The 60948-nt window shown below is 39.4% G+C and overlaps 1 protein-coding gene and 1 long non-coding RNA gene across 3 annotated transcripts; one reads left to right on the top strand and one right to left on the bottom strand.

Moving 5' to 3' along the window:
• Nucleotides 1-2181: 2181 nt before the first annotated feature.
• PLPPR5 (phospholipid phosphatase related 5) lies at nucleotides 2182-47029 on the bottom strand. Of its 2 annotated transcripts, none has more exons than XM_058030230.1 (6): nucleotides 46730-47029; nucleotides 25848-25980; nucleotides 23372-23622; nucleotides 14427-14603; nucleotides 12850-12969; nucleotides 2182-4387 (listed from the first exon to the last, which is right to left on the bottom strand). In XM_058030230.1, exons 1-6 carry the CDS (start codon nucleotides 46958-46960, stop codon nucleotides 4355-4357), a joined length of 945 nt encoding a protein of 314 aa, XP_057886213.1. In that variant the 5' UTR covers nucleotides 46961-47029; the 3' UTR covers nucleotides 2182-4354. The 2 variants fall into 2 exon arrangements, with proteins under 2 accessions (XP_057886213.1, XP_057886214.1); XM_058030231.1 differs by lacking the exon at nucleotides 2182-4387 and adding an exon at nucleotides 7430-7924.
• Nucleotides 46857-54325, top strand: LOC131086942 (uncharacterized). The gene is made up of 2 exons (XR_009114806.1): nucleotides 46857-46937; nucleotides 53184-54325. It is a non-coding gene; the product is annotated as an uncharacterized LOC131086942 (long non-coding RNA).
• Nucleotides 54326-60948: the final 6623 nt, after the last annotated feature.

Genomic DNA, 60948 nt, shown 5'->3' with positions numbered 1-60948 from the left:
CCTTTGGTGGTTGCTCAGTGCCCCTGGGCACTCCCTGGCTCGTTGCAGTCAGTGCTGCTCACCTGCTGCCACAGCTGCACCCACTGGGGATGGGGCTGGGCCAGCCCCACTCACTCCCAATTACCACAAACCGTGCACCTACAGTTACAGCCAAGTGGAAACTAAGCCCTTGCAAGGCTTGATGATACCCCACTTACCTCCAGCTTGACTAGGAGAGCATCAGCAGACACAGGGGACAAGTTTCATGCAGGATATGCTGTATTTCCTAGGACTCTCTACAGAGAAAGAACAAGCTCCAGATCTGACCATGGAACCAAGTACCTAATCCTGTTTTGGAAGGGAACTGAGACTTCACGATAAGGCAAACACAGGCAGCTTACTATGAGCAACAAACCTGTCAGTCATACCTTGGTCTGGCAACTTGGCAAGTGCTCAGCAAAAACCAGGCTTACCACAGTCACACCAGGGCTTCAATTCCCACCCTGGCAGGGTCTTTCTAGGTTGTTCACAGTGTCTTCTTCTCCAAACATCAGGTCAAACCTAGAAACTCTAAGAAGCTTTATCAGCCATTTTCACACAGGAGAGGATGACAAAAAGGCAACACTTACACCGAAAAGTCCCTAGTGGTCAATAGCACTACTGGTGTAAGGTGTAAAGCTTTCACAACCCTAGGCATGCAGCAGAAGTTCAAGTGGCAGACTGTAAATACTTGCTTTGCTCGAAAACCAAAAGCCCTAGAGAAAGTGGAGGAGAAGGGCAAAAGCTGAAGTCATACTGGGTTCTCCTTTAGCTTTCCACTTGTCCAAGTGAGAACCAGGCAGCTGCTGGCTCCAGCTGCAGTCATGCTTGTAGTGCACTTCATGATCTGTCCAGTCTCTCAGAGGTGCTTGAGGGGAGAAAAAAACTGTTCATGCTGGTGTACAGCAGGGAAATCCAGTATGCTGGGGTTGAGGCAGCTGTCAGAGGCAGAGCTGGGTAAAAATGCTCCTGATGTGCCTGGAGGGAGGTGCTGCAGGGCTCAGAGGTCTGGAGGTGTGCTCACCCTTCCGCCTGCAAATGCTCCTGAGTGTCCCCAAGGCAGGGCTATGCAGATGGACAGGGATGTGTTTGATCAAAACAAAATCACTTTATCTCCTCCTAAAATGTAATGCACTCTCCTTTCTGATGGCAAGCCTCAGAAATACCAAAATTAGACTTCAGAAAAACATAAAAAGCTCCCTGCTAACATAATGTGCAAAATGGACTGTTGCACTTACTGTGATCTTGGGCAGCAACAAAATCAGAAGGCCACAGCAAACAGCAAAGAAAATTGCAGCTAAAAAATACCAACATTATCCTTTTCTAATACATATTCTTAAAATGAATGTTTTTTAAAGCTGAAGAAATGTGAGCCCGGGTGCCATCACCGTATATCTTACGCAGTTCCTGATTATACCAACAGCAGAATCCATATAAGAGAATCTAAAATGGTATGGATAGGAGCCCAGCTGGTGTCCCTATATGCCTTAGAAATTCCATTTTTAGGAACACAGCAGCATATAACATTAGGGATGCTTCTCAAACATCTCATTTATAAATGGAGCAGAGCTGTTTCACTGAAGTACACACAGAAAAGGTCCACAAGAATAATAAAATCAGATGCATTCAAAACCACTGAAATGGTTCAACCACACTGTTTCCAGTAGGAACCACTCTGTACCAGAATATTCCCTGAATGAGGAATGATGCTTGCTCATCACTGGGGTTTTTTTAAAAGCAATCACCAAAAAGCCATTTTAGTACAAAAGTGCCAACTTACTTTTGTTTTGGCAAACTCTTCCTACTCAAAGCTTTTTTGAGTTCAGAATGGAAGAGCTAACGCCCAAACTTCAGGGCAGTGGAGAGCTACAGATGTGGGAGGGCAACTTCTGAAAATCAGTCAAAGCAGTGTCTGGAGCTTGGCTGGTCCACATTCTGGGGAGAGTCCTTTCCCAACAGGCTGCAGACTGCAACACAGCTCTTCCTCTCATGCTTTTCAAGTTCACCAGAACTACTTCTAAGGGTAGACCCTTAACTGTGGGGATTCTTGGTTAATTGTGAGAATATGTCACCAAATGCAATTCACATAAAATCACAATTTCATTACATGCACATCATCAACCAAAACATATATAAAGCAGACACCTAAAAAAATACACTACATATGAATGAAAAATTATTTTATTTAAAAATACATTATACAGCAGAGTGTCTCTCTTTTTTTTTTCTCACTGCTGGTTCACAGAGATAGTATGATAATTTTAACCCAAATATTTGACTGGGAAAGATCCTGAGAAAGACCAGTTACAAGCTGATGATATACAGTACACTGAAAAAGAGTCATCTCTTTTAACATAAAAGAATCTCTTGGTAATCTTATAAATCAGATATAAAAAATGCAGATTTGCTACCATGCAAAAATGAGTGAACATTTCATTTAAATCTGCACACAGAGAAATCATTAGTACCTTGGAACCTAACTAGCTAGACTAAGAGCAGGGTGAGTTTAACACGGTGATACAAACTTTGGATCTACTACAATTTTGTAAACACAGTTGATAGTCTAATAAAGGTGGATTTGCAATCACCTAAATAACCTAGCTGTAGCTAAGGACTCTATTCTAGGTCTTTTCTCCCCACATATCTATTTCTTCAATCTCTTAATTCTCAGCTTAGCACAATGACTTCGTGGCATATGCTCTATTGCACTCAGAGACAACTTGGCCTTGCCCTGTTTGCCAAGCACTCTTTAGGTAGTTGTATTTTAGTGAAAGGAGAGGTTAAAACATAAAGTAAAAGAAGGCAGTACCTGATGACTATGTGAGAATGCATTAAAATTCATCATAGAAAAAATAGACCTGATTCTACATCCTTGTGTTTCAAACATACTCTAACAATGATTAATGTACAGGAAATACACTGAACTCTGGAAAATTTAAGGCCTAAAATGCTCAACAGCCTGCAATGACCAATTGTATTCTCAGTATTTCCATAGTGATAGCATTTTATCAGCTCTTGCCACAGGGACACTGTCTGGCACATGTTAAGAACGTCTTCAGTATTTACAATATTCAGATCCATTTGGTGCTCAATTTTTATAGGACAACTTCACTATGAATAGTCAGCAAGACTCTTCCAAGGGGGGGGGGGGGGGGGCTTAATCTGAATATTCACAGCAATGACAGATATGGTAACATTGGCTGATGTTGAAGAAAAATCAATTTGTCAACACCATGCTGGCTGGCAGAGGATTTTTTTTTTCCTTTTTTTTTTAAGAATATGAGCCTCAAACACAAAGATGAAAAGCTTTGTAGAGAGAAAGTCTGCCTGTCCTGGTCACTTAGGCTGAAAAAAAATTTAGTGAGCCATTTTGGTTTTTCCATGAGTCTTCCATGAAAATGGAGAGTAGAAACTCAATTGAACTTTCCTCACTAAGCTGGTGACCCTCTTCTTATCTTAGCACTCATTCTCCCAGCATAGTATCACAGAGTACAACAATCACGAGAAGATGCAGGCTGCCTTGAGTAATTTGTTTAAATGATTCATGAATAGCACGGCTTCCCATCAGATATGCTAAGCTAAGAACAGAGCCCTTAACCTTTCATGGGGTATCATTAGTAATAAAGAATATATCAAAGATCAAACTCTCTAAATTATTCTCACTTCTTTTAACCTAGATACATATATGTCATCCAAGACATTCAAGAACTACAAAACAACAATTCAACTACAATTATGTCAGGAAAATATCCAAATAAATAAACTTTTAATTATGATACAATACTTATTACAGTAAAAATTGGCATTTTTTTCTCTTCAAAAGCAGAAGCACCAGTCTTACATATAACATACTGTTTTGAATGATATCTTACATGGAATACAGCGTAATACAATGTGCAAACAGCATTTTCATACAGAACATAATATTTGTCTAGTTTTTATACACTGAAATTGCCTCAAATGGAAACAAGTTCATGCTGAATTAAAAATGTAGATTATAAAAATCAAAGTTAAATCAAAATACAAAGTACTGTTGGAATAGGTACATAAACCATTGAAAACAATGAGAAGCCAAAATAGAGGGTAATGTCAGATAATTAGTGCTCAGTTTGTCCCATTCCATCATAAAAGTAAACAGTTAATATTTTCGCTAGAAAGTAAAGTGACGTTCTAATATTTAAGAATTCTTCAAAATGTTTATCATTTTAGTGATGTAAAAATCAAGTCAGAAATAGGACTTCTAAAAATTTCTTATTTTTTGATACACTGCAAATATCATGTGTGGGTTGTGAAAAGAGATGAAGTCCAGTGGAGTGAATATACATCAGCGTCAACATCATGTGACTTCTGCAAAGGCCGTGATGTGGTTCTACAAGTTAAAGGAAAAACAAACAGATAAAAACCACAAAATCACACAGACAGACAGCAGTCACCATTGTGAAAACTTTTGCCTCCTGTGTTTGAAGGGCAGCCTTGTACTTGGAGACTATTGCAAGATGATGTAAATAAAACTGATTTTCACTGCAGTGCTCTCACTCACTCCCATAGCAATTCTTAACTGCTGAAAGACTGGATAGGGAAGTATGCTGAACAAAGTAATTAATTATATGTGATGGTTCCATTATATTTTAATTTCAGATGGCTTTTGTTTGTTTTAATTAGGTTTAATTTTAAATTACATGTGAATAATTGAATTAGCTGTACTTCCATTGCTATGTTATTCATAATTGAAAACAAAATTCCTAGAAATGAAAATGACAGTTTCTGACAGATTATAATACTCTATTTCAGTGTAAATAAAAAATTAATATTAAAATTGTAAAGATTATATTCTCCTCATGAGCTCAGTGGCACTGAATCAAGTCACAAAATGCTTGAAATCAAGTGGCATTTGGCAGTTAAGAACTCATATTCAATTTTTTTTTTCAGAATCACCAGCGTCCAGTTGCAATCTAAGAACATTTTCCTCTTTCCTTCAGTGGGACAATTCTTAGAAGCACTGAGATGTGTACTGAAACACAAACATTCTATGTGCAGCTCTAGAACCCTGCAGCATCCCAAAGAGCTTGGCTACTTTTTCATACTCAAACCTAAACAAGTGACTCTGCAAACACCTGAAGGGGAAAGCAACCCCAGAGTGAAGTGCAGGATCCAGAGGAAGTGTGTTTCCCTTTGGGCACACTGCACCCTTGACTGCCACCATTTTCCACAAAACATCAAATGGTGAAATTAGTAAAGGGAACCTTGATGTTAAGCCATGTGTTTGTTCCCAAGCACAAAAATGCACAGAGGGTAAAACACCAAGCAAAGCACTGCAAATTTTTTTTCATCACTTTGCCTCCTGGGGCAGATTAAACTCCGAAGAGAGGAGATGTGAGCTGAAGAAGAGGGGAATGTGGATAACCTGGGGAGAGTGGGACCTCCCATTTTTTGCTTAAGGGAAGTCTTTCAGAAAATCTCTTATCACACAGCATAAAAAATGCTGGAGAGAAACAAAGTCCACCATGCAAGTTTCTATTTCTAAGTTCTTCTTTAAACTGCCTGAATATTTGTCTATCAGTCTGAGCAGGGGGAGATAGGCAGGTATCTTTGCTTTTTCATATTAAAGAGAGGAAATTAGAAATGCTTTAACTGGAGAGCTGCCCCTTATACCCCCATTTCCCAGCCAGGCTGGCAGCTTTGCTCCCTCTCTCACTGTGCCATAACTGTACTGAGTCCAGGAGGAGAAGCTCTCTTCCACCTCCCCTACAAAATGTATTTTAGCTCTAGCAATGCTCTTGCTGTATTTCATGACAGCTTTCATAAAAGAATACTACTTAACACTTAACAGCAAGCATCTTATGTATATTCTTCCCAAAACCAGAATTTATGTATTTTAAATAAACAACAATTATTAAAGCATGGCCAGATTTTTTTAAAAAGCATTAGGGAAAAAAAAAGTACAACTTTCTATGAAAACATTTTCAGTAAAAAAAAAGTAACAAATGTTATTGGTTGCAGATTTTTATTCTGCAGAAAAATTGCAAAATTAGACTTCCTAAATTAGAAAAAAAAAATCAACTCAATTTTATTTGGCTGGCCAAATTCTGTTTTAAGTATGCAATACAGTGGGCAAACTCAATGACTCTCGAGTTGCTGTGAGGCTATGATGACATTTTCTTCACAGTATTTATTTCCTTTATTTAGACCTCAGAAGTCATCCTCTCAACTTAAACTATTCTTAGTCTAAAATTATTCACTTTTTTTGTAAGATGGTTTAAAAATGAAGAATTTGAGGGAAAAAATAATTTCTCTTTATTTCAATCAATTCTTTCAAGTCCTGCTATGTGCCATCCCTGTCTCTAAGTGACACACATTTGTCTGTGATGCAGAGAACCAAATGCTCTTTCATGTGGCATTAATTCAAGAGTGGATAATGATTATTTAGAGAAAGGAAAATGTGGTTCACACTCCTGCCAGCTATACTTCCAAAATGAGCAGGTCACCATCCTGGGAAGACACGCAGAGCATGGGATATAATAACACAGAAGAAAATCTTCCTTCCTCAATAAGCCCTCAAAGAGAACTGCTAAGCTGCTGATCAAGGACCTATTGATTTGGACCCTACTGAAGGCCTGTCAATTCATTTCCAATGGACTCAGCAGGGCGATGCATAACTAGGTCAAAACAAATCACTTGCTGACGGCAAGAATCACTGATACAGATTCATGCAGCTGTCTGGTTACTCGTGCTTTTTCATGCTACCCTCTCAGGCAAAACTACAAATAAGCCTTGCTGACACTCTGCAGAAAAAACCCAAACAAACAGCATTCCTCTGAAATAACTACATTTCAACTCTTAATTCTGCTTAGATTTGCTGCGACAAGGGTCAGAGTGAGATACTAACTACTGTCAGCAAACAGATTCACACATATGCAAGAAGACAAGCAAAAAACCATGCATAAGACCTCAGCTTCTCCAATTCCATGGGAATTCTTTCCCTCAAGTTCCCAAAAGAATCAGAAATGCTGAGGGTCTGCTCAATGGCAGCAGTCTCACAGGCAGACAGACCAGCATTTGTACCATCCATTCTAAGAGGACAGTACCAGGCTGATGAGCAAAGCATGCATCATAACTGCACTCTCACAACACTAACAAAAAAGGTAAATCCAAGGGCTAAGCCTTGAGTGCAGGTTTCTGGGGAAAACGATCCACTGTATAGCTTCTGTTAACTTTTAATTAATTTCTGTTGATAAGCAATGCTATAATGTCAAAGCGTTGAAAAAATACATTAAACTTTTTGTGATTTGCAGTTTTCATTATATATATTAAATATTTTTAGTTGGTTTTTTTTACTTTGTTCTTATCAATACAGTTAGAAACATTCAAAAATAGTCATCATCCTAAAAAGAAGAGTCTTCTCTTTGTAAAATTGTTTGTAATTTTTCCCACGGTAGAGTTTGTTAAAATAAAAAATACTACTGTAGTACCTTAGGCAAAGGATAATTGATCAAGCAATAATAGTAATAACGTTCTCATGCAGCTCTCTGAGTCAGCAGAGTGCATTATCTGCTTTTACTGGAGCAGTGAGTTTTGGAGCAGGAGTTAGTGTCCCGCACCCTGCACAGAAGGCGGGCAGGCAGGGCAGGGCAGTGCCGTGCCAGGCGCTGTGGCTCTGCGCTGCCGTGCACATACGTTATTATTGCTTTATTGCCTTAGATCAAGGGGTGTTATTGCCTTATTGCCTTAGAGCCAGGGGTGTTATTGCCTTAGAGCAAAGGGTGTTATTGCCTTATTGCCTTAGAGCAAGGGGCTCGCCGCGCTCCGGCCCCCACAGCCACGAGAACAGCCTAAGGATGCGCGCTTTGAGGGAGGCTCCTCGCAAAGCATCTTCTTGGCTGCGGCTAACGCCTCGATCCTGTAACACCTACAACATGCACGTTGGAGGAGGTCACACTGAAGATATTGTTCCACTTCCCATGTTTAAGTATTAGTTTATCTGAGCATTAGATGTAGTGACCACCGTTTGCATTTAATCAGAAACAATTTTTGTATAATCCCCCAGAAGCAGATTTCAGCAGAAGAGTAGGACATGAATACAAATTCAAATCTTTTGACATTGAAACAAAACTACTTATGATTTTTTATGAGCTGACTGTCCTGGGTATGTGTCTGTGATATGTGTGTGAAGCAATGTTGCATTGTATCTCGTTTAATAGACTGTATTATCAAGAGAGAACAATTATGCCAACAACTGCCTATAAGCTGATGTAAACACATGGGCTCTCATCAAACCATCCTGGAGAAAAAAGTATGGACACCTATGAATGTTTTTGGACATCAAGTACAACAGTATTTGGAGACCTCTCAATTAAAATATTTTGAAGCAACAGAAATGGACACAACCCTCTCCCACATCTGCCCACAGTATGGTGAGCTAAAGCATCTTTGTGTTTTGCTTTTAGCTGTGAACTCAGTGAGAGGTGATCTCCCTGGAGAGCTGCAGGGAGCAGGCCGGGCTCCCTAAGCCACGGTGCTGTGTGCACACAAGGGCTCATAACATATGAAGACTTGGTACCAACATGCTTAAGACCAAGAAAAAAGCAGTAATATTGATAACTAAAATTTTCTGACATTGGGAAGAAGCTGTTTTGTGTCTCATGAGTAATCAAGAGTAATCAAAAAAAATACTCCTTAAATTCTGAAGAGGAAATCTTTCCCAGTCTTAAAAATACTAGTAGAATTCATTGCAACATCTACACTTACTATTGCTAGAATGTTTTATCACCATCATTATCTTCGGCACATACACGACAGAACAATAATTACTGTGTCAAACTCAAGAAGATTTCTCAGACAGTTAACACTGACAGTCACTAAAAACTGATGGGCAACAAGAATGTCACATATTGCAAGAGGAACTCCAAATCCTTATGACCATTAAAAGCTGGAAATGGCAGAAGGAGAGAGCATGTAATCTCTCTCTTTTGAGTTCAGTCATGCTGGATAGTCAGTCCTACAGGGCAGTATAAGAAACTTGCTTGAAAAAAGAACGATGTTCAATGTGTTGGGAAGGTTTGGGCACTGCTGACAGAAGCAGCAGTATGAAGGAATGCCAAGCAGAACCTTGGGGAATAAATGCAGTTTAGCTGTCAAAGACAGCATTGCCAAGAACCGACTTTGCAAATAAGTAGTACTGAATAGCTACAGAAAGCACTGATAATCACACACAGTAATTATCTCATCTCACAGGAGATGAACCATGGTGCATCTTCTAACCCAACGCTTCCTTCTGAAACCTTCTATCTCAGTATCTTATCTACCGCCTCCATTACTCCTAAAATGCTCCATGCTGTATTTGTATTTGATTTTTTCAAAGTCGGAATACTTATAAAAAATAAATAAGACTAGCAGAGTCATAAGCTACTACATGGGTAGGAGATCGCTGTAAGCCCTGGCCAATTTCAGGCGACTTTTGCATGAAAAAATGTCAGTCTCTCCTGAAACAGGAAACATAATTTGTGACTGCACTTGGATAAAGATGAAACTCCAAACTCTTCCAGGTACTACCCAGAATATCCCCATTTCTCAGTAATTCCTGAAAAAGAACAGAACTCTCCAGTCTTGACTGTGGTAGGATGAGAGCTTCCTCTCTGTAGGAGACTGCCAGCTAACTGAAACCCAACTGTCTTGTAAGAGAGAAGAAGGTCAGAGACAGAAGAGAAAACGAAGCAGATGGGTGAGTGGTGAGGTTTCTTGGCTTTCATTCTTTTCATTAATTTTGAGGATGATTATAGTTAAGGTAAAAGCCCTGTCTGCACTGCTGAGCAGGCTCTGGCAAGGATCACTCAAGGAGGCACCGTAACTACAGCTTATTTGACTGCATGGGCACCTGTGCAGAACAGCTAAATCATCTGCACGCACCACAATGCAACAGAAGTGCCATGCAAACAGTGATCTAACCTTGTCACCAAGCAGCAGCAGCTCAATTCAGAGTATCACAAGAACTTATGCCTATTTAAGTGCACTTCAAATGTAGCTAGACCTCCAACAGAACTCAGACAGTAGCAGCACGGTGAGCATGCCAGGAGCATTTGCTCTCCAAGGAGAAAGCACTGGAATAGCAAGTAGCAGACCTGGAAACACCAAAGTAATGTGCTTCCAGGGCTGTATGATGCATCATGTGCTTACTCACAGGTGAATTTATTACAAAATAGCAATGAGTGGGGTCCTATCTGGCAGGCATTTCTAATGAAGTCACTCTAAAGGCAGGAGTTTTTACTTGCTTGATCCCAGATACCTATATAGTTACTGATTTTTAGTACCAGTCACATAGCTGCATTGCTTCCAGTTTGCACTGCCTTAGCCTTTGATAACTTCAGACAGTTGGGATTTTTGCTACTCCCTGCAGTTAATTTCTGACAGTATCTTGTCTTTAATATTGGTACAGAAACTTGTAGAACTGAAAATAAGGAAAAAAAGTTTTAAAATAAGAAAAATGCAAGTCGATGAGCATTCAGAATATTGAACTGGAATAGTGCTCACTAAAATGTAGTGAAAAGTAACTCATGTGTCTAAAGGAGGAAGAGGCAACTAGCACACAAATTATTTAGCATCACTTTCTCTCCTGAGGAGAACAAATGACATAAAATAAGAAGGGAGCTAAAAAGCAAAGACTAATTCAAGAATTCTTGTAGCAATGGTAGTAAATTGAGAATACCTAACTTAATTTAGACCTTAGTTCCCTGAACTACTGTTCTTATTTCCTTTTATTTAACAGGGTCTGTCTTCTATCTAAAACTCTACATTAAACAAAACAAAACTACATTTAAAAAAAGGTAAAAATATCCATAGAAACTCAAAATCTAAAGCATTCATATGTAAGTAACTTCTTCATCAATTATTTGCTAATTCAATTTTAAACTTTCTGGAAGTGGAAACGGAAGAAAGCATTTCCAAGCAATTAGCAAAGTCTTCACCTTATTGTCCTTGCATCCCATCCTCTCTGTCTGAAAAGGAGTAAGGCTTTGCAACACAGACAAAGATGGGACCTCAGCAAGTGGTATCACTTTTCTGGTCAGTCCCCAGTTTAATTAAAATTTATCTCTAGAGAGAAGCTGCATGACAGCAAACAGCTACTGCCATAAGAATATGGGTTCAGAAGGAAAGAAGCTCATTCATGTAACAGAGTCCTGGGCAGCTCACAAATGGCAGTGGTTATCCTCTAGCAGAGCAAACACTACTCTTGCCACCATCCTCCCACACTCTCCCATTGCTTTCCCCACAGCATCTCAAACTAGGCCAAGTCTCAGGAAAAGAACATTGTTGATCATGAGTGAGAGGTTCTCAAACCAGGTAGAAACATGAAATTAACATGAAGTCTTTGTCCCCAGGAAAAAAAATTAAAATGTCAATATCCAGAGAATGTGTATGTATTACCTATGATGGTTTTTGAATCACAGAAACGACTTCTATTGCATGAGAGCCCAGCATGTAAAAAAAACATGTCCTTATTAATGTGGTATGTTCCAGGCCAGCTGACAGCTTGTTTTGTTTTGACATTTTACAGAAAGTTTACTGAATGAATTATTTTGAAGATACACATTCATCATCTAAATGCATGTTCAAGCAAATGAGACTCTGACCTCCATACGACAAGACATCAGCAGAAGTAGCTTAGACATATTTGGTTCAAAAAAGGCATGTTAGACCATTCTGAAAAGAAATCTTCTTTCCCTTCAAGGAAAGGAAAAAAAACCCCAGGACTAGTAGCAATTCTTACTAAAGAACAACTTCCACCACATTCAAGTGAGTAAGACAGATTGGGAAACCTTTCTTATATTGAACATGAAAAAAAATTATCATAATTAATCTGGAATTAAAATAATACCACAGAAAAATACTTTTGGTGCCTTACCCAGTGTAGAATTGTTTTCTGTTTTCAAATATGGGCATAACCCAATAGATTTTAATGAATTATGACAGATACAGTCATTAGAAAAAGTAAACCTTCCTTTAAACTTTGCATTACTAGTTCAAAGTTTTCCCTTGGTAAAAATGTCTAAAATATTTTGCGTATTTTATTATGCTATCTATTTCAGTAGCTTTTTGCTCATAAAATTAGTCAGACAATCTTACCTAGCATATAGTTCAACATCATCTTCAAAAAATATAAATGGTTATCCCAGTAAACTAAAATAAATTTTATCGTGATACTCAAGCAAAAAGTCCTGGCATACCCAGGAGACTCTCACTAGCATGTTCTAGTCTAAAATCCCATGTGCTCTGACAAGAGATCAGGGGGTTGTGTAGTTATTGCATGGCCCACTGCTCCCCTCACTGCCAAGAGGGTGCCCTGTCCTGGGGCTAGCACACGTCTGATGACAGAAGCCCCACAGGTGACCCAGAAGGGACTGCATCCCATGCTCTACACCAGGCTCAGGACATGCCACACACAAATGGGATAAATGCCACTTGTACCTGAATTGCAAAGCCCCTTGGGCCAGGGGTTAATTGTTCTTTCTAAGCATTCTAAGAACTTTCTATGTTCTGTGGAATATCAGGCAGAGTATTAATCACATTCACTTGAGGAACACAAGGGGAGAGGGTCTCAGATCTACTCAGCCTGACTCCATGGGCTTAGCAGCAGCTATGGCCCTGAAATGACAACATGAAGAGTCTCCCAAGGGGTGCCACTGAATTTAAGTCTTTCCTTCTTTCTCTTTCACTGTTAAGAAACACTGACATCATTTTAAATCTGATTACCTTGGCACTCTTGTCCGGATAATTTATGATCATCCTTTCAGGAAAGCTATGTTTTATTTAACTGATTTTTAAAAAGTCAGACATTACCTTTTCTAAAGGGCTTTCTACTCTGGGTATGCTGATCATGGGCATCTGGGTCAGATTATCCAGATGAGAATGTTCATGGTCTGGCTGACGTCCTCTGAAGTTATTTACCACACAAACAACCTAGAAGGGATTTGAAGATAAACAGAATACCTAAGGAACAACTCATATTTTCAAGCTTTGATCCTGACAATTATCATTAGGCAGAAATGACACCAGCTTTAGTCACAGCGTTACAGTAGAAACACAGAAATGTGAAGTTCATGTTTCACAAAAAATCCTTAATTAATATTTCAAGACAAACGACTTTCAAGTGATTTATTGGTACATGCATCATTTGAGAACCAAAGAAACCTCCTATCTAAAAGAAAATCCATTACTGAAGCTGCACAATAGAGCCCCAAGTATTATCAACCTCATGAAGAGATGTCTTGCAGCATCACGTGGCATTAACCTTTAACTCCTGGGAAGGCCAGTGCCATTTCAGTTTTGATCAGCAAAGACTTTCTCCAATGAAGAGTAAAAAAGGGAATAAGAAGGCAAGGACCATGCCCAATCTGAATGTAACTTCACAGGGACTTTGTAATGTGATGGGTAACAGTTTGTGCTTCTACTAATTACAACACTCAGCTGAGCAGTAATGTTTGCCAACTGCATTATCTTAAAACACAACTAAATTTGATTGCATGCTACTGGACACCTTGTGTGGAAGGGAACATTTGGAAATGCAAGCAGATGTATTTTAAAGGAGACCTGCAGCTACCCTTGCATGTCTAGAGGAGTGAAAACACCCACCCCAGCTGTCCCTGGGAGGGTTCTCAGCCAAGCCATGCTTTCAGATCCAAGACCCTGTGATCCAAGGGTCAAGCTCAAAAGAGTTTTCATGGGGAAAAACATCAAAGATGTATTTAGTACTATTACAAGCTGCCAGGCAGACAAACCTACAGGCATTAAGCAGCAGTGACTGTTCTACTCTATAGTCTTGCACTGCAGATATGAGTGAAGGTGATTAATACATTAGAAATAGTTTTCTGACACAGACAGTAGTCATTGGCAACTGCAATTAAAACTATCTGGTTTTGGAACACAGCTCCAGAAAAGGAAAAGGCTGAACAAAGATTTTCTGATACAGAATAAAATGAAATTTCAACATAAACCTGAATCTATGAAACACACTATGAAATAAATTCATTAGAGTTATTGTAAAGCCAGAAAAACAAATGCTACCTATTGTCTGATCAGTGTCAGTACCACTATATTGAATTTAATACTTTATCCATGAAATCATAACTATGTGTTATTCTGAGGAATATATGCTTCCTGCATGTGGGCCTTGCTGCATAAATTACTGTTTGAAATACTACAATCTGGTTTATATGGAAGTCAAAACAGATAACTGAATCAGTCCTTTTTTGACTTCACATTTCTGAGTGTATGTAAATACTACTAAGGAAACTGATGACTAATTAAAAAAACTGAGGAACATGTCTTTTGTTATTTAGTTATCTAAAGGCTTTTTTAGAGATACAAACTTATACATTGATTTTTTTCAAACAGAAGTGACATAGACACACACTTACCAAAAATACTGCTATAGATATTCCAATTACAAATCCTGCTATTACATCTGACCAGTGATTTCGATACTCTGCTACTCTGTTGATTCCAGTAAGGAAGGCCAAGCACATTAAACCCAAACACAAAACAGGTTTTGCAAGCCTTGTTCCTCTGGCTTTCACTGTGTTGGTGATATACATCTGAAAATTAGAAAGGAAGAAAGTGTAAGACTGATGGATGTCTCCCACTAATTGGTGAATAAAAGCTTTATATTATATTATGTGTATTTGGTACTTTTTTTCTGAAGTGGGGGAGAGTGTGAAGAAACTAGGAGGTAGAGTAGTAGATAAAGTCATCACAACCCTTTCCTAGGGATATAGAAAAAGAATCAGACCATACAGCAAAACTGCATTTTATATGAACCTGAAATGCCTACAGAAAGTCAGACAAAATGGACAATCATATCCGATTACTCTCAGTCTATGTAGTTATTTATTAATGCATAGAAGTAAATAGACTGATTTTTCACTGAGCAGTGTTGACAGTAACAGAAAAAATATTTACCCTGAAGTAGTACTTGTATTATTACAAGCTACCAGGCAGAGTAAGAAAGGGAATACATACAGACCTTATTTTTGTTAGCAAAAGCCTTTCTTCCTTATATACCACTTCTTTACATGACTAATTAATGATTTGTCAAAAAGCAGTGAAAAGGTAAAAAAGTGTTAAAGAGCAGTGAAAATTGAACTAAATGCCAGCATCTACTTTCATAAATATAGTTTCAACCAGTCACTATAATAATAGTTTCAACCAGTGCTGAACTAATACAACCCCGTGCTTCACACAAACCAATCTAAATGCTGCGGGTTTTACGCATCAGACTGAGAAATCCATTTGTCCTGCTGCAGTCTAATTCTCCCTGTGTAATACTACTGAATTAAAAGCAGTGCCTGATAACAGAGCAGCTCTTCTGCCCTAAGAGTGCATTACTGACTATCAGGTTTAACCCAGCACTTCCCAAGCTCTGATGAGCCAATAGAAGAAATCAATACCAATATTTGACTTTCCATTCTCTTATCTCAGCATTGAGTCCACTTGCAACACCCCTCCTCCCCATCCTCAGAAAAACCAAAAAATATACTTTAGCTAATAAGATTTTTGACCAAAAAATTTCTACTCTGCTGAAAATGTTTCTGTAATCAAACCACTGAAACCCTAAATCTTCAAATTTTAAACAGGATTTAAGTTTTTGAACAGAAGAATGCCAGTATTTCCTATGGGGTTTCACTGGAAATTCCAAATTTGTAATGCCATCACTTTGGACTGCAAAGGAAAACAGATGAGTCTGCATTGAAGAACCAATACCACTTCTCTGGCCATCAAATGGGCAGTCCTTTGGGTTTGTTTGGGGATTTTTTGTACTGTCTGAAACTTTGGTGGAATTTACCAGGGAATCAGTTTACAAAGTGCTGCAATAATCCAACCAAGAAGCAGTTTAGAAAGTGTGGTTATAGTCACAATAAATTAAGTGAAGAGGTAGTGGTCAGTGCTCGTCTAAAACAAGTAACATCTAACAGTAACTTTGTTCAAAACACTAGAAAAAGATCCATGGCTTAGAGGATGAAACAAAGCTTGATCTTAAAATAACATCAGAGAAGTGCAACACACAAACCTTCAGTGTACTTTATATGATCAACAGGAAACTAGTAGAAAGATTTCCACTAATTCAGACAAAGCAAAGGTTTGGAAAAAAGAGTTTTGGAGTTTATCTTCAAGCCATATTCTCCTCTCTTTTTCCTAGACCATTTCAGAAACAGTTGATATTTTTATTTGCTGATTCTTCTTTTATCTTAGCTCCTTGTACTTTTGCAGGCTGTCTTCAGTGAGATACTCTTACCACACAGGAAGGTGATAATAGAGCTGCAACTTTAATATTCAGCTTTTTAGCCCCAGTGATTTTCTCCAAGCTATAGACAGAGTACTGCACACTGAACTAATTCAGCAACCATCTACTTTAGTGAGTCTCACTGTTCTACTGGATACTGCCACCATTATCCACATTCACACTACGTGTCAGGACAGCTGGTGCTAGGAAAAATACTGGATTATTTTTAATACACAATAAGAAAATCAAGTTCTAAATACAGCTTGGGTGAAGTTTACACAGGGGAGTTAGCAGGAAGCTCACCTGCATTTAATTCTGTATTGTGTTATATAAATTGAAATGACTACTGAGAAGGAACAACTTGCTTAAGGTAGGTCATGGTGACATATTTCAGTTATCTATAACAACTGGTCATTGCCCAAGAAGATTAAGATTATCTCTATTTTTAATAAAACAAAACACTTGATTCTGCATTACTTCAATCAAATTTCAACATTTTAATACCAAGCCGAAACCAAAAAATGTTCTGCATAAAATTCTCTGAATGTTCTCACAACCAAGCATGTCCCTCAAATCCCTACTCAAAGCACTGAGGAAAAACAACCACAGATTCATGCTGTGCCTCACATAAACAGTGACCTCCATTTGCCAAGCCCCCTCCTCCTATGAGCAGTCATGCTTCCCATGCCCAGCTCATTATTCAAAATAACCTGAGGGTTCTGCCAGCATAGGTATCAAATCTATGTTTTCTTTAAAGAACAGGTACTAATGTAAGGAACAGCATTATATTACAATACAAGAGAATCAATAAAAGCAGGCCAAACTTTCCTGAAAGAATGAGATGAAAAGTCTGTATTTGCAAAACTCTATATAGCAAATATAGCCTCCTCAAGGCAGGATTCATAGATACCCATTTTTAAACTTAGCCCCTTGCAGCTCTAGTGTAATATATTAACAGTCAACTACCTGATTTACACTAAGAATAAAGTACAATTAAGCAGCTGTTTTCTTCTTGATTCTGGTGGAAAAACTATAAACTAGCACACTCAGCAATTGACAAAGAATAAACAACCTGAAAAGATGACAGGATGTTTCACTCACTTTTAATAAATATTAAATGCAGAATCAACAAAGGAAAATATCGCAGTGATTTAAAACATTAGTAGGAAGGAATGACAGTATAACTTTTTACAGGGATAAAAATGTTTACTGAACAACTTCATCTCCATTCCTTTTAAGAACAAAAATTGGGGGAGGAATTTTCTAATGAAAGAAAACTTTGACATTAGTCAACAGCAAGACCAGCAGCAGAGATTTTGTATGTAAGGTCAAGGACTGATCAGAAGTTAGAATTAATACAGCGGGCTGCACATTCTCCTGCAACATCAGAACTGTAGTGAATCTTCTCTCAAAGAACTTCTGTTACTGCTGTTCCTTTTTCCTGAAATAAGATTTTAGTATTAAAAGACACAGAGCTGTCACCGCTAAGCAGACACAGGCAGAGAGTCATGTAAGGTGGATTGTTACCTGATTGCACAATATAACAATATTTACCATATTTTAAGAGAAACACAAACATTTGACCTTCAGTCTTCAAGATATTGGAAGTGAAGCTGTAAGAGAACCTCATGAATTGAAATAAAACCTTTAACTGAAGCAGGTGTGAAAATATGAATTTGAAAGAAATTATCACCATCACCACCAAAGACCAAGCAAGCTACCTGTGAAGTTTTGATGTGACTGGCTCAGGCCACAGTGTAAGGAACAATCAGTCTTGGCATTTAGCTTGTACTGGGAAAGTACTTCAAAAATGTCAGGCGGCAAGTCTCATGTGAAGTTCGTCCTAAATCTAGCATGAATAAAATAATTCCAAAACATGTTAAGAAAAGAACAGGAGCTGTATGTAAAGTGCAGGACAAAGTGGATTCCTGGGCTATGCTGCAAGCTCTTTCTAGGCATCTTTCAGCTATCTTTAGGCCCACCCACACCAACACCTATGCGCACAAACACAGGTGCAACAGGTCTCACAATCCCATTTTAGTTACATTGGAGCTACACATCGGGCTGGGTGCTCCAGCTAGGAGGGAAGATAATTTTCCTTGCTGATCTCATCAGCCTGGGGCCAGGGAATGCAGGGAAGAAGATCCCTTCTGTGTCTGCTATTTGTTTCTCCCTGATTTAGATGGCCTGGGAGACTGACAAAGACCATTCCATCAGTGGGCAGTGAATAATGACTAAAGGCAGTGAGAAGAATGAGGAAGAAACTATTGCACAGGCATCCATCCCAGGCAGCACTTCAAACATAAATTATCTCATGTTTTTGTTTGCTTTTACAATGGGCTAGAATTAAAGAAATTCTCTTGAACTATTTAAGTAATATAAGTAATCTTATAAACGTTCCACCCAAGGAATTTTCAATATTCATCAGACCTACAAGAAAAGAGACACTCTCATCTAAAAGCTGAAGAAATAGTAGGCTGTTGTAGTCTATAAACAGGTTCAGTGTTTAGTGAGAATTCAGTTTGAAAATCCAAAGTGTTTTAAGCTTCATTTGGTAATAATTAACGGGTCAAACTATTTCTAGAGCAAACCAAAGTCATATTCTCAAATCATCTGGGTCCTTCTGCAACTGTCCACTGAAGCTTTCTAGTAGTGTTTCTGAAGCCTCCTCCAGCTTTCTCTATATGTTTTGATCTAATTATTTATGATGTTAGACCAAAATTAGCTTTCAAAGTCAGGGGCTGGCTTGGAAAAGAAAGCTCCAGAATTCTGGATCTTACTATTAATTTTCCCACTATAAGCTCCCCACAGCTGTAACTGTAAAACAACTGGAGCAGGTAAGAGGCATCTTTCTCTGTACCAAGACCATAAGACATCTATTACAAAGGCTGTTTTCTTGAGGATCTGAATTGTAATGAAGAGCTGACTGACATGAAATTTATACAGGTCTTTAGACAAATTCCTGGATCAGACAGTAACATTATTTTATTATTGGTCTGAAAGAAACCAATGCACTCAATTTGTGAAGCTCATGACATATGTTTTATTATCAGTATTAAGGGATACTTGCTGCACCAGATACTGAAAAGAAATTCCACATTCCTAGCACTGTTCCTGAACAGCAGCCAGAAGAATCCTTTAATTTTCTAACAAAAAAAGGAGAACAAAGTCAATTCAGTGAGGTGGCTCTGCTCGTCCTCTTCCTCCTGAACACTCCCTTTAGGCTGAGAAGTCTATCATGCCTTCACCAGCTGCCCATTTAGCTGGAATCTAACAGGCACTCTAAGACAGAGGACAGGTGAGACTACACCTTCAACTGGATCAAGGAGTGACACTGAAGAGAATGTCACCATGCTGCCAGCACTGTTACCCAGACTGTCTTGTTGTCTTTTCCCAGTGACTTATAAATACACTGAACAGCAAAATCAATGCAGCGAAATGCCAGAAGCAAGAGTCTGGCAGAAAACATGATCATGGGCCAACTAAAAGCTCTGCAAAGAAGAAAAAATTATTGGTAGGCTTTACAATCTGCTAGTCCTGTCTGAAGCCAAAGTTAAGGCCAAGGGGTCAGAGTACAAAGCAACAAAAGCTGCCTACAGACTTCAGGGCTGTGTCAACTCTCAAGACATGAAGCCTGTTCCTCTATCATTACAAATCCAAAGCAAGCCTGAAATGAGTGCAGTAACACAAAGTTCAAACACTACCCTACCCAGCTGCTTCCGTGCAATGCATTAAGAACAACACAAAAAGGGCAAAACTTCATAGAATTAAAATTTCCCTTAAACTACAGCTAGCCATGACCAATTCCCTAGGTCTGCAGTACCAAAGGATAACTGTTAGTCACAAATCTTAAATTTAAATCTATGGGATTAGGCTGACTAAATCTTCATATATCACCTTGAAATCCTAACAAAAAAAGACTCCTGACTTCCACTTCCTGTATCTCAACTGCAGAAAACACCCCAACTATGTGCATACTTGACAGCTTCAAACCTCTAATTGTCCAGGCTATGTCAGTTTATGTATATCAAAATGTGTCTTGTACAATTATATACTGTTTAATAATGCTGCAGTGTTTGCCTATGTAGCAAATATTGTTTCACCTGAGAAAGGGTGAATTGCAAGGCTGGTAAGAAATGAAAGTAGATACAGTCAACTTATTAACCCAACTCAACCAAAAACAAACAAAATATCTCCAATGAGATCAGTGTAGACATCTAAGAAAAAAAAACAGGCACCAGCCTGCTTAGAGTTTCAAAACAGATTTACAGTAGTTCATTTTGAAAACACTGGTACACTGGAAAGAATAAACCTGAAAGTCTGAAGAAGAAAGGCAATGCATCTGTGTTTGGAGCAGGGTAGAGAAAACACCTAACTACAGCATTGCCATTCAACACTTCCATTGCTAAATCTCTCTTGATAGACACTGGAAGTAATGGAGGCAAACATTACAAAGCTCTAAATACTAGCACAACAACTGTTTGAAAACGACTGTACTTTCAAGGGAATTCTGAGTTACCATAGCAGCCACCCACTCTCAAAAGGGGGAAAAGGGGGAAAATGGAAGACTCAGAACTTAGAAAAAAGAAGCTATTGTTAACAAGACAATATGCACAGATGCTAGGTGATAACGATGTGGCTGCACTTAAATGGAACGAGATAGGGGAATTATTACATAAAGCATTTAGAAACCACGTTTCTAAATTGGTTGATGGTGAAATCACACAAGTCTAAAAGCATTTACTTCACCATCTAGGAGAGCAAGGACCCTTGGGCCAGCTCTTGGGTGGTTTTTTTTTTCCTTTAGGCTGGTTTCGTTTTGTGCCCAGCTGGCTGAAATAACCAGGGACGATTCCATAACAATCTCTCCCTCACTCCAAAATTTCTGTTTACCAAAAAGAAAGCACATATTGTACCAAAGATTATATGCTAATGAAAAAGTGAGTAATATATGGAGGTCTTTATGTCCATGCTCTCAATAAATGTTGTGGCATGGCTCATAGAAAGACTAGGCTACTGTTATAAATCTTCTACTCCAGTGAACAGTGATGAGAAAATTGTTATTTAGGGCCAACCATCCTGATAAACATCATGGCAGTGTAAGGACATGACCCCAAATATTGGAACATTGAAATTTTTTTCCTTTGGAGTTATGTAATAAACAGTATTTTTCGCTTCAGTCATGATTAGACTTAATAGAAAAAAAAAAAAAAAACAAAAAAATGAACCTGACAATATTGTAACAAGGAGCTACTACACAAAGTCCTGAGAGTAGTTAATAGTGCTTTAGTTAAATGATAGCAGTGTCAAGCACCATGCAGAAGTAGAATAATGACACAGGATATATTCATTTCTATAGTTACTGAAAGAGCAAATAGTAATGAAATGGATCTCAGCAGCTTTAATTTTTTATATTGCTAACTGTATACTGACCACAGACAAGCTCTGCATAAAGTACTCTTGCTCATGTCAAAAGCCACTTATATTAGGTATTAAACCTTACTGATGTCTGCTTTTTGTTTTAAAAATGTAATAATACTATTTTACTTTCTGCTTTGCAGTAGCTGAATAGCTGGTTTGCTAGTTACCTTGACTCTTGGTAACAGTAGAAATCCAACTTTACAGATGGATGAGAAATATAGGAGCAATTACAATGAAAAATTCTGAGTATTTTCTAAAATAGCTTGCATCAAATTTAGAGTGTTTCATCTTTAGATATCTCCCCAAATAAAGACATTACTAGCAGAACACTTACAATTGCCTCAAGTTAGAATAAAATGTTATTGTGCATGTCTTATTTGCAAACACTTGCCTGTGCTAACTAATGATCAACATCTCTTAAACACATTGCCTACAAGGAACCTGGTGAATGTTACCATCAGTGCTGCAGATTTTAAGCAGCTGGTTCTAAAACCCTGTGTAGAAGCACTGAGTTGACACACTGAGACTGAGATCTTTGCTATGTCGTCAAGGATCAGCTTCCAGATCAGTCAGGAATTAAAAGTTGGCTCAACTGGTAAGTGCTCAAGAGCAATACACACTCACACGCAGGTATATCTACATGTGTATACATGCACACACACACACCCCCATGGGCAGGCCACTGCTCAAATACTGAGGGAACACAAGGGCTGACTCCTGCAATGACCACAAAGCTCCACACACCTGCCTAGCTTCCCACTGGCCCTGTGAAGACAGCCCTGGGCTCATCCAAAGGGCTGCAGAGGGCTGTGATACCAGCACAGGTCAGCTAAGACACTCCCACAGGCATGTGCTGGAGGGAACTTATCCCCAGCAAAGCAACAAGATGTTCTTGCTCCTGCTTAAGGCTAGAATGATATGCACTCCAAACTAAGCCAGAGTTACTTGAGTGAGACTAAACAGTGACTCTTCCTCTCCCCAGTCTATACAATAGCTCTGATTCAGGCAGCCAACATCAGATTTTACCCCAGTGCTCCTCATCACTCCCTGTACAAGAGAGTAAAGAGGGGAAAAAAGGGTGGATTGTCTTGTAGCCCACTTCACTGCATAATAAGAGCCAAACTGACTTTGCATGAGGTACCTATAAATACCAATTATGGTACCAAAAGAGACTCAGGGATATTGAGAAACATGCAGAGATCAGACATACACATAGCTCACCCTTCTGTTTCACCTCACCAAAGAACATGGCCATGTGTGATTCTACTGATCTGCACTGGGTTAAAGCACAGAGGGGTACCACTACCAGTCAGAGCAAACCCCTTCCCTTACTCCTTAGCACCCAGCAAATGATTGTCCCACATACCCTGGAAATGGGTGAAAAGTAAAAAGGAACTGGGTATCCTAAACCCACAGATTATAACCTTTATGGACAACAAGTCCTCTCTTAGCATTGTCTTGATTTTCAAGGCTCAGAAACCACTACACCTTGTCAGAATTAATCCTAATGAATCTTTCTCACAGTAACTCACAGAAGGTTTGCATGCAGAAAATCAGCCAATTTTGGGCCTTATCTTCTGCCCATTCCTCCCTCCTCCCCCTCACAGTGCCAGCCATTTGCTCTCAAAAATATAGTGATATTGAAGAATATAATATACTTACAGTCAGATACATAGCTGCATATATGCTTAGTGCTGCTTCTTTGGATGGGAAAGTCTTTCTGGCTTTCATGATAAGGTCTGGATTTCCAGTACAGGCATGTACGCTACTGATGAATTGGGTGTACTGTTTACATCCAAGTGCTGTGTAGTTGGGTTTACAAAGTGCAAGAAAATGGGGGGCAAGATTCCCTGTTACTACTTGTCCAGCATTTACAAAGATGTCCGTAGCAAACAGTCCAAATGCATAAATTCCTAAAGAGGGAAACAAAGAGTTAAATTTCCTGAAAATTCATAGTATTCATCACAGCAATAGAGCAGCTTCTTCCATTCAAGAACATGAAAAACCCTCCCACATACTGCACCCTAAAGACCATGGAGATGGTATTTTCCTACAAAACTGCAGCAGCAACACTGCAACATACCCACACCCCTGATGGCTTTCCCATCTTTCACAGGAACACTCACCCCTTGTGCAAGCAGCATGCTTTCCTAGGTCCCATAGCCATGCAAATCCCCTGTTTGGGGTAGCTAGCTTTACTGGTACCTAATTTTTGCCCATGTTCACTAAACAGAAGTGACAGAGGGAAATTCTCCACCCAATAAATCTGCTTGAAAACCAAGGCCAGATCCTGGTGGCGAAGTAACTTGTGAAGCCATAACACACACTGGAAAAACTTTTTTTTCCCTTGCAGCTGTAAAGAATCTAAGGTACTGAATAATTCAATATTGCCATGCACCAGTTGTCTTCATTGGCCTGCTACTGGGTAAATCTCTATGCATGGCATATTAATCACAGTATCAACACAGTGAGCTAAAGATTTATATATTTGAGGAACTACTTATGCTAAAGAGTTTTTTTAATCAGACATATCAGCAAAGCATTAAGTAAATGTACTCATTCATTAGAATGTAAATGCATGTATCTGATTCCTTAAAGGAAAACAGATTTCTGCTATTCTGAGGTCCCTCTCTATCCTTTTGTAAATAGAAAATGAGCTCTGGAAGAACATGCAAACACAGCAGCCTGACCAGCAGGCAAAGCCATGCTTGTTCCAATTCCACCTGAGCTATAGATTTCTCCCTGTATTTCTGTGGGCAAATCACCTTTCCCTTCCCACACTCCAATTCACTGGGAATATAGGGTGAGCTCTGGAAAATCCCAGTTTCATGGGGCACTATGAGAACTTTAAAGGATCAACATCCCAGCAGACATAATTCCACAGAAAGATACAGTTATAAAGGTCAGGATTTTTCTTAGCAAAGCTAGAGGACTAAGGGTGATTACTGGGATCCTGGCTGGTGAGCAAAGTCACATTAATGCTATTTCCTCCCAAGATGCTAGACTCTGGTGAGCAGCACATTGTGCCCGGCCATGTCAATTCACAGAAAGACCTTTCAGCCAGTCCTAGGGTGTGCAGTGCACAGCACAGCTGGACACATCACTCAGGAGGAGCATAATGGGCAGTAATGCTTCATCTGATGCAACAGCAGAGAGTTTCTGTCCACTCTTGCCACCCCTACCAATTTTTTTTGGCTTCTATGAGGAAAGAAGGGACCACTTAGTGGGAAGAAAACTCAGGCATTGATTACACAAAGAGGAAGTGGAGTGGGAGAAGCTCCTCACATCAGTCTGCACCTCCTCCAGACCTATACAAGAAAGTCTCCTTACAGGAAGCAATCGCACTCTGGGAAAGCAGGCACAGTTGTTACACAAACACTGCAAATACAGACACAGCTGCACATGCCCTCCCTCCCCCTGAGACTGGGGCACACAGCAGGATTAGCTGCCCCAGGGCTTCATCCCTCCAGCTGTTTCCTTCAGATGCAGCCATGAGAGAGAAGCCAACAGCAGAACTGAGCCCTGCTATGGCATCCCCACATGTATTAAAGAGCAGCACCTGAAAATGTGCTGTTACCAATATACATTTTGAATGGTGGGACTTCTCCCTCCAAACATATTTAGAATGGACTAAATAGAAAAGATGACATCTCATAGCTACTAAAGTCAATCGGGGAGTTTCAGCTAAAACCAATGTAGCATGGATTTTGCACAGTTTTCTGCTAGAGACTGAGATATAATACAATATCCAGGCTAAGAAAGCAGCTAAATTGGCTTGGCTTCAAACACACATTTATATTCCAATGTCCTCAGCTTTGGAGAGTGTGTGTGTTTACTATCAGCTATAGATATGGCACAAGGATATCACCTTTCTCTACCTCACCCCACTTCAGGCCTGCTGCTTGTTTTTCCCCTCTAGTGGTCCCAGTTCTTTCTACTTGTACTGCTGTTTCTGCAACTGTTTTTTAACCCAAACTTCCAAAAAGCTTCATTTGCTACATAAAAGGAAAACTGCACCTGAGTCAAGACTGCACATGAAATGTTATATGGTTATCTGAATATTCTCCCCAGGTCAAAATGAAGACATAACTGATCACTCTCACCATTCAGAAAATGAAAGCAGTAATTTTGCTCATACCAAGGAATCGGATGGTCCTGCGCACCAGTGGATTTATGTAACAACAGTCTCCAGTTAATATTGTTTTTTCTTGGTTTTCAAAATCCTTTGTAGCTAACTGTAGACAAAAGACTGCAGTTTCTCCAACGATAATCTTAGGGGAGGAGAAAAAAGGGGAGAAAAATGGTGCATCAGATTACAGCAAGTAAAATACACTAATATTACAGAGACAGGCATCTCATCTGAAAGAAACAAGACCAAACCAGTACAAAAGACAGCATAAGTGAATCAAGTTCTGTACATTAATCTACTTATGAGGGAAATATGCCTTATGGCTTGCTTCGCTTTATTTGCCTTAAAAGAGAATAAATTATTACAACCAGGATTTGTATTCAACATAACATAACCTAGTTTTCAGGATGAGGGGAAAGAGAAAGATCTATTAGTTCAAGAACAACAGATCACATAATGCACAAGATCTGGACCACAGTAAAGGCCTAATCCTGCAAGATGCTGAACCTTTCATTCCCCACATGTATTCACTGACACCCAGCACCTCACAGGGTTGAGCTTTAAATTTTGCACTATGATAGAGAGAAAGGGAAAAAAAAATCGTAACAGAACTCCTGTTCACATCAGAGGTTTGGTTTGCCAGGAAGTACTTAACAAGGTTCAAATTCACATTTTACTAGCTAAGTTTATCAAGTCTGGCTTTAGCTCTGTTCCTCATGCTTGAACAAAGTGTCACAACTGATATTTTAACATTAAGAATGGCCTGTTTCATATACACTCCACCAAAATAAATTTCTCACATCTACATATCATTCACATTATAGTTGGCAAAAAAAAATCATCAAATGAGAAAAAAATGTATTTTGAATGTAAAATATTGTCTCTAGGTTATGTATTTACCTGTACAAAAAAGCATGACCTTTGATTTATTCACTTTAATTATGGATTGAGACTTGATAGCCGAAGCCAAGACTTTAAGCAGAAACGAAGCCTTATGGCAGGGATAATTTAAAAGCAGAGCAGAAGGGTCAAATAATAACCACTGGATTCTAACCCTGATTCACTGTGGGAGTCACAGGCAAGGCCCTTCCACTCCTCTACATGAAAAACTTAAAGCTTATTGGCAGGTACCTCACACTTTGATCAACTATAATGAAGACTACCAAAGTGAAATCTTAGCACTCCACAAATACAATCAATAATGCCATCAATCTGATTAACTGCTGAGGTTTTTCTAAACCTTTGCCTTAACAGGAAAATAGAAATATTTTCATATATCACAATAGGCCTGAACACATCTACAAAATAAATAAAATAATCTGCGGGCACTGGCTCACGTGCACATTTTGTTGTCAACAGCAAGGATGCAATTAATGACATTACTTAGCTGTTTGTAGATTATGCGGAGACCCTTGGGCTAAACTGTGGAGGAAAGTGCTACTTATAAATAATGTGGAACAAGTAACAAAAGTAAGTCTGAACGCAGGTATGTAAAAAGCAATATTTAATTTGTCACCAAAACAGTCATTATCCATTACTTTAGACTGGCTTCAGATCCTAGTGGAATTTTTAGATAAAACAGAAATTTCAATACCCGAACTAACAAATATCCTCTCTCTGTTGTGATGCAAACAAATTTCCAGCCCAGTGAAGTAGAATTTCTTCAACTATAATTAGTAAATGATCAGTATACATAAAAAATAATTCAACCTTGAATTCAAGATCATCCAAATTATGAGGAGAACTCAAGCCAGTGATCCCTAAAGCTCTCGTGAAAAAAACATACCAAAAATATCAGTTTTAATGTGATTCATAAAGGTGAGAACAGAAACACTAATACTTTTACTGTGAGTCACAGTATGCTTTTCTTTCCTCTCAAGGACTAGGCAACCTGAATAGAGCCAGATTGTGCCTTTAATGCTTTCTGCCAAACTCAATAGATTGCAGTAAAATTTTCGCAGATTTTGAAACTCCAGGAAAGAGCAGAATTCAGCACAAAGGAAGCATCTGTGAGATACAGTGCTCAACCTTTTGCAAGAGCACTCAGAGTGCCAGCAAGCTCAACTCTCCAGCTCTGAGCAGAGACTGAATCTGCTGATCTAAGAATAAAGGTTGTCTTCTTGCCTGGGAGGGAAGCTGGCGTTTACTAAAGAGAGAACTGCCTGTTCAGTTATAGGAAAGGAGATTCTCACTTCCAGCAATGTCTTCATCGGCTGCATCTAGATCTTTGCTGCTGCCAAGAGATTTTCCCTGTTACATTTCCTGTCTTTGATGGTGACCTGTATGAAGAAACCCCTCTGTTCCAAGTATAGCAGCATTCAAGTTCTTAGCTGAACAAGAATACTCCAAAGGTGGGCACATAGGTGCAAGGGTCAGAAGGATGTGGAATTTGGCTAAAGACAACTTCTGCTACAGAAGGCCCAGTGCTCTGCTGTCAGTAGCACTAAGAGTCATTGAGTACACAAGGCATTCATCTCTATGCTTCCGTGGATTCTCTCTATGCTTCGAGAGAATCCTTCTAGAATATGGCAATAAATACAGCTTCTTTATTTTTCTGTACTGGCAGCTCAGCTAAAGCTGTTCTCTTTCCTCCATCCTTCAGCACAGGCACTGCTCATCTCAATAATCAGCCTATTGATGTTTCAGAAATGGAAGAAAAATCCTTTTCAATCTCAATAAATCCCTGGAGAAATTCTTCCCAGTGCAATTCCTTCCCCTTCTTCTCTCAAGCATCACTGGCAATAATCAGCTCTACAGGGCAGAGGAAAAGGAGAGCAATACCCCCCCCCTGCACTTTACAGCAATTTGCATGCCTGGTATATTCCTGGAAAGAGCAATTTCTGTATTCCTGCTGGCACAGGAACAACCATTACCCCTTCTACTGCATATGCCAGTTGTAACCAGCCAACAAGTGACATTTTATTCAACAGAATTATTTGTGTACTTCTTCTTTAAGTCATAGGGCAAAAAGTTTTTGAAATATTCCAAAGCTGGCAGTGAAAGATTGCAACAGAGAATCTGAATGTTCTGACAACATAAACATCTGGACAAAATTACACAAGTTCAGGTACAGAAATATGATTGAAATGAAAAAGAGAGGACATTAGAAGTATATTTTACCTTGTTCTACCAGGGTCATACTACTTCAGATCACTGTACAAATTTCCCAAAGGTATGTATTAAAATTCTTAGCTCACAGATATTTTAACAGATTTTAAAAGCAGGGGAGGCCATCCTTCCCTAAGGCTATCCTTCCATTTTGGTATACAGCTACAGCCTATAAATTATAAGGAAAAGAACAATTTTCATCTGAAGTCTAACAGTACCAAGTGCAGGCTCTCCAGTATTCTCAAGGACATATGCATAAACATCTTGCAGAGTCCTTAAATAAAAACAGTGTACAAAATGTTGCAACACGGAGCGATAAGGATGATCATTTACTCTTATGGAAGCATTTAATAATATTAACCCAGCAAAAATTAAATTACAGAAATTCTTGAAACTATCTCCATGGCAATCATATCCTGTCTGTGATGTGACAATCCATTTGACAGCCAGGAACAGAATCTGAAAGGGATGTGATCTAAAATTAATATTTCTTCCTGTTTCACCTCTTTAACTCCATATTAATATATTAGCTGATTGATTTTCATGGCGTGTCTATACTACTAATACATTTTTTGCATTTATTGCCAATCATCTAATACCTGTCCCTTTCCTTTGTCTTCTCAGGATTCTTACAGCATTTTGCACATATTCCTTACACTGATTCCCTCCACCCAAGTCCAGGTTTTCTCTGTATTAGTCATTTTTCTGAATCCAGGCAAGCTGTGCCTAGTTTTAGCACCGCATGTCAATTTAAAAATCTAATTTGTCCTTCCATCCAGTATATTCTTAACTTGGTTCTAAATTCTGCGTTCTTTTCAACTCGAAATGTCAAGCCTGACTCATTCCAAATATTAGAGCTAGAGCAGCTCTGACATTGTTGATTTTCCAGTAAACTGACTCCATAAACAAACCTCCCCTAGTGTGTCCTATGCTTTACAACAGCCAGGACCTGTATTAATAAATGACCATAAATCTGTACTTCTTAAAATAATAATGAGGTTTACTTTGTGACCCACATTTTCATATATTTCACAGAACTCCCTATAAAGTCCCAGGACCTAAGTGACACTTAAATATTCACTTGCATTACAAGATATCTGAAGGTACATGAATATGTTTAAACGAGATAAATCTTGAAACGTAAGGTTGATAATCTCTAGTTGGGATTAAATTTCTGTATATACAGTCACAGACCTTTTCAGCACCTACTTTAGGCTACACAAATCTTCAAGAAATATTTCACACAGGCTAGGGAATATCACAGAATACACGATTCCCTCTCTGCCAATTCTCAGGGTTGTGCTGTAACTACAGCAACCACTTAGATAGATGAGTAACACTGAAAAATGGTTACTGCATTAAAAAGACCACTAAATATTCATCCATGTGCTCAACTCATCAAGTTAAGAACATTTTACAATACAGTGCATTGTAGTTTCTCTTCTGACTTTGTTTCATTCATTGTGTTTCTCTCATTTAGACATGACTTGAACAGTAACCAAGGCTTCTATGAGACCATCTTCAAGAAACAGCCTTGATGGAATGAGCAACTCAGGCAGTCCATAGCTCTGCTTTTCTCTCTAGAATCAATTTCCTTGTTCTTCCTTATCAGGCAAGATGGAAATGGAGCTAAAATTCTTGGGAATGATTTACATACCTCTAGGAAAATTGTTATCAATTAAATTGCATGGCCTCCCTATTCATTTAATTTATGAGTTCCCACTTTGTCTTTGTGTGGTGCAGACCTCTTCTAAAAATATGGCTTCTATATGCTTTGTTATTCCTGCTCTTTACCTTGTCTTTTTAACTTTTGAGACCATGGGCTATTCCTGGCCTATTTTCTCTTTAAAAATGCCATCCATGTACCAATGAGCACAGTGGCCTCAGTTTGGGAAATCCAGCAGCAGAAACCTTGGCCTTTAGTGATGCTCAAAGTAAAGCTCTGCTCTCCGCTTGAAGCTAAAATTGTTGAGTGAGGTGACAGCCCTGGCAGGAAAAGCAGCAACAGTATTTCCAGCAGTAGCAATTTCAAGCTCATTATGCAGAGCTTCCCCTTGAGGCCATTTTCTTTGTGTTTTTCTTGTTCTCATTGCTTCTTGCTTGCTTAAACTGACAGCAAATGCCCTGGTCAATTTTCAGAGAAGTACATTTTCTACCGTAACAAATGACCAGTAGTTCTGCAGAAAATGAAAAAATAAATCCTAGATAAATCTGTGTGGTATTGATTAAATAGAAAATATCCTCTTTTGCATTTAACATGAGGATATAGGACCCTACTGCATAGCAGCTTCTGAAGGTCAACAGAAAAGATGTAAAAAAGAAAACTACTTTTCTAAAAAAAGATTTTGAAAAAACTCAGCCTTTTTGAACCTGTAAATTTTGTTTAAAATATGTACTCCCCATATTTTTTTGAAAAAAATACTAAAATTCAATATATTGGGTCATGTCCACTTACAAAAGAAAAAATAACAGTAAAAGATCACATATCTAATAGTGCACTATTATCTGCATTACTTAGTTCTCCATAGTGTGGAGTAAGGCTATATGGTACTAAACAGTAATGTTACTTTTGATAGGAACAAATATTTTTTATTTCCCTTTTTAATACATTGTAGACATACTCAGTATGTAACAATGGTAAAGGCTGCTCTCTACACAGACTTTATTCGTATTTGAAAGCAAGAGGCACACGGTAGCCAAGCATTTATAAGCAGGAAGCCAGAAATGAACCACATGAGAACATAATCACAGAGACATGGACAACTTCACCATTCACTGAATTATCTTCATTCATTACCACATGAGAGGGGAAAAAAAGAAATATCTTGAAGTACAGAGTCTCTTAAGAGCTTCCTTTTTTCCTTAACTGAGCAACTGATCATGTGTGCCAATGGCATCTCTGGAGCCCATCTGTGGTGTCCGATGGGAAAAGCCCCTGCAGAGTAGCACCAGGGCTGAAATCACACAATGCCAGAGCCAAGGCTGGTCACGTAAAAGGTCATTTAGAGAAAGAGTTACCAGGCCCTGCTGTTCCCAGAGTAACTAAGAGAAAGCCTTGTTCCATCACCACAGGGCAACTGGTGGCACATGACAGCAGGGCCTTGCATGGCACTTGATGCTCCGGGATTGAGCACTGAGCACACAGCCCGGGCAGTGTGCCCGCCCTGCTGGGCTGCCCTGCACACCGAGCTCTGTGTTCAGCCCTCTGCACCTGCTGTGTTTGCCATTGCAGCTCCTGCCCACCCTGCACACCGAGCTCTGTGTTCAGCCCTCTCCACCTGCTGTGTTTGCCATTGCAGCTCCTGCCCACCGAGCTCTGTGCTCAGCCCTCTCCACCTGCTGTGTTTGCCATTGCAGCTCCTGCCCACCGAGCTCTGTGCTCAGCCCTCTCCACCTGCTGTGTTTGCCACTGCAGCTCCTGCTCATGGCTGCTGAATCTTTCGTACCACTGTGAGATGAAAAACATGCAGCTGCTCAGCACTGCAGCTCTCCAGGCAATTAGAAATGGCCAGGATGTGAGGAACACGCTCAGGAACGCCAATGTGGCAGTCTGGGGGCCAAGTAAGCGTCTGGCACCTGGCTCTAAAACTATCCAAATGCTGGCAGCTTTACAATACTGACATGAGTATTCTTGCTGAACACATTGCAATAGGTAGTAGACAAGAGACATTCATGAGAACTCTTACCCATGCATCAAGCTTTTCTAATTTTAAAAAGTAACATCAAAAAACCAGAGAAAAAATGTTAATCTAGAGAAAATCTCTACATCTATAAAAACCCCTAGTAAATGGTGAGGGGAAGAGAGAAAAATTAATTCAAAACTGCCTTCTAAAGGCATAAATTCACATCTCAAACTGTGAAGTTACTTTAGGCTCTAATACTCCAGATATGGTTATCATAGGAAATTCTTAAGAGTTTTTAAATTTTTCTCATTTTCTTTTTACAAAAACCAAGGATGCCATTACGTAAGTTTGTGAACGCCACACTTCACAAGCACACCTCCTTAGGAAAATGAGTTGTAATATGACCAGGTATCATTCAGATTTCAACTGATTTTAGTCTCCTGATTGCTGATGGATACATGAAAAAGGTTGTTGTTAAATATAATTGTTTAATTAAGTAGTTTGAAAAATAACTCAACAAAAAAAAATTTCATTTTTCTCAAGGACTTAACTTCAACATTTAAAATACTGTGGCATTTGTGAAGGAAAAATGAAATGTTCAAAGCTCTATAATTTATCTTCTCTATTAGAAGATGAACTTCATATATGTTCATCCTTGCACTCAGCTGTATCAAGGAAGTCTTCTACTGGACTCTGAGTGACACATGTGGAGAACACTGTGGCTCTTTACGATCTGACCTTGGTAAACCCCTTTGTTTCTTCCTGGCCAAGAAAACTGTACATTGTTCTGTCTGCTGAGGCACACTGGTTTTCTAACCCTTCTGTGCATATTGAAAACATGATTCCTTGATAAACACAATACCAATGCATCTGACACCCATACCAGTGATCATTTCCAACAGCAATGTTACTCTGAATTTTAAGCCTTAGGTGATCTATGCAACTGCGCTTTTCTACCCAGGATGAACATTCAATTGCAAAATTCAGCATAAACGGCCTTTCATCCCTGTTTGAATAAAATCTGATTACATAAAAGGCATCTCTTAAAGATTCCAGTCACAAAGTAGTGGTTTTACACTCAGTATATGACTGTAGCCAACTGTTCTCAGAGGTTCAGAAGAAAGAGAATATTGGTATTTCTTGCTTTTCCCACTGTCTTACTTCTAGCTCACTTCTACTCAAGGCCAGCGATGTTTTGCAGATATATTATGCCAGAGATCAGTTCAAGGAAAGCCACTTTCACTGAATTGCCATTGCCATCAAACAATGGAAAATGGAGGACCAAACACTGGAACATTCTAAGTACCCTGTGTTTCAATAGAGCTATGAGAAAAACATGCTGTACGTAAGATTAATACCCATAAGATTTCACAAAAATTGTTTCCTGGATTTTTGTGGCAAAATATGTATGTCTACAAAACACACACACAACTAGTTTATTACTTATCTTTAATTATAAACTAATATTTGATTCATAATGATAAACTTAAGTAGACATCTCAATAAAATAATTCTAAGCTTTTTATTAAAAATTACCTTCAAAATAAAATAGCTCTCTTTCTAATCACATAAGTAGCTCCACTCCTATTAATAATGGCCTTTGTATAAGCACCTCTTCCTTTACAATTACCTTAGGCTACAGTATAATTGCCAACAAATGAAATACATTAAGGTGAGGAACCCTTTTTTAGTTGAAATCTAAGGTAGTAAGCTCAATAACTTCAACAGGAGCTGGATTAGCTATGAAAACCATGGCACTCTAGGTTAAGAGCAACACCTCATCCAAAGTCTGGAAATAGATATGAATACTATCCCAAGAGAATAATAAAACTAAGAAGACAATCCAATTTTACAGAGAAGCAGTACCAAATATTTGAGGAAGAGGTTTAACAGGTCAGATAAATCAGAAAGATAAGTCAAAAAATACAATGCCCACTCCTGAACACATTAACTTATAAGTCATTCTTCTAATATACTTTATGTCTTTACAATGTAAGCATTACTGCAAAGAATCCAGGTGTCATTAAAAATAAATTTAAAATACTTCAAAAGCCCATGCATAGAAGTACTTGGTCTAAAACTAAAACTTATTCTGAGCTGTCTCACATTAGGTTACATAATATGTGCATTCAGCATAAAACCAGCAGTAAAATAGCAGTAACAAACCTTGACAATATTAATCCACACTTCTAGTGCCCCTGAGAGCCAGGAAACAAGTGACCAAATAGAAGCTTTCAAGTAGAGAAAAGTAGAGACAGCACCTTGCACTGAACCTTGAGTAACACAGTCAAAGAGAATACAGAAGTTAACTTTTCAAGCTTCACTGACCAGGCAAACTCATGATGTTATTCCCAGAACAGTCACTAGAGATGCTGATCAGGGAGAAAGGACCCAAAAGAGGTCAGAAGGGCCTCTTCTAGCCTCACCTCAACCAACTAGCAAGCCCATACACAAAACAATTGGTGACCATTCCCCCTGCATCTCCTCCCTCAGAACTGAAAGCTGCAATTTCAACGTGTGCAATTATTTCTCCTTAAGAATGCCATTATAATAAATTAAGATACTGAAGTGATGTTTATAAGAAACAGAATCTTCATGATGTCATACAAGTGGGGGTAGAGGCCTGTTTATAACCACCAGAAGCTTTAATAATTACTTACCCCTGCTCAACAATGCAATGGGAATGAATTAGCCAGCAAGCTTTTTCACAAAACATTGCACAGCAACAACATACCCCATTTTTCTTTATCTGATAAAAACACAAGTGGAAGGACCTTTTCAATAGTGATTCTGTAAATTCTGTAGATCAAATATGGTGGATTTTCTTTATGGTGGGTTTCTCTATGATGGGTTTTCTGCAAATATGATTTGCACCAATTTTGTTACTCTTTCAACTCTGCTGCACAATGTCTATTTTACTGCTCCTGCCACAAATCCAGATGGCTGCAGATGTGCAGCTGGCAACACTATGTTGTCTGACCCTGTTTAGAAGTTTACACAATGCAGTGCTTGAATTAAGAGGAAGTCCCAAGTGCCCTCATTGGCACAGCAGCAAATGAGCTGAAACAGGAGTAGCAAGAGTGGGAAATTTCAGCAAAAATTTCCTAGTACAGGAAATGCCTACAAGACAGAGGGGAGATTGTATACTTTGCTGTGAAGACAGCAGAGCATAAAAACAGCTCTTTAAGGCATGCAATGCTATTTTCAAAACTAATTGCAAAGTCTATTGCCTGAAGTAAACCCAGCTACTCTTCTTCAATATGTGACTGTATCTCTTTCCACTCATGAAATAGTGCATAATGGTTTACCCTAACAAGGATCATCTCCTTTGCACAGTTCTGTAAAATAATACTAAATATGCTGCTGGCTTTATCAAGTATCTTGAAAAAAGCTCAAGTGGTGAGAGAAGTGTTTTAAGGATGAATGAGTCTATTTTAAATTTTTAGATCTCGTGAAGCTCTGACACTGACAGTCTTCAAGGCTGACTTTATAATAGCTGGCTTTTGGTCTTTTCTGTGAAGAGAATAAACGACATTATATAAAATACATACTGTTATGTAAATGTACAAACACATGCTTTTTTAGCCAGTCTTGGATGCAATCATTATTGGAGCAATTTAAATGACTACAAAGAGAAGTTCAAAGTATGCTGAAAGGTGTTTGCACACGTTCAGTGATAACAATTTAAGTATTCTGGTGTAAACTAATAAATTCTTTGAGGCATTACATTTTTGCCATTGGTATTCAAGGTTAAAAGTACCTGTGAACTAAACTACGGATAGAAGTCAACCATGTAAACATGACATTTTCTGGCAACATATTGTGCACACACACTTGCATAGGTAAACATACTTAGTTTTTTTAAAGAAATAGTCTCTGCTCTATGATTTCCATCTACTCCTAATCACACAATAATCACAATTCAGAAACAAAAGAAATACTAAGTAAAGATGCAGTACTGACTACTAAAACGAATGTGGTTCCAGAAAAAGATTCTATCAGCACCAAACTCATTCACACACAGCACTCCACCTCAGGAAAGCCTTGTGATTTCAAATAGCACTGAAGCATGTGAATAAACTCCATCAATACCAAGATAATTCATTAACGATACCAAGATAACAAATTAACAATCTAACTCTGGTCTAACTGTTCATGCAAAATCTCCTAGTGTGTTACAGAGAAGCCTAATTTCACAACTACCATTTGACAGTGAGGCAGTAACGGGTACGTGCCCATCCTGCTTGAGTGCTCAGATCCCTTTACCAAGGCAAAGCCTGACAGAGCTCACAGCCCAGCTCTGTACATTCATTCTGCCAGCTGCAGATGTCCTCAAACCACTCACATGGCCCAAGGTCAATCTGCCTACAAATCTCATCTGCCTTTGCTAAGTGCTCTGGAAAGAGTCCCCGTGACCGACTGAAGCGCTGACTTCAGTCAAGCGTGAGCACTTGGCAAAGGGGCCCATCCCAACAGCTGGAATGTCCCCACACCATTGACATGGAACATGCTTATGGCCTACAGCCTAACGCAAGCTCCCCAGTGCTCCCCTGAGCCCATGGATGCTCAGAGTCATGTCTGTGCACTCTTAATGCATGATGGCAGCAGCCTCAGGCCTGGCCTCATGGCAGAGCCTTGACACACCCAACAGGGCCAAGGACACTCCTGACAGGAACAGGAAAAGCAGAACCTGAGCAGTGGAGAGGCTCTGGACACCCAGCTCACTCTATGTAAGTATGACCAAAGTATTATCACTATGTGCCAAAGCTTGGGCATGTCCACACATTGTTCTGCATGGAACTGAACTCCTGCACAGACCTCCCCTTGTGGTCAGACTCAGCCACGAGCCATCACACCTGTGAGGCTCCCCCTGCTCAGCACAGCCTGTCATGGACAGCCCGTGCACACACTCTGTAAAACCCAAAAAATGAACACATCCTGGGCTAAGACTTGATTAAAGCAGGTCAAGCTCAAATACTTCACCTCATGCTCCCCACAGGCTGCAAGTTCATGTCATTGGTTACTGCTCAGCTGGCCCGTGATTAAGAACTCCTTAAGCAGAATTAATTCAGTCATGTCTGAGCCCTAAATTGCTACAGACAGGTCACAGAAATCCCTATTACTACCCAAAATAACTACACGGGGAAGCTGAGTTCCTCTTACTGATTCTAATATTCAATACTTGATTTATAAAGAGCCAATATACACTGATTTATAAAGAGCCTTCACTATACACTGATTGAAGAAATCCCCAAAATATTACTCAAAATTTGGACAATAAAAAATAAAATTTATGACAAATCCTTTTTAGAGACAGCATGGAACCTACCAACCTAAAACAGCAGGTGTTTCAATATGCTGTATAGAGAAAGAACAAAAATCTGGATAGCAGAATACTGTTAGGCTGATTTCTGCTCTTGGTAGCTGCTTTTTTCTTAATTATTATTTAGAAAACTAAAAACTCTGAATGCCTTCATACATACTCTTTAACCTGACATGGATGAGAGGCAAGAAATAACAGCAGTGAAAGAAAAATAATATTTCTAAAACATAGCTATACTACGTTTATAATTGGCTGTACATTAGCAAGTGCATATGGTTAATGAATTTGCCATATAAATATACAATGTATAATAATCAGGCAATGGATATTTATGATACATTTACACAATTCACACAGAACTATAGACAACAAGTTGTCCAGACTGGCAAGCAGAAGTGGAATCCACAACCCGAGTTTTCATCTTGTATAACCAGGAAGGTTTTTTATGGTGCCTCATACCCCAGGAAGTGGAATCCAAAATTAGGAGTCAGTTTTGAATCAGTACTGAGAATTTTTTTACACTAATAGATTTTAAAAAGCCTTAATACATACAGTCATTTTTCTACTGCAGGTTTGTTGGCATTTTACATAGAAAATAAATATATTCTGATCCACAGGTAAATAGAAGCGCTCTTAGTAAAGGCAGTTTGCCCACTAGAGATTGCAAGTGCTAGAACTGCTTTCCTAGTCACTGTCCAACACCATGGTCACTGCACTATGAGCAAATACAAAGGACTTTGTTTTCAATAGATACTCCTCCTTAGAGCAGTATGTCTCATGTACAACTTTTTGAGTGCCAGAGATATGGTATATCCACTTCAGCTAGACTTTTTACTTGCAATCTGTGAGGTTACACATCTCTGTTAAATAAAAAACCATGCATGATGAAAGCTGGGCCATCATGCACTTCAGTGTATCTGAGAGATGCTACAAGAGCATATAAAGCTTTTTAAACATCACTCTGCTTTTAAGGCTGAAAAACACAGCTAAAGCTACTTACAATTCCACTTTGGCTGTCATTTATTATGTATCATATGGACACCCATCTCCTCAATCCTGCATGATGTACAATGAGCAAGAATTGTTTAGCTGAAAAACTGATTATTACTTCAAGCCTCCTATTTTAGATTATAAACAATGATACAAACTCCTTAATCGCTCAGGATTAGTTGGATTAACAACTTCTCACTTAAACATAAGTGCATCGTTTGTAGGACAAGCAGGCATTCAGCTGTTGCAAACAGAAGCCTGCCTGCCTTGTTCACATCTGCTTGCCACTTTACTTCCAGAGAACCCATCAAAGGATGAAGCATATGGCCTCGATATTGTTAGTGTTTGTAAATCACATGCATACTAAGCACAGCAGAAATACATTCCACTGCAAGTACAAACATAACTTCTGCAGGCACCACTCATGTAAGCCATCACAGCACAACAGGAAGACAGGCAGATAAAGAAGAATTCCCAAGAAAACACACAGTGGTTCTGAATTTTTAATTGTTTCTCCAGGTTATAGCTCTGTTGGATTAGTGGTTTAATGCTAAGATAAAACCAGCATCAGACTATCAAATCATGTATTTGTCTTGCTATGTGTCCCAGCAGGCCAATACTGACATCTGGTACACAAAGTTACTGCAGACCTAACAGCATGATTTATTTTTTTATTCTTAAGTAGAGTTGCAAAGCAATTATACATTCACAAAGGAAGAGCATGACATAAACTGTCCCTTAGCTTTAAACTTTCCTGCATTCCAGACAAGAGCACTCCTCCTCCCAAAAAAGTGGCTACCTGAAGTCCCCAGCACTTGCATATTTCAAAAAACAAAACAAAACAAAAGGCAACAGGTTTTATATCTTTCCTTCAAACACGTGGGAATGGAAGAAGAAACCTATCATGGAAAGAAGTTGCAGCTGTGCACACAGGTTAAAACAGGACTATGATGACAGGAACCAAATGAGCCCTGCAAGAACAATGTGATCACAGAGCAAACAAAGTCTACTGGCAATTCCTTATTCATGTAACATTTTAACAGCTGAAAAATGTGCCAGCAACAGAAAGGCACATAAAACTAAAAAGCTTTAGCTTTTTAATATATAACCTATTTCAATAATCCCAGAATTATTTTCTTTGATTAGCTAATTAGTGTCTCAAAACCATTTCCATTTGATTTCAGAGGCTGCTTAGTCTACTCAATTCATATGAGTCAGGACGTAAAACTTTAATCTGCTGTTGCTCTATCACTGTCTTATCAAAAACAGCACCATGAGATGTTCAAATATCATAATAAAAGTTGACTGTTCCCAGAAAAAGAGCACTAGGATAGACTGCATACCTTGCTGGGCAATTCCTTAACTTTTTCAGTAAGTTGTACATAAAACTGAAAACTTGAATACCTTCCTAATACCCTTGGGATTTTTTTGCCCTGTAACACAGCTGCTGGCAACTGTTCATCCTTGCATTATTTATCAAGCTTCCTTGATTCTTTTCTGGAAGAAATGACATAACACTTTATTGTCCTTCAGGATGCACAGAGGTCACTACTTCTTCAAGTAGCAGACTAGGAGAAAAGTCTGTTCAATTCTGAGCATCATAGAATGGCCTCAGTTGGAAGGAACCCTTAAAGATCATCTGGCTCCCAATCCTTCAACCAGGTTGCTCAAAGTCCCATCCAACCTGGCCTTGAACAATTTTAGGGATGGAGTTTTCCTGGGCAACCTGTTCCAGTGTCAAACCACCCTCAAAGTGAAGAATTTCTTCCTAACATCTATTTTAAATTCACACCCCTTCACTTTAAATCCTCATCCTACAACTATGAGCCCTCATAAAAAGTCCCTCTGTAGCTTTTCTGTAGACCCCCTTTGTGCAGTGGAAGGTGTTCTAAGGTCCTTCCAAAGCCTCCTCTTCTCCAAGCTGAACCACCTCAGCTCTCTCACCTGTGTTCACAGGAGATGTGCTCCAGACCCTTGATCTCCTCTGTGATCCTTCCCTGGACTCCCTCCAGCAGGTCCACATTATTTTATGCTAGGGACCCCAGAGCTGGATGCAGTGCTGCAGTGGGGTCTAACAAAAGTGAAATGGCTCTGTGCTTTAGTTTTTTTCCAATACTGTCAAGGTGCCCATAGAAGCCAAAGTGATTTGGTACCAACCATGAAGTAGAAAAATAATCAGCCTAAAGTAGATTGAAGGAACATTTGTGAAGGTAGTGGCTTTTTCTAACTAAGATGAGGAATGAAGAAACAGCTCAGGCATGAGGCACACAAATTCACAGAAAATATTTTCAGGACTTTAATTCTAGATTATGCTTTTCCTCATATTATAACAGACAACTGAGTATTTTGATGTCCCAGCTATCACAATCTAGAACCCTTTTTCATGTATGGCACTAAGTAACACACTAGTAGAATAGTTTCAGTGAACTATGGGTTAACTAAAAGCTTCTCTGCCAGGAGCACTTTGAGAACTCAGCCTGATAAAATTTGATCAGTCCCTGATGCCACAGCACATAGAATCACAGATGTCAGAAGGAAAATAGGTCCAAGCAGGTTCAGAAAGGACGATTGAGATGGGAAGTGTCCAATCACATCACCTAGATCTATGTGCTGGAATCAAGTGGTGCATCTCCTTCAGGTCTCTGCATATTCTTCAACTGCTCTTGAGCTACTCAGACCTGGAGCTATTAAGATAGCAAAATAAGTGAAGAAGAAAGCAGACTTAGGAAAACTATGCAGATACTTCAAAAGGTAGCTTCTCTTTTACAATTTTCACAGACTGATCTTGTTTTTTCTGAAGTACTGGGGTACAGTAAATTTGATACAAGAACAATTGTATTGCATCTTTCACTTTACAATCTCTCCTTTGCAAGGATTCAAAATTTCCTCCTCAAAGGAAAAAGTTACTGACTAAAGCTAAGCTCAAGGCAGAATGTCTCATTTTTGACATCCGCTCCTTGTTTGGTATGTGCCAAATCTAGAGATTCCACCAGTCCACTTAAAAAAAGAAAAAAAAAGAGACAATGCAATACTTCATGTCTAAATGGCAAATATTTTTTTCAGTGATGACATTAGAAGTATTATCCTAAAACAAATTACTCTTTAATTGGTTTGCAGAGAAACAAATATGCTAGGAACTCACCTAAGCAAATAGAAGTGTATATTTTATGGATACGTACTGTAATCATACATTTGTTACTTGGAAATAAAAACAAACACCATTTGCATAATCGAAATGTTTATATATGTTAATAAAAATATGTCAGTATCTCCTCCTGGCTTTTATATGGCAGTCAGCATATATCTCAGGTCTAATACATCACATTTTATAACATTTATTGTTTAAACAGTTTTGACATTTTAAATAATCCATATTAGCACATGGAATAAAAGAATCCTTGAGTACACTTCACAGTATTTTAAAGAGGTCAAAATTATTAACATCTACCAGAAAGAAACAATGCAGAACTGATCACTCTATAGATTCTGAAAACATGAGACACCAGCCTCACCGTTCTAGAAAACATCTCTACTGGAAGCTAAAGGATTAGACTGACGTGGATTTCCCAAGCTACATCTGTCATAACAAGTTTAAAAAAGCAACCAGCCCACTGAGCAAGAACTGGCACATTGGGAAATGGCTTAAATAGCACTGAGCCCTCAACTAGCAGTTTTATGCTTATTACATATTTGAATAGACTCAAATCAAGAACCTATTTCCTGTCACCTTCACATTTGACTTTAAGATTAAAAAAAGAAGAAAAAAAAATAAACCATGTATTGAGAATTCCTCAGTATACCAGAGATTTCAGGGTATTTTTTTTTTAGTGCTATGGACAGTAAAAAGATAGGAGCACAGAGCCTGCAGTACTCTTCCAAATCTGATTCACAAAGGGGAAAAAGGGAGCCCACAGGGGCACTGCTTCTGCCCAAGTCTCAGAGTCTTCCCTCATAGAATATCATACTTAGGGCTTTTCCACTCTTCTGATTGCAATTTCCACCATTTTTAAAAGATTTTACTGCTTGTGTGCCTAATGCTCCTTACGCAAACACATCTGCTCATTCAAGTCACTACCGGTGCCGAAAGGTATGACCTAGGACATCCACAACTAAAACTTTAACACTTGAAGGGACCATATATTTTATTACATGCTAAGCTGCAGTTGTAAAAGAGCAGCTCTTCTCATCCTACAGCAAGGTTGCTGGACTCCTCTACAAGTTCCCTACAGTTGCTGCAATGCCTGTGAATCCTATGCATGGTTTGGGTCAGAGGGGATCTTAAAGCGCATCTAGTTCCAGCCCACCCACCACAGGCAGGGACACCTTCCACAGGCTGCTCAAAGCCCACCCAGTCTGGCCCTGAACCTGCCAGCTGCCACAGCTTCTGCAGGCAACTCTGAAGTGGCAGGGGCTTTAAACAGAGACATCTTAGCAGACAATAAATTTGTTACAGCCAAAGTGACTCCTCTGACTCCTTACTAGATCCCACACAACCTATGAGATATTCAGAACAGAATAGTTCAGCTGGGAGAGACCTACAATAATCATCTAGTCCAGCTGCCCACCAAGTCACAGCTGACTAAATATTTGGTAAACACATGGTAATTACTTGACCAAAGACTGTAGATACACAAACCCAGTAAGTCTCAAGTACAGAGTACAAAACTTCTTTCCTTCAGTCAGTGTCCCTTTCCCAAGAGCACTTGAATCAAAGAGATATTTTTTTAAAAAGCCATCACAAAAACAAACAAAAAACCAAAGAAAATCCTCAACAACAACAAACAACTAAAAATCAAAACAAAGAAACAAAACCCAACAAAACAAGGAAACAAAAAAAACCCAACACACAAAAAACCCAAACAAAAAAGCGAAAACCCCATCAAAAAGTCAAGCATTCCAGTAGAGCAAGCAGTCTCTGCTTCAGCCCTGGGACTGCAGTTCTCAGATCACACTTGGAGCACCTGTGCCTTGCCAGCCAGCTGCATCTGTCCCTGGATGCCACGGGGGAGGCAGACTGACTCAGGAATGAAAGCCTGGCAGCAGTGCTGCAGCAGGGCTGTAGGAACATACGAGCAGGAAGCAGCATTTTAAAGACTAACCAGAAAATTTCCAGGATGAACACAGCTCTCCCAGAACATCCCTGACAGATGACACAGGTTGTTATTTGCACATGGCTGTGGCTGCCCTGTGAGCAGACACTCAGCTCAACCCCATGCCTGACACTGATGTGGCACAGGGGTTTTGGATGAGCAGCCACATTACAGCCTCACAGCAGCCAGAGACCCACTGCTGATGAGATGCTCATCAAGACAGATCCTGCTACTGGTACTTTTCCTTTTTCAGTTTTCTACTAGCAGACATAGAAAAAGGAAAATCATTATAAAACCTCTTTTTTTACGATTTTTGAGCAACTTCATTCAAGCTCAGTGCAATGGAGCTTGAGTCATATTAAGATAACTTGAAGCAAGCACTCTATGACTCCAATTAAACAAGTCCAATCACTTAAGAAAACCTCAGTTGCTATGAACACCAAGGTAAAGGTTCTGTTGCTCTACCTCAAAACTCCAGAAAGAGCATTAACCCCATTCACCAAACAAGCAGGAAAGAAAAGGATTTTTAAAAAATCATAAATTGTATTACTTAATATCCTATGTTCAAGGACAATACTCATTGTGGGGAAAAAACTGTGAAATTGCATTCACAGAAATCTATTTCCTTCACCAGCCTACATTTGCATGTAGACTTTACAGACCAAAATAGGGCTATGTTACATGATTCATTTTTATATTTCATCTACAGAAACAAAATTACACAGAACGTGCACGTCCAAAATGCCATAGCAAGAAACAAATGAAATAGAAGAGAATCTGATCTCTGAAACCTACAACAACTGAAAACATACAAATTGTTTTGGTGAAGAAATCTTACTTTCACCACTCCTTTCAATGAAAGGAACAAGCAAAGGCAATGTACATGCTCTGCACAACTGAGTATGCCATCCTGAGAAAACACTAAGTCCACGAGGATTGCTCAAGGCAAATCAGAAAAAAACTCTATGCAAAAAGTGAAAAATCCATCTATTTAATAAAGTTAATGATTAGACTTAATGCTGTTGAATTCATGAGACTCCCAGGAGCTGAATTTTTTGTTTAATAAAATGAAATGAAAATACTTTTTTAAAACTGAAACACAGGCATCTACAATGTGGTTTTCCATATCCTGACATCCCAAAGCATGTCATCTGCCTAAAAGACTGGTGACTGGAAGGTGAACCACAGTTAAGTATCATTAAATTCTATTATTAGCTTTTTAGCAAGGCTAATTACAAGATTGCCAACCCAAAATGTCAAGGAGATTGCTCTGACGTAATCATCTAGCACCCAGGAAATGAATGGAAACTACCAATCCATCTTGCTGACACAAAACAGGAAAAAGATGCTCAACATGAATATCTGACATAATCTTTATAACTTCCTGAGGCAAACAAAAGAAACAGAATTAAAAGCAAAACAAACATCACACACCGACATCAGAGAAACATCACCAGAAAAAAACCAGCAAAACTCCCTTTTTGAATCTCAACAGTATTTATGGGTTTAAAAGAACAAACAGGTAAAAGTAGTCAAATAACTGATGCTCAAATCAAAAGAACTCAACAAAGCCAAAATGCTACACAACATGTTTTGCCAAATGAAGAAATTTAATCCCTTGGGAGAAAAAAAAAAAACAATTAAAAAGAGAATCAAGTCTCAATACTATGGCTGATACTGACCATAAGGTTTTATATTTGATACCATCTGAGATTTCATGATGCTACAAAAGCAGAAATTGTGCCTGGGATTACCACAGCCTTACCCTGATGAGGCTTTTTCTACTCCTAATTTGTTACATTTTCCTGAAAAAGAATTATTGCGATAAAAAAATAATTGCTATCTCAAAAGGCCTCTTCTTAATGCATTCTTTTATTATTCTAATGCTTACAGTTGATTAAAATCAACTCTTTACAAGGGCTTTCTGTATGTGTAACTGTGCATGCACCTGGTAAGTCTATATATAATCCATCCCCAATAGTCAAATGTTCCCCTACAGGTCTTTCCTCCTCAGTATGGTGAGGGATCACTGAATGATGCTAATGCCCTCGTTATCTGAAACACAGAGTACCTTCAACAGCTTGAAAGGAATCTCACTGCTTTTCCAAAAAGCTTTCTCTGAGCTGTTTCCCGAAAAAAGATCCCCACAGAAAATCGATCACTTTTTAGCCACACCTGTTTAAAACTGATTGACGGCAGATCATGTTCAATTAGAGACACAGGTTTCATTTGCACACACATCAGTAACTGTGACATATGGAGACAACTAAATCAAGTAAAACTGCTCCCTGCTCCTTGCACGTACCAGTCGACTTTTAGAAAACAAAACTGACAGAGGGATTTTCTAATTAGTACCGGATGACACACCAGTAAGTGGTAGCTGTAAACCGGGTTTTCCTCAGGTTGCCCATCTAACTGCAAGCGACGCTCGTTTCGAAAAAGATAATTTTTTTACCAAAAGGAGTCGCACGGGGCTGGAAATACAGGCACTGGCAGTTACATAAACCGGTGCTAAAAATAAACTTGAGAGGCGCGGTGGGCACGGTGGGGCAGGGGCTGGGGGCGGCAGCGGGGCCCGCCGGGGCCCGGGGCCGGGCCGCAGTCCCGGCAGCGCGGAGGGTCCCTGCCCGCCGGGCCCGGCCCGCAGCCGCCCGCCGGCGGCACCGCTCCGGCCGGGACCCGCGGCCCGCCCGGCCCGGCCCGGCCCGGTCCAGCCCAACAAGTCACCGGAGTGCGGTACGGGCGGCCCCTGCTTACCACCAGCACGGGCACGCCTGCGGTCAGCGAGTAGAGGAGCACCGGCGGCACGGCGCTGCGGTCCTCCGGGCCCGGGTAGGGCTTGCGGTACGCGCCCTCGTAGCAGAAGAAGCCTTGCACGTTGACGGTGAAGGTGTCCGTGTACTCGAAGTAATAAGCCAGCATCACGGTCCCTGCCATGATCACCATCTGGAAGTAAAGCATGCTGGTGAGCGGAGAGGGCACTCGCATGTACGTGGGCTCCGGCGGCCGCGGCAGCCCCTCTCCCCGGCGGCGCGCTCCGCCCGCTCCCCGGCGGCATCCACCGCGGGCGGGGGCGGGGGCGGCTCAGCGGCGCCCGGGAGCGCGGTCAGCCCGACGGGGAGCGCGGCCCGGGCACAGGAGGACAGCAGGGCAGGGCAGCGGGGGCCCGGCCCGCCGCTCCGGCAGCGGCTCCAGCGCGGGCACCGGCTCGTGCGGCGGGCGGGCGGAGCGTGGCGGCGGCAGGGGCGGCCCCGCCCCGCCCCGCCCCGCCCCGCCCCGGGAGCAGCGGCCGCGCCGGACCGGGCGGTGAAGGGAATTGCTCGACCCCCGTACGGCTCCTGCGGTACAGCCGGGATTAGTAAGGGACCCCCCCGCCTCCTGCGGGACGGCGGCCATCGCGGGTCCCTCTCTGCGACGACACGCACACCTGTAGGACGGGCGGGCACAGCGACGGGCAGCTCCCGCAGGTGCGCGCACTCCCGGCCCGGCCCGGCCCGGCCCCTCACGGAGCCGGCGGGAAGCGGCCCCGGCACTGCCAAGAGCCACAGCTCGGACGGGCCCGGGCAGGCACACCGATCGCCACTATTGGCCGGGGTGGGAAAGATCTCAACATGGAATCACAGAAGCACAGCCTCAGTCAGGTTAGGAAGGACCTCTGAGATAATTGAATCCAACTAACACCACCACGTCAACTAAACCATGGCACTAACTTCCACATCCAGTCTTTCCTTAAACACCTCCATGTATTCTTGTGTGATTCTGTGATTTTACAAGAAAATCATTCTTTATTTTTGCTCTATGGCTTGCCAGGCAGTTTCATGGCAGCAGTTTTGGAGATACATTGTAGTTACATATTAACAAAAGAGTCCATAATAAAGTTTAAAATTAGATTCCTTGACATACACCCAACATAATAAGTTTAGTGTATTTATTTATATTAAAAAACTGGTCAACATATAGCATTTATCCTGAGCATATCTACTTGTTTGCGTGATCAGATATGTGAAATACATTTGACTTATACAATCAACTTGTGCTCTGGCTCATTTCTGGCCCCAGTAGAAGTTCCCTACAGTTCCCTACAGTCCCACAACTACCCACTCTGACCCCCCAGTCCTTCCAAAACTGGGAATTGAAGTAGTCTTTTGTAAATGGGTAGCTATGAAAACAATTAACACTTAAAGCTTTTCTTTAACAGCTATAAAGAAAATTGGTAGCTGGCCTTGAATCTATCCTCACTCAAGTAACATCCTAAAGTAAGAGGAGAGTCTGCACCAGTGCTAAGAGAAGTCATACACATACCAACACAAAAGAGTTCTATTTAAAAATACATATACAGCAATACACACAAGAATAGACAGCTGTGCCCAAGGCTTGTACAGAATCACGCATGTGTGGGCTCTAGTCTGGATCCCCAGAGCCAGCAGATAAAACAGTTCCTTAAAGGTACACACTCCACCCCAAATGTTACAGGGGTGAAAAACACTCTTAATGGACACTTCAGCCATAGAGTCCACTTATCTTACATAGTAAAGGCAGTAAAAATTAACAAATGAGGTGAGATCACCCTGTTTTATAATGACTAATCATCCTTCTAGTGCTGTACTTTGCCTTTAACTGTTCATTTTCCTCCCTTTCTTGAGAATTTTTTCAATATTCAGTGATGTTAGTCTCCGTGCATTTATTTTTAATCAGCCCTTGAAGAACACACTCGTCACGTCTGGATTCCACATCCAGTCTATTTTTATGTGCTTTTAACACACTCTCCAGAAGAATCTAAATCATGTAATTCGCACTGCACTCACCAGACTTAGCTGGATAGCTCCCTACCTTTGTGAAAAATCTGTAGTGAGACATGAGACATCTTGTGGTGAATTCTGCCTAGCACAAATTCTATTTCCCCCATTTCTTTAGCACTGTCTAATACACATCACCATACACCTAAAAATTGTAATCCCAGAAATTGCATAGAGACACCCTCATTTTAGGATGTATGGCCTGATCCAAAGACAAAAGTCAACAGTTGGACTGCAGTGAGCACAAGACTCAGCTCTTCAGTTCTGTTTGAGTGCATGTCCCATAGAAATGCTGGTGGCATATATCTTTCAAATTTTTGCATGGAGGAAAATCAATCTTTCTCCAGAAAGCAGCTGATAAAATAGTCCTGCATTTTGCTATCACACACCATTTATACACTTCTGTTTATAAATGTACCAATGTATCACACTTAGCTGATCCAGCATAAGCAGAGATAGCTTTTTATTATAATGAACATGATGTTTATTGCCTGCAGAGTTGAATATGCAAACATATATTAAATCAAACATATAGAAGCATAAGAACACAATCCCCAGTGACTAATGCAACTAGCTAAATATATTCTGCAACCACAGTGATATGCATGACAGAAGAATGGCAGAGAAAAGCCCAGAACCCACAATTTTTGTTTCAGAAGGCTATTCATACACTAAATTGTCAGCTGAAACTGAGGTAACTGACAGACTTGTTTGGAAATTAACTTCCTTGGGAATAGTGCCACTGATTTCAGAGCAAGAGTTCCCCTGATGTTCCTCATAGCTTTATCTTGTTCTTTTCATTTGCTACTTAATTTTAAGTGAATTTTTAGCTCAGGAGACACAATGTAGAGCTGAGCAGACCAACAGAAACCTTAGACACACTAGTTTGCAATATTTTGAAATCATGACCTTTATTACAAAGAGGTGTTTCCAATTCCAAACCAAATTCACTAACCTTTCATGTGCTTACATCACTGCTGCTTATTGTATTTTCTAGTTATAAAACATTGCCCTGGCAAATGGCACTAAAGAAACAGAGCCAACCCAACAAAGCCTTCTCAATAGGAAGGAAAATAAGAATTGATATCAAATCATTCCACTATTTTTATCTTATCTTTCTTGTTTATCTCTTTCATGCTTTATCAGAGTGTCAGACGCTTAAAGCCCTATGACTTTCACTGTTAGATCTCCACACTGCTAGACTGAATCACTAACCCAGCCCTTTCTGAGAGGAATATTGCATCTGTGTTGATGGCACAGCAGTAGGGAAAAGACAGAATGAACAAAAAAAAATCTCTACAGATATTTTTAAGAGACAACTAAAAGGACATTTTAATTGATACAGTAAATTTTTTAATGATATGCTGTGATCTAAGTCCTAAAACCCAGGACATTTACTGCTGAAATTTATGCTTGTAGGACCATGATAATGCAAGATAAAAAAATTTCCTAGCAGCTGGAGCAGCATCATCCCAGAATCAGAAATGGGGGCTTGCCCAGAACACTTCTAGTATGACTCAAACAAGTTAGGCACAAAATTTAAGTTTTTCCTATGGTCTTAGCATACAGTTTACAGAGACAACTCCATTAGATGACTAAGCTCTACTACATTAGGGCAATATGAATCATCTTCTGAAAATGTCATTCATAGCATCCTAAGAATTACCAGCCTCTTATGATACCACTTTTAAGAGTAATGACATGAGCTTTGATGACTAGCTTAGACTAGCACCCTTCTTTTAAAGAGCTGTAGTGAGATGTCATCAATTCTACTCTTAACTTTCACTGACACATAGGTAAACTAGCTCCAAAATAGGAATTGTACTTTCCAAGACTCAAACAGGGAGAAAAATGGTCAAATTAGTAGCAGCATAAGCATTACTATTGTATTTATAGTGCAGTATTTTGTAGAACTGGACCATATTTTTCATAGAAGACAACATTTTGCCCAGTAAGCTTGGGTACCTCATATGATGCAGTGCAAGTAATATGAGAGAGTGAGCAGATGGAGATGAAACAAATGAGGAGGAGGACAAGGCAGCAATGAAATGATTGAGTTTGATCTAATGAGCAGCAGTCACGGCGCATTAGTTGCCTAGTCAGTATTTACATCAGTAATATAATTAATCTTTTTTAAACTGTTTTCTGTATTCAAATTAAGAAGTATAGTTCTTCGTAGGTTATCACAGAGTCTTGGGATACCACTGGGACACCATGTACCTAAAGCCTGTACATTCTCAGAATTAAAGCCTGTGTTAGCATATCTACCACTATTTATAATAAAAAACCACAGACACAATTTTGTCAGTGTGAAATGAAATAAATCACTGGTACTTGAAAGCTCAAATAATAATTGTTTAATCTTTCCTAAGATAAATTTAGGAAAAAGCCTACCACTCAGAAAATTACAACCACAGCTGCAAATTCATTTTCATTGATAGACACATTTTTGGTAACTGTAATGCTATACAAACTGACTGTAAACTTGGCAATCTTTGGCATAATTGGCTCAATAAAAATCATATGAGTAGCCTCAGAATATGTAAATAAGCTACCTCATCTCATTTACCCAGAATTCTTGTAATTTCTTGTAATGAAAAAAGCCACCTCCGAAGGTAATCAATGATCCCTTGAAAGATTGACATAGCAGATTACTGCACAGTATTTGACATAGCACTAGCCTATTCATGGTGCAGTATTCAAGTGGGGAAAAAGAAAAATCACACAGACCTACCCTGTATGTATTAGTACAGCTGGTTTTGTACATAAACTAAAATTAGTTCAGACATTTGAACAATGCCTGAAGGTTCTACAGACCAGTTCAAAAACTCTCTTTACATATTACTGAATTAATTTCACTCATTTGAATATGACAGTTTTCTGCACTGTAGTTTGCCTTCTCCTTTGTACATTTTTATTATAAATAGTCAGACTAATTAAGATAATTTATTGACTAAGGATCTGTACTGCCATTAAGGCGATACACTGAAAGCAAATGTTTGCCCACTCCTCAAGGTTCTATGTTGTCAGTGTAAAGCTCTCATCAAGCTGAAAATCCGAACTGTGAAGGAAGGAAATGGTGAGCTCATAAAGACCTTTTTGGGGTACCTTATGCTCTCGTCCCCAGTTTAACTGCCTATAGGAAATGCACCCTAGAAGTCCCCAGTGTTTTTACAGGTACTATAGAGACATTGCTCAAGGATCTATGAACAACAGCTGAAGTTAGCAGGGAGATGGAGATGAACTTCTGTTTTAACTGAAGGAGACCTTGTTCATTTGCAGGAAAACTTGTACGATGAATCAGTGCTTATCTACTCACAGGCTGTATTAGTGCTGTATCAGCATTGCTGGTCTATACCTGGATGAACACACCCTCTCATTTTTAAGTTCCACACTTTAACAAAATTATGACTAATTTTTAGCTTTGCATTCTTGCTATCACTATCTTTTGCTAATTCTAGGACTGGAGAATAAAATATTTTGCAATACTAAGGAGGGGAGCCGTAAAACCATCCAAAAGTGTGTACAGAAATTAGACTGTCACTTTGGCATGGGACTCTGCATGGAACTGTGTGGTCTTCCTTTCATGTCTGGTGATTCCCCAGTGGCAGTTACAGAGTAAAACTTGCAGAGTTCCCTTTTTTCTTACCCCAGCTTGGCCCCTAGCAGTTGTATCCTGGACAGGGAAGGTATACAAGATTTCACTTTCAAGCACAAGGCTGGACGTAAGATTAAATTAACCCACGTATTGGCTTTCTTTCAGAAGGGAAGGACAAATGGACTAATATAATAAATTATGCACCAAAGTCACAGAATGCTTCCAGCTCTGGTTGTAGTTTAATGTATGCAGCTCAAGCTGGCAGGAGTCCCACACTTCCTCTGTACATGTTTCTGCTGGGTAAGCTCACACACAGTTGTGCCATAGAAGGACTTATGTTCTTACAAATTATACCAGACATTTCTCATTATCATTACACCTGAAATCCCATTCCTGAGCTGGACATTATCCATTACTTCATAAAATTACAATCAAAAGCATAAAAAGAGCAAGTTCAGGATATATAGGCAGTGGTTAAATGGACAATAGGGGAAAAAAACCCCAAGCCCACAGAATTTACCAAACAGAATTACAAACAGTATCCAGGTAATTGTTGAAGAAAACTAGATATAGTGCTAATTATTTTCTTAGATTACTTTTAAAAATTTAAATATTAAAAATGCTTAAGTCCAGTTCACCATACTCATCAGACCTGCTCTTTGGTACCCTCCTGTATCCCCCCTCCACATTCATGATCCATGGGGATCCAATAAATGTGTGTTTTACATTTCATTTGACACCAAGCCATTCACAAGACATTCATGTTACATTCATGTTTTCACACATGTGCCTCTGAAAAATGCCCTTTCTTTTGTAGCTAGTTCATGAGGATGCAGCAAAGCCAGAAAACTCAAGAAAGCAGAAAACCCAAGTGACAAAAGTCAGCTACAAAGACACAAAGCATTTGTAAGCCCTGGGATTCTGCCATGAATGACACCATCACCAGGCCACTGAGGATACACCTCACAGGAATTTCCTGCACTGGTTTTTTTCCTAAAGCCAGACTTTTCATACTCCCTGCAGGACAGACACCTCTGCACTTTAAGAAACCTTCTGCAGATATCCCCTCTACACTGTCCTTTCGGCTACAAGGCTAAGCTCAGAGCAAGACTAAAAAGACAAACATTTTTAAGGCATAGGCATGCTCACACGGAAAGCTGCGTGTTTCTCCAAATGACTGGATTGCTACAAAACAATTTCTGCAGGAAGCATTTGTTTCCATCAATCATTATTCAGATACTTTCCTCCTATCAAGGTGTTTCTGTCCTTGCAAATATATTCAAAACTTCATTTACAAGGCTCTGAGGAACCTTACCAAAAAGTGAGGTCAGCCCTGCTTTGAACCTAAAATTTTCTGTGGTTCTGGGAATTACATTTGATTTACTCCAACAGCGATTTGCTGTCTTTAGTCTTAATTGTTACAATCTGTTCTAATGGTGGTTCACAGAAATTATTGCAATTCACTTGATTATTGTAATTCATATCTAAGAATAAAATAATATTTCCTGTAAATTGCTTAATTGATACGAATTGAAGCTGCCCATCCACTTACCTAAAGTGGTAGCAAGAAAGATATCTCTTAATTTTGCACTTTCTAAAGAGACAGTACTCTGTGTGTATATATCTATATATTTGTATGTATGTACGTGCTCCAGTAAGGTGCTACATAATACCTGTTACAGAATTCGTTTTTAAAAACATAATCTAAGAGATTATGCCTTTGACCTAATTATAATTTCTCATCATAATTACCTTCCAGGTAAAAACTCTATTGTCAAGCTGTCAGGTATTAGCAAAAGACTAATGAAGGCAGCAAGGAAGTAACTAAAGCATCAAGAAGTTACTTCTGAGAGAAGGCAGCAGCCTTTGCAGCTTTCAGAAGTGAAGCCTGAACTGAAAGTAACAGTTGGAAAACTAAAGAGATGTAATAACAATAATAAAATAATAAGTTAAACCAGCTTTTGAAGATTCTTTGTGGTAACTTGGCACTGTGAATTATTAATAGCCAAAGCTTTCAAGCCCTGTTAAATTAACTCACATAAGATTGCTCTCCTCATTTAAAAATATTCTGTTTAACAAATTGTTAGGCTAAAGGATAAGAAAATCATTAGATTAGAATATGTCTACCACTGATATAACAGGGAATACTGTCAAATTATTATGTAACAAAATATATGCTTGCTTGGTTAATACACAACTCTTTATTCACTGCTGCTGAAAATCCTTCCTCATTCAGTGGCTTATTCATCCAGCTGGCCAGCTTAACTACAGACAACTGACTGGACTAAAAGAAAGAAATGGCAAGTGATCATGCCGGAAAAATTATTAGAAAAAGAAAGGTGGAGAGCAAGGGATTTGTGCAAGGGTACATTTGCAAAGCTGGCAAGAACATCAGAAGCTGAAATTACAGGTTTCTTGTGGGAAAATGCAATAAGTGGGGGATTCTGGAGGCTCCTGCCAGAGCAAAAGGATTAGAAGGTAGCAGCTCAACAGCTCATGCAGGCAGCTGATGACCAATGTGGCAGCAGGAGAGCGTGAGGAGAGTTTGAGTCTGCACGGGCTGCCTGGCTCTGCACAGGCCTGGCAGGTGATTGAGGGAGAAGATGAATCACTGGGACAGAACCAAGGAACATGAAATGTCTTCAGGATTTATTTTGAACAAATATTAAACAATATCTACCAGAACTAAAATTCATATATCATTTTTGTTATGACTGCCTAATGAGTACTTTTATGCCCTTAAAGCATCATGCAGTTTTTACATCTTCATATTGCCAGAAACTAATTTTTAGAGGCAAATAAGGCTCATTTCCTTTGAAGTGACTGCTATGTGGTAAAGCTGTAAATGTGGTACACAACTAGGTCTGAAATAGAAAGGCATTAAAGTATTATTAGTGTTTGGTCTTTCTCCCCCCTCCTATAGGAATTCTGCTGATTTAGAGAAATTAAAATCACTAGGAGACCTCAGAACAGAACATAAGGACTGCAGAATCCTATTTTCCCTAAGCTGGCACAAAAATTGACTTCGGGAAATTGAGTGGACAGTTGCTAAAAAGATACAACTACCTTAGGTCACATAATTTTTATGGCTTTAAAATTTTCTTCATATAGCAATGCAAAACCGAACATGGTGAATGCTGCTTCTACGGTGACTAGACAGCATCCAAATTGGATTTAAGTAAATTATTTACCTTATTAGGCGTCCTAATATCCAGTATTTAATTCCATTAGAGCAATTAAACTTTCAGCTAGCAAAAACAAAACAAAGAAAAGTAAACCCTTAGAAATGAGAAAAATATCAGCTTTTTCCTAGCTCACCTTGACATTTATTACTCAGCCCAAGTCAATAGTAAGCTTAGGGAAAGCCAGGAATGTTGTATTATATACAACTTTAAACAATGCATATCATCCTGACAGGTTTTAATCGTGGACTCTTCAGTTTATAACTCAATTTACAATAACATTGCAACTAGCAGCTCCAGAAATAAGGATAATGTAAATAGGGATGTAGAGCAGATTTTATCATATAATCTACCCCAAAGATAGAAAAAATCTTGGATGGAGATCTTTTCATTACTGTTGAGACACAGCAATTTAATTCTACACCAGTAACTGAATCTCACTAGTTTTATGCAATGAATAGACACTTCTACACAATCTTTTCATTTCATTTTCCAAGAAAAATACCACCAGTGTGGATGTTTTAAAGAACTATAGAGTAATAAAGCTTTTAAACTAATTGGGGTAGTTATGCTATGCTAGTTCTTAGAAAAGACTTCCACTGTCTAAAAATATTCCTTAAGCACACTAAAAATAACCCCACAAAAAAGGAAAGTTCAACTACATGTTCATGTCCTACAGGTACACAAATCACTGTGCCCTCCCTTCTAGGAGAGCAGGAAAGGTGAACCACAGTGCATCCACTGGGTACCAGGGATTTTCTTCTCCCTTTATTTCTGAGGGCTGAAAAAGTCATTACATTACAGAGAAGAGCAAAAAGCTTGCTCAGGCTTCGAGACAATTCCAGTAAAAAACCATTTATGAATTAGTTTCCATCAGAGCATAGCTGACTTGGGTCCTACCGTCCTGGACACTTTATCTTCTCACCTTTTTGTGCTTTGATCTATTTCTTGTAAATAAAAGAGGCGCTGTGAAAAGCAGGGGAGATGGTACCTGCTTCTTGTATAGGTTACCCCAATCAGTCAGTGCCAGCAGGGGAGGATGAGCAGAGAGGGGGAGGTGGCCCTTCCTGCACTGCCTGGGGTGACCAGCACAGCCCTTGCACACAGAACAGTTCAGACTTCTGGGTCTCTGTTACACAAGTCTTAAACAGCCTGCTAAGGTGCAAACGCTTACTAAGGTGTTAGCTAAGCTCAGAAATTGATTGGGAAGACCATAAATAAAGAACATTTATTGAATTACTGTGCTTTATCCATTTCAAAGCAGCAGAAGCTTTCCAATGCTTGCCTTGTCATTAGAAGACATTGAAAACTTTCATTAGCACTGTTAGTGCTTTTCATTAGCATCAGCTTGGTCTCTCTCAGTTGCCTTGCTCTCAGTGAATGATTAATGTTGAAATGCTCTTCTCTTTGAAAGTTTATCATCCTGTTAGATATGGCTGGAAGTTTAATTTCTCAGGGCATTGTCAAATAAAATGTGTTGCTGTTCTTGAAAGTTAAATACTACACAGATTACCAGAGCCTCCCCTGTTTCTAGCAGCAGGCTATTCCTTTCTAGCATTGACAGGACAGATCTGTATTATAGCACATATATTTTTCATTGTAAAGAATTTCTAAAATGAACAATAGAAATTAGCAACTGAAAAGAATTGTGAAGGAATTGCTTCCATGAAAGGTAATTTCAATCCAAAAGTCCCTTAGAGGACCAACATGTTAAATGTAGGCTTATCAATATATGGCAATAAGTTTCACAAAGATCAGAATCTGGGTTGGTAAACGTGGCTATGTTCACAAAAGAAAAGAAGAATCTACTTGAATGGGAAACTCTGACACAATTTCCTTCCATGGTCCTTGACGGACAATTGATACACCAAATTCAGCAAGATTTTAAAACAATCAGTGATTTTTTTTTTCCTGTTTGTGGAACGGCATTAAGAGGATAGTCAGTCACAAGAGCTGTCTTGTAAAATGATCTCTATAACATCCTGGACAAATGTAATGACAAAGACTGCCTAAGCAATTCACATCCTAGTTCAAAACTCATCGTGACATCATCAGAGTTTTTGATCCCCTAATGCTATTAGATGTGATGACACAGAGGCCATGAGTCTTGCTGTTGTCTCAGTGTGACATTGCACAGGCAAGAAAAGCCAGTGGATCTGCAGTGATTTGTGTCACAATGGATCGCAAACATCACTTGAAAACAGTGAACATAAATTGCCACGTTACAAAATTTGCTGAAATTATGTGACAGAAATAATGCCAGACAATGAAGCAATTTTCTATCCACACAGAAATAACTTCCAGGATGTGCTGATAAAAAAACCTTGAACACCTTAATTCAAAAGGCAAAAAGGCTCCATGACACTATTGAGGATGAGAATTTCTCCAGGAAAGGTCATTTAAGTCATAATGTTTACACCATAAAGAACTTCTGCTTGACATGCTGCTATATTCTCCCTCAATTTATGACATCCCCCACTCTCCATTTATCAGATACCTCTAAATGTATCACAGAAGGATCTGTGCATCCCACAGGAACCAAAGCACTGCTCTCTCAGTACCAGTATGAGGTAAGGAGATTGGTACCAAGATGCAGAGTCTAGGAATTAGATTCACGGGGAAATCTTAAAACTTTTCAATTTTTACTTTACAAGTTTTACTTACTCTCAAGTTTTACTTCTCAAGTGGTGCTTGTCTAACCCTAAGCACCACTGAAATCCCTAGAACAGCTGATGGCCTGAAATGCAGGGATAACAATGTCTAATTGCCTCTGCAGAAAGGCCCAAGAGGGTGTTCAGGATGGTGCATGAGTCCGTGGCTGAGCAGAAAATTGAATGCAAATGCCCCACTCTCACTCAGCCTAAGAGATGTTTATCTGAAGAGGTTTCACTCTTATCTGCAGTCCACAGAATCCAATGATACCAGTGTGCACATGCAAGTCAGGAAAGACTGCTGAAAATACAGCTTATTAATCATTTCCCTCAGGCTCCCTCAAACCAAGTCAGCTGGCAACCTAAGAACCATCAGTATTTTTCTTTATAATTAGCATGCACTAAAGGATAAGAGAAATTTTGATGGAATTTTTGTGTGGGACCCAAGTGTTTTGGACATAGAAGTGGCTTAAAATAAACAGGAACAAAACCTCTGCCAATATAAATAAGCACAACTATTCTAAACTGAGTTACCCTGTAGAACCTGGCTATGGAGAGTTACATTCTCCTTCATAGCAATATTTTATTGGACTCCACAAGATGTGCAACTCTCAAATTCTTATTCAAACTCTCTTATTCAAACTGTTAAAGTGGTTTAAGAACAAAAATTATTATTATTATTATTAAGAGAGTATTATTAAGATTTAATCACCAAAATTTTGGGTCCAGGTCAGAGGTACTTCACTTCCCTGTATTCTGGCACTTCAGAACATCACAATCACTTAAAATTTAATTGCAGGCATAGGGACTCCATTCCCTCTCATGAAAGAATACTATAGGGACAGGAATTTTGTTCCCAGCTGCCACAAGTGATTGCTAGCAGAGAGCACCTCATGAACATAAACATATTGATAGTTGCTGAGAGTGTTTTATTAAAAAGTACCCCCAATAACTTAGCAATGTATCTACTATATTTACCTACCTCAACTAATATGGAGCATGGCAGCATCACGTGGCTTCTCTGAGGCTGACACCTGCTGCAGGAAATCATGTTCACCTGGGAAGGAAAGACAGGATATTGTGTCCATCTGTCAGAAGCTGGCCTTGTTTATAATAATGTGCTGAAAAGGCCTGTGTGAAACACAGGTTTGTACCAAAATAAGGAGTGGTGAGCATTACATCAGGGAAGAGGACTGTTCATGTGCACTTCTTTACTCCAGTTTGAAAGATCTTCAAGTTAGTTTAGATTTTGTCAGTTTTTTACATAGATTACAGCCATTCTTGTTCCAAATAATGGTATCTATAGCAAGATTTATACTGAAAAGGTTACTAATTATATGCTGCATACATCAACAAAACAAATCCTTTATCTCTTTCTAGCAGAGCTTTTCTAATTCTATTGACTTCAAAGAAACTAAGGCATGTTTCCAAAGTATAAACAAGAGGACTTTGGTGAAGAGGCATTAATTGAAGCTTAAAGGTTTTCAAAATTTAAATTTTAATCTATCAGGTTTTTACAGAAGCATAGGAACACAGAACTAAAAGGAAGTGCCAAGTTGTGAAGTTGTGTTGCACAGCCTCAGTCAGTGGATCTTTGGTTGTTAAGGATCCACAGAATCCTTATTCTCAGCACTGCACCGACAAAAACTTTCCTATTCCCTTGCAAGAAAATTAGGATCTGTTGTTAAACTTAAAAAAACCAATAACTGCTTGAAAGAAAAACCTTCACTGCTAATCTCTGCTATAGGAAAAAGTACTGTGGATGTAATGTAATGATACTAGGAAACAGCCCATGACTGATACAGTAAATTGACTAAAATCTCTGGAGAAGTTAGAATCTTCAAGAATTAGAAAACTTCTAAATGCTGGGTAGTCCCTCCAGATTGCTCTCTTCTTCCTTTAAAACACCCTGTATAACCAATATAACCACTATTTCTCTGATTATTTAAATTTTAAAACTCTGCTTTAAAAGCTTCCCTCTAGGCTCTTCCCAAAAGATACTGAAATAGTCCATTAGCTCTGTTCTGTTTTTCCCAGCTGTTCCCCTCACTATTCTTCATTTATGTCTCACTCTTCACCCATTTTTTATGCTCTCTCCTTCTGATGTCCCTGTGTTCTCCCTCCAATTAATCTTTAATCTTTCCACATATTCCCTTTCCCTCATTCCATTTCTTGCATGTAGCACATTTTTCAGCATCTTGCATCTCCTCCCCTCTCTTCCATGGCCTCCCAAATTCATCTTTGATTCCTTTTCTGCCTCTGATGCTTTAGTAAACTGCAGCTGACTCTTTCTCACTCTCATGCCCTGCCTGAGCATGTGCATATTTCACACAGGGCTTGGGGCTCAGCAGTTCAGGAGTCAGCTGGCTAAATAGAAGAGAAAGCAGATGCTTCCAAGCAATATCAAAAAACCAAAATGCTCTGTGTGTACAGCCTGGCTCCCAGCAATGCTCTGACCATCTCTGATGCTCTGCTCCCCTCATGAGGGGGGCTGGAGGAGCCTGACATTGTGCATCCCTCCTCTCACGAGGAAGTTAGTAGCAACGTGAAGCAGAACGATTGCTCAATTCTGTGAGATGTAGGCATGTACCAGGCAGGTCTCACTGGAGCTGGAAGAATTTTAGCTGTGACACTGTCACTCTGGGCATTTTTAGCCCTGTATTTGGTGCTGTAAAACACAGCTGCAGTTATCTGCATTCAGCTTGTGTTTATCCAAAGCAATGAAAAAAAAGGGCTTCATAAGCAAGCA

This window comes from Melospiza georgiana, chromosome 9 (assembly GCF_028018845.1).
Source record: "Melospiza georgiana isolate bMelGeo1 chromosome 9, bMelGeo1.pri, whole genome shotgun sequence".
In the NCBI taxonomy this organism is placed as follows: Eukaryota; Metazoa; Chordata; class Aves; order Passeriformes; family Passerellidae; genus Melospiza; species Melospiza georgiana.
Note: the sequence above shows the minus strand (reverse complement) of the source record. Positions and strands in the feature narration are given on the sequence as shown.

Excerpts from the sequence above, each read along its gene's own strand:
- PLPPR5 (XM_058030231.1), bottom strand. The coding sequence starts at position 46,960 with ATGCGAGTGCCCTCTCCGCTCACCAGCATGCTTTACTTCCAGATGGTG. Across the intron at positions 14,604-23,371 it reads ATGCAGCTATGTATCTGACT|ATGTATATCACCAACACAGT; the intron begins GTAAGTATATTA and ends TCTAATTTTCAG. Across the intron at positions 12,970-14,426 it reads TATCTATAGCAGTATTTTTG|GTTGTTTGTGTGGTAAATAA; the intron begins GTAAGTGTGTGT and ends AATCCCTTCTAG.